The sequence below is a fragment of the Ornithorhynchus anatinus genome, chromosome 19 (assembly GCF_004115215.2).
Source record: "Ornithorhynchus anatinus isolate Pmale09 chromosome 19, mOrnAna1.pri.v4, whole genome shotgun sequence".
Lineage (NCBI taxonomy): Eukaryota > Metazoa > Chordata > Mammalia > Monotremata > Ornithorhynchidae > Ornithorhynchus > Ornithorhynchus anatinus.
This window is the reverse complement of record NC_041746.1, coordinates 23428884-23489831: the sequence shown is the minus strand read 5'-3', so window position 1 is coordinate 23489831 and position 60948 is coordinate 23428884. Positions and strand designations below refer to the sequence as shown.

Here is a 60948-nt window from a genome sequence, read left to right as displayed (position 1 = left end):
ATGCTTTTCCATCTCTCCCCTCGTAGGCAGTGGTGTTTGGGTATGGCTCACCGGAATGGCAAGGGACCAGAGGAGGACTAGTGGCTTCTCATCCCGGCTCTGCCACTTATCTGCCGTGTGATCTTGGGTAAGTCACTTCGCTTCTCCGTGCCTCAGTTCCCTCATCTGCAAAATGGGGATTCAATACCTGTGTTCCCTCCTACTTCAATTGTGAGGCCTCTGAGGGACCCGATTATCCCGTATCAATAGCAGCACTTGGCTCAGGGCTTGCCACAAAACACTTTAATACCACACATTACTATTCTTCTTCCTTTTATTATTAATACTTATTATTATTACTGTAGGTTCATGAACCGAGCGGGCTGGTAACACTGAGTGCTGAAACCAGGGCATGGTTTGAAGATGGTGGAGATGACTGGAGTTCACATGCAGAGGAATTTCACAATTCCTTTTGACATAATTGGAAACTACTTGAAAAATATGAGTATTTCACGAGGCAGTTCAAACTCGGTATCCCGGTTCTCCGTTTGGAAGTCTTCGGTGCAAATGCCGAGTAGTTTGGATTTCTTGAAATGGGTGGTTTGAAGGTAGAGAGAATGCCGGATTCAACTATTTACTCCCATCGCGGCAGTTGAATCCACTTCTGTTAGATCCACAGAACACTTCTCCCGTCTGATTGCGTGCGACGATCAAAACCGGCAGAGAGCAGGGTAACCAGCTCTAATCCGAACTGATTAAAAAAGGAAAGAGGGGGACCTCTTCACATCTTTCAGCTGAGAGGCAAATCTTGATCTCGAAATCTGTCGAGTGCAGAGAGCAGTCTCTAATGCCGGCATCAAGATCTCTCTCTTCCGAGTCCAATTTTATTTATACGGCATCTTTCATCAAAAGATCACAAAGTGCTGTCTAACCGGCTATAAAAAAACATAAATCAAAAAGAAAATGAAATGCTCCAACAATAAAATTATACATTAGAGACCCATTTACAGAAGAGCATTTTAAGATGAGAGGGAAGTCTTGGCTGTAGTATACAGAACACAAGATCTAATGGGAAGCTATTTCATAATTTGGGGAAAAATGAGGAGGCCCTCCCTCTAATAGGAGAGAGCCTATTATTAGTCAGGATCTCTTGCATGCCAGTGCTTTAATGAAGGGGGTGAAGAGTATAATAACGTGAAGCAGAATTGACAGAGAATGGAGGCCACAGGGAAAGAAGTAGAATCCCATTCCAGAATGGGAATGGTGCCCAGATGACCAAGTCCTACCTTGCCCTTCTAAATCTGCTGTTTTAGGGATTTGTCATATTGCTCAGAGCACTCTATGACCAACCTCGAAGTCTGGAAGCCTACCCGGTGTCACGGTCTCCTGGGACCGACTGTGGAGATTAAATCTCTGATGCTTCTATGGAAGCACTTTCCGGACCCAGATTAATTCACTCGTTATTGAGCCTCAAGATTTCCTAACCGCAATAGAAAATGTCACTTTAATTGAAAGAAAACATCAGAATGAATTAAGAATCTCCTCATATGACTGCTAAAAATTACCAAAGCTTTATTCTCCACAAAGCGGGGGCGGTGGGTTTGGATCTTGGGATTCCTTTTCGTGGTTTCTTTGAGCGAGAACAAAAAGACTTTAGCAAGAGGGTGGTGGCATTCAGACCTGGACTTGTGTCGGGAACTCCAGACGCCTCTGGAGAATGAGGTTGAAATTTCATTCTACTGGGTGATTCGGTTGAATTAAAGCTTGACTTATGCCTACCTCCGTTATGTTTTCCCGGTGCTAAGTACAATGCTCTCCACAAAGTAACTACTTAATAAATACTATCACTACAATTTATTCTCGGATGACCAATCTTATTACTGGAAGAAAGCTTTTTGGGGGTCTATATGGGTTAATTGTGGCAGGAATTGTCTGGGTTCTAGCTCACTGGGGGCAGGAAATGTGTCTGTTTATTGTTATATCGTATTCCCCCAAGTGCTTAGTACTGGTTTCTGCACACAATAAGTGCTCAATAAATATGATTGAAGGAATTTATATTCTCAGGATCTGTGTTAGAATCCTGAGGCCTTTCAGAAGCACAGCTGACCAGCTCAGAGCTAGAAGGGAACACTGCCTTTAAGGATTGAGTTTTGCGATAAATCAATCTTTTTAGTGTTTTTTTTTTTTAAATGGTATTTTTTAAGCACTTGCTCCGGGCCAGGCACTGTACTGAACGCTGGGGTAGATACCAGCTAATCAGGTTGGACACAGTGTCTGTCCCATGCGGGGCTCACAGTCTTCATCTCCATTTTACAGATGAGGAAACTGAGGCACAGAGCAGTTAGGTGACTTGTCCAAAGTCACACAGCTGACAAGTGGAGCCGGGATTAGAACCCACGACCTCTGACTCCCAAATCCGTGCTCCTTCCGCTAAGCAACGCTGTCTCTACTGGACTGATCCACCAAGGAAATAGCGGAATATCCTCCACCATGTGCTATGGAGAGGGTGCATTTTTATTTTTTTATTTTTTGGAAGTCTTAACTCATTTGAATTAAGAATTAGGTCATCCATGCTTCAAGAGTAACAGATAAAGAAAGAGTGACAGAAAAATGATTTTACACTCTGCCCGATGGAAGAAATATGTTGTATTCATTAACTATATAATACCGTTTTCTTTGGGACTCTCCGTAGTGATTAGGAATTGTAAAATAATGAACTAATTACCAGAGTTATTAGAGGGATGCAGCCTGCTTTATCAGCACTCCTTCAGATCATTTCTTCCATCGAGATGGCCAGAGAAACCAGAACGAGATGAAAGAATGAATTGAAAAGACCCACTCTTACCTCCGGGATTCAAACGCTGGAGACAAACTGAACCTGATGATGGCTTATGATGAAGTCTCATATCTTGATGGTAATGAGCGATCTCGCTTTGACTGTTTTGTCCATTTTGGATTCATTTGGAGTGGAACTGGTCCTGTGAAGAACATTTCAAATTGAGCTGCAATCTGGGAAGATCACACAGGATATTTCCCTGTTCAAATTTCAGGGATTTTCCTGGGGAAAATCTGCCAAAAGAGAAGCTAAAAGCTTCTTGGATGATGCCCTGACTGGAAACAATTCAAACAACAGAGTATTTATTGAGTTCTTAAGTACAATACAACAATAAACAGTGACATTACCTGCCCACAATGAGTTTATAGTCTGGGGGTGGAGGGCAGGTGGGAAACAGACATCAATACAAATAAATTATATTGGTATTTGTTAAGCGCTTACTATGTGCAGAGCACTGTTCTAAGCGCTGGGGTAGACACAAGGGAATCAGGTTGTCCCACGTGGGGCTCACAGTCTTAATCCCCATTTTACAGATGAGGCAACTGAGGCAGAGAAAAGTGAAGCGACTTGCCCAAAGTCACACGGCTGACAGGCGGCAGAGCCGGGATTCGAACCCATGCTCTCTGACTCCAAAGCCCGGGCTCTTTCCACTGAGCCACGCCGCTTTTCAGAAATGTACACAAGTGCTGTGGGGCTGGGAGGGGGGAAGAGCAAAGGGAGCAAGTCAGGGTGATGTAGAAGGGAGTGGGAGATGAGGAAAAGTGGGAAAAAGTGGAGTACAACAGGTTAGAAAGATGTAACTCAATGTCTCAGAGACACTGAAGAATTGAACCATCTCTAGGCACAATAAGCTCTCTATAAATACTGTTGAATAATTACTTGAGAATCCACTAGATTGTACATTCCTTGAGGGCAGAAATCATGGCTGGTTATCTACTGTACGGTAGTCTCCCAAGCACTTAGTACAGCGCTCTGCACACAGTAAGCGCTCAATAAATCCCACTGATTTGATTGACCGTCCAGCAATGAAGCAGATATTCCAACCAAATGAAGCTGATTTCTAAGGCAGATGATTGGAGATAACCTAATTAATGCTCTTAATTGTCCTCAAGACTACTACAGCTTTCAGGAAAAGGCAACTATCCATTTAGGAATAGAAAACCGGGTAACGCACATTTGAAATTCTGACGGACCGAATATCTGCGGCTTGTATAAGAAGGCTGGACAGGATTGGGTTTCCTCTTCTAAACAGGGTCTGAGTTTAAATTGAGAAAAGTATTAAACACTTGCGGAAATAATTATGGACCCCCGAATATAAATATCTGAGTTTGAATTTTCCCTTAGAATTAACAGTAAGTTCCCATTAGAATTATAATAATAATTATGGCATTTGTTAAGCACTACGTACCAACCACTGTGGTGAATGCAAACGTATCGGGTTGGACACAGTCCCTGTCCCATGTGGGGCTCACAGACTCAGTCCTGGGCTTGGGAGTCAGAGGTCATGGATTCTAATCCCAGCTCTGCCACTTGTCAGCTGTGTGACTCTGGGCAAGTCACCAACTTCTCTGTGCTTCAGGGACCTCATCTGTAAAATGGGGATGAAGACTGTGAGCCCCACGTGGGACAACCTGATTACCTTGCATCTGCCCTAGCGCTTAGAACCGTGCTTGGCACATGGTAAGTGCTTAACAAACACCATCATCATCATCATCATCCCCATTTTACAGATGAGGTATCTGAGGCACAGTGAAGTGACTTGTCGAAGGCCATACAACAGACACGGGGCAAGAACTGGGAGTAGAACCCGGGTCCTCTGACTCCCGGGCTCATTCTCTTTCCATTCTAGGGGAAGAGGTGGGTCAGTCCTTGAAGTGACCTCCGCAGACCCTGCTAATGCCCAGGGCCAATGGGAGATTAAAAAGAAACGCTCGTTCAAAGAAATCAAGGGGATTTTTGTCTCCCTGAAGGTTTGTGAGAAATGAAGTCACAGATAGCCTCTTCTCTGGGTCCCATGGACTAATCACGGCAGCGTGGCTTAGTGGAGAAAGCACGGGCCTGGGAGTCAGAAGGACCTGGGTTCTAATCCCCACTCTGCCACATGCTTGCTGTGTGATCTTGGGCAAGTTACTTCACTTCTCTGGACCTCGGTTCCCTCCTCTGTAAAATGGGGATTAAAAGTGTGAGCCCCGTGTGGGACAGGGACTGTGGCCGACCTGATTAACTTGTATCTACACCAGCGCTTAGAACACTGTTTGGCACATAGTAAGCACTTAACAAGTACCAAATTTTTTATTATTATTATTACAGGCTCAGAACAGGCTGCTCACCTCCCACGGTTCATCGTCTTGAACGGTCTCACGGTCACCAAAGACGGAGAAGGTCCCCGCTGGCCAAGTCCCCTGATTCTCCCCGAGGTGGGAGAGTCTGGAAATTAGACCCTAACAGAAGCTTCTTTGGTGTCTGGTAGTTTTACAATTTGCCAATTTTGTCTAGTGCTTTCCATTGCTTCGAGCCCATGATTCTCAGCACAGCTCATCATTACCGTTCTGTCTGGGTAGATCATTTGCAGCTTGGCAGAAAACCTCCCTCTGCTTTTAATCTCACACTGAAGGAAGGCTTCACGTTTTGCTTTTCAAATGCCCTCGTGAAGCAGAGAAATAAACAGGCAACCTGGTCCTCCCTGAATCAGAATAATAGCTTCCACTTTTTCCTCTTGCTTCTCAATATTCAAGCCGGCTGGAGAGCGCTCCTTTTTCTCCCGGGATGGACGGGGAACATTTGGATAGGGGTTAGATGGGTCGCGAGCGGAGGATGGGATTGAGATGGAAGAACGGTACTGAACCGCTCTCTGCTACCATATTTATTCTAAATTTCCTACGGCTGTTTTGGAAATCTGTCAGATTGGAAAAGTCGCTTATTTTTCAAACAGATATCCACTGAGCAGGATCAGAAGTGGGAGCCCGTTGTTGGGCAGGGATTGTCTCTACTTGTTGCTGAATTGTAATTTCCAAGCTCTTAGTACAGTGCTCTGCACACAGTAAGCGCTCAATAATTACGATTGAAAGAATGAATGAAATGAGGTTTAGGGAGTCAGATTCCTCAAGAACCCCTCGTGGGCAGGGAAGTCGTCTGTTTATTCTTATACTGTACTCTTCCAAGTGCTTAGTACAGTGCTCTGCACAGTGTAAGTGCTCAATAAATACAAGTGAATGTATGAATGGACCTTTAGGAAAGAAGAACTTTACACAGTGTGATTTTCCACAATGTACTCAAGGCTTGCAACTTTTAAAACACTGTGCTACTGATTGCTTTTGAAATATATGCACTTAAATCAGGTAGATCAATATCTCAGCGTATTGTTTGGAATTGTTTGGAAATGAATGCCCCCACCCCCATCCCTATCTTCCCGTGTGTTTTTTCAAATATTGCCACTTTACTGTATCCCTCTCTAAAAGAGGATTTTATAGTCTCCTCCACCTCACGATCTGAACTGAAAATTCTCACAAATAAGTCGGCTGAGGGAGTCACCCTTCCCTTCTCTTTTCTCCGGCAGTATTCATTTCTCCTTCTGGATCACCTGAGAAATGTAATCTAAGATCTTCCCGAAGCAGAAACAAATGAGGCCTTAATTACATTCGGATGATTTTTGACCGCCAGCCATCATACTGATTTCTTTGTTGCATTTTTCTCCCATGTCCGGTGCTGTTTTGGTTTCTTCCTCTTGGTGTCATGATCTTCCCAAAGCCTCTGCTCTAGGACAGTCATCCCATTTCTGATCTGTGCACCTGGTCTTCCGCTTTCTCTTTCCCCAACTCGCCATAACAGTTGCCACATCATGTGAGGTTTAGCTCCATTGCATCTTTATAATAATATCAATATTTATATATAATAATAATTATGGTACTTGTTAAGCACTTACTATGTGCCATGCACTGCTCTAAGCGCTGGGGAAGATACAAGTTAGTCAGGTTGAACACGGTCTCTCTCCCATCGGGGACTCACGTTCTTAATCCCCATTTTACAGATAAGGGAACTGAGGCCCAGAGAAACAGAAAAGACTGGCCCAAGGTCACACAGCAGACATGTGGTGGAGCTGGGATTAGAATTCAGGTCTTTCTGACTCCCAGGCCCGTGCTCTATCCACTAGGCCACGCTGCTATTTTTGGGAACACTTGGTCTGTTCACTGGTGAAAATGTAGTGACTCCCCACATTCAGGCAATTAGGAGCAAATTAGTGAAGGAGGAGGTGTCCCGTAAATTCATGAGAAGGCGTCTATTAAAACTGTTGCAAGGTAAAGTAGGAGGAGGGGAAGGAGCTGGAACTCAGTTCCAGAAAAACTGCTTCTTTATCAGCTCTGATTGTTTTTGTTATTGTTCTTCCTTTATTCATTGATTGACTTTGCTTTCTCATGTTCCTTATCCCTTGTCTGCTGCCCGTTTCCCCAACTCTAGATGATATAACCATAATGGTATATGTTAAGTGTTTACTGTGTGCCAGGCACGGTACTACGCACTGGGGTGGATACAAGCAAATTGGGTTGGGCAATTCCTGTTCCAAGGTGGGGCTCACGTTCTTAATCCCCATTTTACAGATGAGGCTCAGAGAACTGAAGTGATTTGCTTAAGATCACACAGCAGAAAAGTGGCAGAGCTGGGATTAGAACCCAGGGCCTTCGGACTCCCCGGCCCATGCTCTATCCGAGCCCTCTGTGGAATGGGATCACCTCTGAATTATTATCTCAGTGCCTTGCACCAAGTGATTAAAAAATGCAATAAATAAAAAATAAAAATGGATGAAGTGGGTTTTTCATTACTATGCAATTTGAAAGTTTTCCTACTGGATCCAAAAATTAGTGAGAAAGAAAAGAGTTTGAGAAGAGGGGAGTTGTCGGGAGGGAGGAGGGGTGTTAAGAAGGAGATGAGAGGAGAAGCACCATATCCTAGTGGACACAGCACAACCCTGGGAGTCAGACGGACTTGGGTGCTAATCCTAGCTCCAAACACACAAAAAATACAAGTTCATAGTCTAGGCAGGGAGTTTACAACCCAGAGGGGCGCTTAGAATCTAGAGGGGAAAATGTTTCAAGATATAAAGCCTTTCTGCAATCCCATCCTAGAAATCAGAAATGTCTGACTCCTCTGCTAGACTGTAAGCTCCTTGAGGGTAGGGATCATTTCTACTAGCTCTATCGTATTCTCCCAGTCACTTGGTACAGGGCTCTGTTCAGAAAAAGTGCTCGATAGGTTCTAGGGATTAAGTGATTGGTGAAGATAAAATGTGAACAGTCGTATGTTTTCTTATAGAACGAGAGATCTTCCAATCCATACCGAATATTTAATGAATTTGACGCGAGCATTTGAAAAGTATCATTTTTCTTTTTCTTGCTTAAAAACAATTCTGACTTGAATCGAGACTCTGAGCCGATTAAAGTTAGTTCCCGTGCTTGGTGGGTAGAGCTTAACTTTCAGAATTAGCCTGTTTTCCATGGAAGTAGTTCCAAAATGTTCAAACCAAAGCTGCAGGGTTTGTAGATCGGTTTTCGGTGGGATCAAGGGGTAAAATAAATGTCTTTATTTTTACTAGAAGTGATTTTCTCTCCTTGCATAGATCATTTAATCTTTCAAAACGCAGAATGTTAATGAATTACATGTAGAACTAGGCCAGAATCATGTCTATAACAAACAGATCAAGGGAAATTTAGAAAAAGAAGTTAATGAGTACCAATTGGGAGTTTGGTATGGGAGTGGAATCAGACAAGGGAAAGTAATTATTCTGAATTTTAAAATATTTACTAAATATAATCACAAAGGGATATCCTTCCCAATCAAAGCTTGATTATGGTTTTAAAGCAAACCTCAAAAGAAAAATAACTCAAGCATGGAAAGAGCCCAGATCTGGGAGTCAGGGACCCGGGTTCTAATTCTGGCTCTGCCACTTCTCTGCTGCGTGACCGCGGGCGAGTCACTTCTCCTTGCCTCATTTACCTCATCTGTAAAATGGGGATTAAGACTGTGAGTTCTATGTGGGACGGGGTCTGTGTCCAACCCAATTATCTTGCTCCTACCCCAGAGCTTAGTTCAGTGCCTGGCACATATAAAGTGGTTCTTAAATACCATAAAAAATACCCGTTCTCCCTCCTACTTTGACCGTGAGTCTCATGTAGGAAAATGACGTTGACCAAGCTGAATAGCTTGTTAGATTCAGGTGAAACTCCTGTCTTGATGCTGGGCTGCTTCCCTTCCATATGTGTTGTCTTTAGCCGATACAGATCAGCCTTCTGGGATAACCTGAAAATAATTCCCATGGATCATAGTAGGATGCCACAGGGGTTTGCGTTAAATGATTCTTCATCCAACCTCTTCATCCTTTGGTTCTAAAGGAAACCCTGAGTTGCTTACGAACGGAATCTTCTTCGTGCTATCACAAATAGCCTGGACAATCACAGTCTGAAATATTTCTTCCCTTTTCATCCAAACAAACGAGGCGTCACCAATTACAACCCCTCCCATGAAAATCAAAATGAAAGCTTTTTGTGTCTGTACTATTACAAATCAATCAATCATATTTATTGAGAACTTACTGTGTGCAGAGCACTGTACTAAGCTCTTGGGAGAGTACAATATAAAGCAGTTCGTAGACACATTTCCCGTCCACAACTAGCTCACAGGCTAGAGGGGGAGACAGACATTAATACAAATAAATAAATTAGTGTGTGCTCTGCACGTGATAAGCGTTCAATAAATATCACTGATGATGATGATGTCTTTCCATGGTGGACCTCGGGACACAGAGCTGGAGGAAACCAAGTCCAACTGGAAAGGGGAGTCTGTGTGTAAAACTGGATTGGAGTTGGATGGCATCTTCCTGAGTTTATGGCCTCTCGAGTTGGAAATGTGCCCAAGCAAATTCCGACATCCCCGCTCAGGAAAATTTGTATTCTCGAGTAGAACATGAACAGAAATAAAGATTTTGATTGCAGCTTTAATATCAAAGTAATATGTTTCGATTGACTAAGCAGGCCACTAACAATTTAGATAAAAGGATGCGATATAACAATTAATGAGCTATACAAATTCCTGATTCTTCATTAACCCTTTGGAGATGGCAGAAGGGTATTTGCATCTTATGAATACAGTTAGCTGGGAAATCTGAAAAGTGCCAGGTCTGGTATTTGTTTATACATGAGGTGTTTTCATTTATGATGAGCTGCCCGGGTTCTGACCTGAAAATACTGAGCTTAGTTCTAAGTCCTTTCTAAAGCCTTACGTATCTCTCCTGTTCATGAGCCTAATCTCCTAGTCTCCTCTTCTAGACTGTGAGGTCGCTGAGGGCAGGGAATGTGTCTATCAACTCTCTCCAATTGTCCTCTCCCAAGCGTTTAGTACAGTGCCCTGCACAGAGTAGGCACTCGATAAATACCACTGATGATGATGGCGATGAATCTGCCCTTGAAACCAGGGAAGGGTTCGGAGTGGGAAGAGAAATGTGGGATCAGTTGGGCTGCAGTCTCTCTAGACATGTGGTATTTATGAATTGTTCACTGTGTGTTATGTACCGTGTGAAGCACTGAGGAAGATAAAGAGAGAATCACCATCTAATGGATGGGGAGAGAAGGTATTCCATTCCCATTTTACGGATGAGGAACTGACGCACTGAAAGGTGAAGTGATTTGCTCCATAGTGGGCTAGTGACAGAGTCAGCATTTGAACCCAATTCTCCTGACTTCCATGCTCTTTCCACTAGACCGCACTGCCTCTAGGCTGAAGGTGAGCCTACTGAAGGTGACAGATGAATGAGAAAGGATGGGAAGAGGGATGGGAAAGGAGGAGAGGGAAAGAAAAGGGAAGCAGAGTAGCGAGTCACTTTGCCTGTGCCTCAGTTACCCCATCTGTAAAATGGGGGATTAAGACTGTGAGCCCCCTGAAGGACAGCGACTGTGTCCAACCTGATTCTCTTGTATCTGGCATATAGTAATTGAAAAAAGAGGGAACACTCTATAGCGACGTCCTGTTGGTCTTCCTAAACAGTTGATTCCCAAACATTTCTCTTTAGCCCAACTTTTCACTTCCTTTCTAATCTAACATTTCCTCTTACCTCCAGGACATCTCCAAATGGAGAAGCAGCGTGGCCTAGTGGAAAGTTCTAATCCCAGTTCTGCCATATACAGCTGTGTGACCTTGGCCAAGTGGCTTAACTTCTCTGTACCTTAGATTCCTCAACTGCAAGATGGGATTTAATACCTGTTGTTCTGCCTACTTAGATTTTGGGGACAGCAATTGTGTTGAAGTGGTTATCTTGTATCTTCCCCACCACTTAGTACAGTGCTTAACACATAGTGCTTAATTAATATGAAAATATGAAATCATTAATATGAAAATCATTAATAATAATAACAATGTTGGTATTTGTTAAATGCTTACTATGTGCTGAGCACTTTTCTAAGCACTGGGGTAGATACAGGGTAATCAGGTTGTCCCACGTGAGACTCACAGTCTTAATCTCCATTTTACAGATGAGGTAACTGAGGCACATAGAAGTGACTTGCCCAAGGTCACACAGCTGACAAGTGGCAGAGCTGGGATTCGAACCCGTGACCTCTGACTCCCAAGCCCGGGCTCTCTCCACTAAGTCACACCGCTTCCCTATTATTATCACTATCATTATTATCATCTCATGGACAGAACCCACATCTGGGAATCAGAGGACCCGAGTTTTAATTTTGGCTCCGCTACTTACCTGTTGTGTGAACTTGGGGAAGCCACTTAACTTTTTTTGCCTCAGTTTCCACAGATGTAAAATGGGGATTAAATAGTTGTTCTTCCCACCTAGACTGTGAGTCTCATAGGTTGGACAGTGTCTGGTTCCAACCTGATTTTATTACATCAACCGAAATGCTTAATACAGTGCCTGGCATATGAAAAGTGCTTAACAAAGACAAGTAATATTATTACGATCACTCAGTAGTATTGATTGAGTCTTCTACGTGCAGAGCACTGTATTAAGCACTTAGGAGACTGCAATACAAGAGAGTTATTATTATCATTATCATTATTAATATCCTTCCAGCATCTTAAGCTCAATATGTTTAAATCTCAATATGTTTAAAATCTGTTTAAAACGTACTGTCCCTTTCAAATCCACTCCTCCACCAATCATTTCCCAACCCACTATCCTCCTTGTGACGGAGCCTGAAGCCTTGGTGCTTGACGCATAGTGCTTAACGAATACTATCATTATTATTCATTCATTCAATCATATTTATTCAACGCTTCCTGTGCACTGTACTAAGTGCTCGGGAGAATACGATATAACAATAAACAGAAACATTCCCTGCCCGCAACGAGCTTACAGTCCAGAGGGCTGATCCTCGGCTTTTCGCCTTCCTTAAGATCGTTCAGTCGCTAAAAGGCGTTTTTTCGCCCTCCCTACCATTTCCCGGCTCCGCCGCCTCTCCCCGTCCATCCAAGTGAGCACGACCGGATCGTCATCCCATTGCCCAGTGAAACTGGCGGGACTAAAGCTTCCAATCTCTCTCCGCTACAGTCCATATTTCACCCCGCTGCCCGGATCACGTTTCTAAACCACCGTCATTCTGCATGTCTCTCCACTCCTAACCTTCAGCGGGGCAACCACTGGCTGCCCATTCAACTCCAAGAGGAGACTCCTGGCCATTGGCTAGATCACTCGATCAGCTCCTGCCCTCTTAGTTCTTCAGTCTTTTCCCTGATAACCCCTCGGCTCTTACTCGATGCTCCTCTCTCTATTCTTTTATTGAGAGCTTACTGTGTACAAAGCACTGTACTAAGCGCTTGGGAGAGTACAATATAACAATGAACAGACACATTCCCTGCCCACAGTAAGCTTACAGTCTAGAGGACGAGCTTGCAGTCTAGAGGAATAATCATGGCATTTAAGCGTGGCTCAGTGGAAAGAGCACGGGCTTTGGAGTCAGGGCTCATGAGTTTGAATCCCAGCTCTGCCACTTGTCGGCTGTGTGACTGTGGGCAAGTCACTTCACTTCTCTGTGCCTCAGTTCCCTCATCTGTAAAATGGGGATTAAGACTGTGAGCCCCACGTGGGACAACCTGATCCCTCTATGTCTACCCCAGCGCTTAGAACAGTGCTCGGCACGTAGTAAGCGCTTAACAAATACCAACATTATTATTATTATTATTATTATTTAAGTGCTTACTATGTGCAGAGCACTGTACTAAGCACTGGGGACCATGGAAGCAAATCGGGTTGGACAGAGTCCCTGTAACTCGTGGGGCTCACGGTCTCAATCCCCATTTTCCAGATGAGGGAAATGAGGCCCAGAGAAGTGAAGCGACTTGCCCAAAGGCCCACAGAAGACGAGTGGCAGAGGCAGGATTAGAACCCATGACCTTTTGACTCCTAGGCCCGTGCTCTAGCCACTAGGCCATGCTGTTCCTTGCCTATCCCAGTGCTAGGCACACAGTAAGTGCTTAACAAATACCACGATTCTTCTTCTTCGCCTGCTGCGAAACAGCATGTAGAGAAGCAGCGTGTTTCGGTGGAAAGAGCCCGGGCTTGGGAGTTAGAGGTCATGGGTCCGAATCCCGGCTCTGCCACTTGTCAGCTGTGTGACTGTGGACAAGTCACTTCACTTCTCTGGGCCTCAGTTACCTCATCTGTAAAATGGGGATTAAGAGTGTGAGCCTCACGTGGGACAACCTGATTATCCTGTAAATCTTCCCCAGCGCTTAGAACAGTGCTCTGCACATAGTAAGCGCTTAACAAATACCAACATTATTATTATTATTATTGTTATTGAAAGACATCCAGCTTTGCACCCTTTTCTCAATGTGAAATGCTGTACAGGATTTTTTTTCCCCTTGCTGCTCACTGAACTTCACCATAAAAACGAGCTGTATTTCTTAAAACAGAAAAAAAAAAATCTACCTGACATAAACATTACCTACACTTTTCAAGGAAATTCAGAGACCTACTAAATTAGTTGACCGAAAAAGGGTATTATGTTTTATGCACGATAGCTACCTTTAATAACTTTAAAAATTGCATATTACATAGTGGAAGCCACTTAACCTGGACGCCTCACTGAATTCTCTTTCGTCTCAATTAATTGACCATTTCGTCTAAACGAAGTTTAACCCCATTGTTCTATGTTCCCTCCACACATCTCTTCAGCGACATTCACTCAAATGAAGCATGGCTTCTTTTTATGTTTCTTTTATTATCACATAAAATTGATTAGCTTCGACCTCTAAATATAACCACGAACAACACATTTTAAGACGTTTTCTACTTGTCAGAATGGGAGATAAGCACAAAAGTGGTAACTGATTTCTAATACTTATCTGCTTTTGTGAATACTGAAAATTGGGATCAATGAGGCAGTTAGCTCTAAACACTCCGTCTAAAGCCGTGGGAGCAGTCGTGGGAGTCAACGCGGTACAATGGCACAGAAATAAGATTTCTCCCGACCCAGAACTCTCCTGCCCCTCTGGCTTTGCCTGCACAATGGAGCAGGGTTTTATAGGGTTGACTTTCATGCTCAATGAAATCAAAATCTCCTCTTAAAGTAGCAGCCCCAAGGCTGATGCGGGAACTATTTCCCTGTCTTCAGTCTAGACTCTACGATGATTTTGGAAATCATATTCCTGAGAAGAAATGAGAGGCAAAAACCAAGTGTTCAAACCAATCTGAGCACTATTCTTTCCAAGTGTCCCGAACACGTTTCCTCCATCTAGACCGTAAGCTCATTGTGGGCAGGGGATGTGTCTACCAACTCTCTTGGATTGTACTCTCTCAAGCGCTTAGTACAGTGCTCTGCACAGAGTAAGTGCTCAGTAGAAATGGTTGATTAACCGACGGGCCTGGGAATCAGAGGACCTGGGATCTAGTCCTGAATCTACCACTTAACCTGCTGTGTGACCTTGGGCAAGTCATTTTACTTCCTCTGTGCCCCAGTTTCCTCATATGCAAAATGGGGATCCAATACCTGTTTTCCCTCCGACTTAGACTGTGAGCCCCATGTGGGACCCGATTATCTCGTATCCACCCCAGCACAGAATACAGTTCTTGGCACATAGAGAGTGCTTAACAATACCATTATTATCAGTAATAGTAGTGTTACAAGACAATGTGATCGGACACAGTCCCTGTCCAACATGGTACTCACAGTCTAAGTAGGAGAGAGAACAGGCATCGAATCCCCATTTTATAGACAAGGAAACTGGGGCCCAGAGGTAGAGAAGTGACTTACCCAAGGTCACACAGCACCTGGCTTACTCCTACAGCTCTGGAGATTCCCATCCTATCTCCCAAATTCTCTCTACGGGAGACAACGTGCCAGCAAACTTGGTCCCTGAAAGTCTCCCCCGACGAAAGCAAGTCACATCAAACACAGACGACCTGATTCAGAAATCAGGCTCTGAAAATAACCTGTGGTTTGGTGGATTGATTTTGTACTACTTGGGAGGCAAAAATGTTCCAGGAAACAAGATTCTACTCTGGATTTTCCTTCCTTATCCGAGTGAAAAATGAATCGATACGCTCCCTGTATCCGATGGTGATGACAGCTTGAGATCAAGCTTGGTCACCGAAAACCCAGTCAGCTCATTTGGTAAAATAATAATTATGGTGTTTGTTAAGCTCTTACTATGTGCCAAGCATTGTTCTTACCGCTGAGATAGATACAAGGTAGTCAGGTTGTCCCACATAGGGCTCACAATCTTAATCCCCATTTTCCAGATGAGATAACTGAGGCCCAGAGAAGTTAAGTGGCTTGCCCAAAGTCACAAAGCCGACAGGTGACAGAGCCAGTATTAGAACCCATGTCTTCCGACTCCCAACCCTGTGCTCTTCCCACTGAGCCGCACTGTTTCTCTTTAGCTCAGTGGTATTCATGGAACGCAGTGTATTTTATGGGACTCTACTAAACTCTTAGGAGAGGACAATACAAACGAGTCGATAATTTGGTGTAGCGGATGAAGCACGGGCCTGGGGTGTCAGAAGGTCACGGGATCTAAACCCACCTCTGCCTCTTGTCTGTTGTATGACCATGGGCAAGTCACTTCACCGTGCCTCGGTTACCTCACGCGGGAAATGGGGATCGAGACTGTGAGTCCCACCTAAGAGAGGAGCTGTGTCCTACCTGATTTGCTTGCTCATTCAGTCGATCGTATTTATTGAATGCTTATTGTGTGCAGAGCACTGTACTAGTCACTTCACTTCTCGGTGCCTCAATTCCCTCATCTGTAAAATGGGGATGAAGACTGTGAGCCCCACGTGGGACAACCTGATTCCCCTGTGTCTACCCCAGCGCTTAGAACAGTGCTCGGCCCATAGTGAGCGCTTAACAGATACCAACATTATTATCATTAAGCGCTTGGACTGTACCATACGACAGCAGATAGAGACAGTCCCTGCCCAACAACGGGCTCCCAGTGCTTGGCACATAGTAAGCGCTTAACAAATACCATCATTATATTTATCTCTGCCCTCAAGGAGCTCATACACTGGGGCAGACAGTAAAGCAAATTACAGGTGGGGGAAACAGCCGAGTATAACATCAGACTCCCCCTCAAGACTGAAAGCTTGCTATGGGCAGGAAACGCGACTGCTTATTCTGTTATACTGTGCTCTCTCAAGCACTCAGTACAGTAGTCTGCACATAGTAAGCTCTCAATAAATACCAATAATCAACTGACTGATACCAGGAAATGTCCATAAGTGCTGTGGGGCTGGGGGTAGAATGAGTATCAGAGCGATTAAGGGATACAGACCCGAGTGCAGATGTGATGGAAGAGAGAGGGTGAATAGGGTGGGGAAATGAGAGATTAATCAGGGAAGGCTTCCTGGAGGGGATGTGATGTTTAGCTGGGCTTTGAGGAAGAGGGGGGTCAAATACGAAGGGAAGGGAGTGCCAGACAGGAGGGAGGATGAGAGTAAGGGGTTAGTGGTAAGAGAGAAGAGATTGAAGCACAAAAAGTAGATGGGGGTGAGGGCAGGAAAGTATACAGGCTGGGTTGTAGTTAGATAAGAAGGGGAGAGCTGACTGTGTACCTTAAAGCCTGTGGTGAGGAGCTTCTATCTGATATATTCCTTCACTCAGTCGTATTCATTAAGCGCTGTGGGCAGAGAACTGTATTAAATGCTTGGGAGAGTACGGCACAATAAACAGACACATTCCCTGTCCCCGACAAGCTTCCATTCTAGAGATGTAAAGATGGATAGGCAAGCATTGGAAGTTTATGAGTGGGAAGATATGAATGAACTGATTTCTTCAAATAACGATCTGAGCAACAGATCCAAGTGCGGACTGGAAAGAGGAAGAGGCCGGAGGCAGGGAGGCCAGCAAGGAAGCTGATGCAGTAGTTGAGGCAGGATATGACAAAACTCTGGAACGGCCTGGTAGCAATTTGGATGGGGCGGATTCTAGAGATGTGGTCCAAGTAAGATTGAAAGATGTCAGCCTGTCGACTGAATAGCTGGGTTGCGTGAGAGAGAAGAGTCACGGATAATGCAAAGTTTATGGGCTTGTGAGATAGGGAAGATGGTGGTGCCGTCTACAGCAAAGGTAAAGTCAGAAAGGAGAGGGTTTGGGTGGCAAGATGAGGGGTTCTATTTGGGACAGGTTAAATTTGAGTTGCCAGTAAGACATCTAAGTGGCAAGTCACTTTGCTGCTGTGTGCCTCAGTTTCATTGTCTGGAAAAAGGAGATAAAATCCCTGTTCTCCCTTCTTCTTAGGCTGTGAGCCCCGTGTGGGACAAGGACTATGTCTAATTTTCTTGCATCTGCTCCAGTTCTTAGTACAGATAATAAACACTTTATTAGTGTCATTATTATTATTTTTATTACTGATAATGAAATTTTAGCAGTGTGTAAGAGTAGCTGATTAATCTACCGTATTTTCTACAATCCCTTATCTTGAAAATAATAACTCTATTCGGAACAGTGAAGAAGACATTTTCATACAGTGCTCTACCCACACAGTAAACACTCACTACGTACTATTGATGGATCTTGGCATGCGGTTTGAATTGTTTTCTGCATTGCTGTGGCACCTTTCCTTGAAAAAGCCCATTCGACCAAATCCTGCCTTGTCAGACCCCTGATCAATCCATCGTATTTACTGAGTGCTTACAGTGTGCAGAGCACTGTACTAAGTGCTTGGGAGAGTACAGTAGAACAATATCCCAGACATTCCCTGCCCACATCGAGCTTACAGTCTAGAGGGGGAGATCCTGCTCCACTGACAACGTGAGACCCAGGCTCAGTTAATGGAGACTTCCAGATAAAGGAAAAACACGCCACTCACGTACCCAAGGAATACAATACCCATTTAAGCATACAGGCACATTCTACGGGACATCTATTAAGTCGGGCTATAGAGCCGCATCCAGCATTCACTCCTTTCTACCTAGAGATCGCCCTGAGTCTCAGGTGAGGGTAAGATATTAAGAGCAATATATTCTGCTAAGGAATCAGCTGGGGGGACCTTTCCATTCCTACGATTTATCAGCTGACATCCCAACCGATGCGCTGCTGTGTATTTTGTGCGTGTGGTAATCTCACTTCACAGAGAATTTGTTAGTGGAGCTTGTTTTACTATCAAGATGTAATGTTGCTGATTAAATTACAAATGACACACCACATCAATTCTTATTAGAGAGGTGCAGGCAGTATTATGTTTACATTTCTCTGATGATATGGGCCTCCCCTCTCACCCATTTCGTGTTACGTTAAACCCGGTAATTATTCGTCGCAATTTCAGAATCGAGTGCTTCCGCTTTTACGTTTAACCACCCGTTGTTCAGAGATCTAACTGCTCCGGCGTGGCATTAACCAGGTCGCAACTGGGCCGTGACCAGACCCTTTCAGCCGAGCTTCCATCATCCTTCTTCGCTTCAGCCCTTGGGACCCTTTGGTCTGGGGAGGTGGGTGGGGCTAACACGGACAGCTCTTCTATCTGGTGCTACAGGATGGGCCTCAGAGTGCTCTCAGACACTTCCGTAAGGGAGAGTTTTCCTTTTGACCCCACCAGGGTCAGATGAGGAACCTGTAGCTCTATCTAGGGCTGCAAAAGCAGAAAGGTCTACTGGTGGAGTTTGGAAATATGGTTTCTTGAGGATAGGGATGGGATTGACTAACACCGTAATAATGGCATTTGTTAAGCGCTTACTATGGACCAGGCACTGTACTAAGTAAGCAAGCACTGGTACAAGATAATTGGGTTGGACACAGTCCACGTTGGGCTCACAGCCATCCTCATTTTCCACGGGAGGTAAAAGAGGCGTGATGCGACTTCTCCGTGGTCACACAGACAAGTGGCGGAGCTGGGATTAGAACCCAGGTCCTCTGACTCCCAGATCCGTGCTCTTTCCATTAGGCCACACTGCTTGTACTCTCCCAAACACCAGTAGTGGGTGCAGAGCACTGTAAGCACTCAAGTAGTGTGGCCTAGTGGATAGAGCACAGGCCTGGGAGTCAGATGAACCTAGGTTCTAATCCTGGTTCTGCCCCTTGACTGCTGTGTGGCCACAGACAAATCACATCACTTCTCTGGGTCTCTGTTACCACATCTGGAGAATGGGGATTAAGACCTTTAGCCTTATGTGGGACAGGGACCGAGTCCAACCTGAATACGTCGCATCTATCCCAGTGCTTAGTACAGTGTCTGGTACAAAGTAAACACTTAAATACCATAAAAAATGCCATTGTTTGATTAATTTTAATTTCCAAGTGAGTCAGTGGAAAGTTATTCTGCCTTGGGTCCATCCTCTCTTCTCCTAACTTTGCCTGTCTGCAAGGTTCCGCTCTAAAGCCTCCTATTTTTCTTGTTTTTCCCCTCATTCTCTTTGGAAGCTCACCCTCTCGAAGGGTTTCAGTTTACATGGGTGTTTGCTAAATCTCTCTCTCACCTAATCTACAATCCCGTATCTCCTCTTGACTTTAGGACATCTCCACTGGGATACTCCTCCAGCACCTCAAACTCAACATGTGCCTCTGATCTGTAAAATGGGGGTTAAATATCTGGTCTCTCTCTGACAGGCTCATTTTCCCTCCTGAATCCACTTTTCCGCTTCCTCACTTCCTTCCTCTTCTCCTCCTGTCCCCTCCTCCTCCTTTCCCTCACTTCTTTGCTTCCTTCTTTTCCTCCTCCCTTCCCACCTTCTCTTTCTTCTCTTCTTCTGCTTCCTCTTCTTCTCTTGCTCCCCTTTTTCCTTTTCCCCCCCATCTTCTCCTCCTCCCCTTCCTTCTCCCCCTTTTCCTCTTTCCCCTCCTCCTCCCTAAAAGTTCACATCCTCCAGCAAGCCTTCTCCAATTAATTCACAATACTCTACGGTACCAATCCAAAGACACATTTTCAGTGTGTATTTAATTCCGATCCTCACCACTCACCACCAAATGCATGTTTATTTGAGCTTTAAATAATCATTCAGCATCTCAACTTGACATATTTTTACTACTTCTTGTTATTCCCTTGTTTTTCTTCCTCCTCCTCCTCCTCCGTGTAAATCATTTTGGTCTTCCCCATCAGAATGTAAATTCCTTGAGAACAGGAAATGTGTATATCCTCTTGTATTCTACCAAGGACTTGGTGCTCATTAGGAACTCAATGAAGACTACTGGGTTAGTTAATTGATTGATGGATTGATTGCTCGATCGAATAGGGTGTGTGAAGCCTGTTCCTAGTGACTCCTGGTCCTCGGCATCCAGTGGCTTTCTTCTCCCCGGCAGGTCACTGTGTGGAAAAAGACCCAGGTTTTTTCCTTCAGGTCGCTTGAGAAAAGGATTTAGGAAGTGTCAAGGCTACAAAAGCTGATAAAATGGCAAAGATAAAATTTGACAAAAAGTCATGTAATCTTTAACTGGTCTGCAGTAAATAGAAACTATTAAGTATTTATCTCATCCCATAAAACTCCTGTCATGTGGAATAAAGTCTATCCTCTCGCCAATCTCTCTCACAAGCCGGAACCAAAATAATACCCCTAAACAGCCTGTCAGAGGCAGATCTAGATTCCTGGGTTGGCAGCATTGAAGCGGCAGAGTAGCCTGGAGGCAAGAACACAGGTTTGAGAGACAGGGGACCTGAGTTCTAATCACAGCTCTACCACTTGTATGCTGTGTGACCTTGGGCAAGTCACTGAACCTCTCTGGGCCTCAGTTACTTCTTCTGTATAATGGCAATTATGAGTGTGAGATCCCTTGAGGGGCACAGATCGTGTCCAAACTACCTTGCATCTACTCCAGCATTTAGCACTGGGCCTGGCTTAAATTGCCTTTAAAAAAGAAGCTCAATAAATACCATTTAATCATATTTATTGAGTGCATACTGTGTGCAGGGCACTGTACTAAGCATTTGGGAGAAGGAGACACACTCCCTGCCCATGATGAATTTACAGCCTAGAGGAAGAGCTTCCCTTAATGAAACAGCATTTAAAATATAACCTTCAGATTCTAAGGTGTGAATCTGGCCCAGATCTGTGGCAGCTAAAATTCACACCTATGGGGGTTTTAGGGTTCACGTTTTTAATGGTATTTATTAAGCGCCGACTTGTCCCACATAGGGCTCGCAGTCTTATTCCCCATTTAACAGATGGGTAACTGAGGTACAGAGAAGTGAAATGACTTGTCCAGGGTCATACACAGCAAACAAGGGGCAGAGCCATGACTAGAACCTAGGTCCTTCTGAGTCCCAGGACATTGCTCTACCCATGTCCCCCATAGGGCTCGCAGTCTTAACCCTCATTTTCCAGATGAGGTAGCTGAGGCCCAGAGAACTTCAGTGACTTGCCCAGAGTCACACAGCAGACAAGGGGCAGAGCCGGGATTAGAACTCAGGTCCTCCGACTCCAGGCTGGTGCTCCATCCTCTAGGCCATGCTACTTCTCAGGTTGTTTGTGCACTGGGACATAGGGACTTGGAAGTAGCAAAGAGGGCAGATCGAATGCAAACCAAGGGGAGATGATATTTTTTCTTGCTTTTCTCAGTGCTGTTGTCAAAGACAAGACTTCAGTCAGATGGTGATTTCCACCCATCTTCAGTGAAATTCCACGGGGTGGTTTTTCCTTTAGAACACTAAATCCCTCCCTTCTTTAAAGCCTGCCTCATGCGCACATTAAATCCCATCATAAACATCCCTTTTCATAGCCCACACCACACTCTATAAAACCCGGGCCGTATTTTTTTTTCCTGGAAATTTAGGAGCTGTGTTCTTCCAAAACACACGTGGCATCAGATCTCAAACAACCTCGGAAGCCTCCGAACACATCCATATCTCCCAGCGAACGTGGAACTGTCAGAGAGAAGGAGGCTGTTCAGGAAACGTGCAGTTTGCTCTGAATTCTGACTCAGAATAGGAGACGTTTAGAAGTAGAAGGTAAATTCATGTACATCGAAATCATCCATTAGCCTCTGTTTCCACTGACCTTTATGATTAGGCTCAAGAACAAAATAGAATCAAAGTATGCCTTTAATGCGATTGTGTGCTGATCAATTCCCTCCATTTTGCTGAACATTTACATGACACAAACCTACGTCTGCCTCTTGATAGATGCTTTTGAGGATGATTTTCCCCATTTAAGCCTTCTTTTTCCCCTCTTTTTCCCCCTCTCTCCTTTCTGCGGCGCCCCTTGGATTTGCACCTTTTATTCACCCGTCACTCAGCCCCACAGCACTTACGTACTTATCCACAAATTATTTATATTCATGTCGGTCTCCCCCTCTAGGCTTTAAGCTCACTGTGGGCAGGAAACCTGTCTACCAACTCTGTTGTATTGTAAGTGCTTAGTACAGTGCTCTGCACACAAGCACTCAGTAGATGCCGCTGATTGATTGATGAGGGAAACAAACCCTGTTAGAACACAACAAAGTCCAAGTTGGACTGCATCTCATCAAATTGTTTTTCCCCTTAGAAGTTTATGGAATGTCGCCTCACTTTATGACAGCTCACATCACAGCATAAACACTGAATATTTTATGTCAGAGAGGCAGCGCCCTGTGAAATGTCAGGCAAATGATAAAATCGATAATCTGCAAGTTACCAAACTGGAATAAAGCATGTACATGCCAGTGATTTGCAGGTCGAAGGAAACTCTGATGGCTGAACACTTTGTTTTTGGTCAAGTTTTGTATCTAGCCGGATGGATTAGGCAGACTCTCTAGAGGAAGATCGAGAAACACGTGATTCCAAAATGCTGTTCTGTCCTCCGGGTTCATGCTTGGCTATTTCTATATGGTCAACGTTATTCTAAAAAGATCATCAGGCAGAGTCTTGAAAGTTTTCTCCAACAACCTTAATAACCTGTGCTGAAGTTCAGTGTTCTGTAACTAGTAAGCACTCAATAAGCCCTGTTAATGATGACTATTCAAACCAGATTCTGTAGGTTCTTTTCTAATTTCTTGGAAAAACCCTTCCCTGGACTGGCTGTTTAAGTACATGGGCACTTTTTGATACTATTAGGGAAAAGGAGAATAGGAGAAAAATAGCGTCACACTGGGAAGAGTTTTTTCTCTTTGAGCCACTTTATAAGTGAATGAACAAACCGACTGAATAGGGATGCTGGACTCGGCCAAGATTCCTATCAAATTCCATTTCTTTTTCCTTATAGGATATTTGTTAAGCATTTACTATGTACCAAGCACTGTACTAAGTGCTAAGGTAGATATAAGCTATTCAGGTTGGACAGTCCCTGTAGACTGTAAGTCCACTGTGTCTGTTATATTGGTTTCTCCTAAGCACTGAGTACAGTGCTCTGCACACAGTAAGCGCTCAATAAATATGAATGACTGACGGTTCGTGTCCCTTAGGGGCTCACAGTCTTAATCTCCATTTTACAGATGAGGTACCTGAAGCACAGAGAAATGAAGTGACCTGCCTAAAGTCACACAGCACACACATGGAGGAACTGGGATTAGAACCCAGGTCCTTCTCACTCCCAGACCCTTGCTCTATCCACTAGGCTACGCTGCAGAAGTCACCGTTTGGTGAACACCTGGATTTGGAAATGTTCTTAAAGTATCCAGGTGGCCCCAAAGAAACAAGATGAACCGTTTCTTCCTTAGTGGTTCAGTGAACGGGCAACGAGTAGTTTGGAGCCTGGAGAGAGAGAGGGAGAAGGTCACTTTACACATCCCAAAGGGGAAAAAGCAGTTGAAATGCTAAACGAGAATCAATAAATCATCTATTGAGCATTTACTGTGTGCAGAGCACTGCATTAAATGCTTGGGAGAGTCCAGCAGAATATAACAGACACATTCTTTGCCCACAACAAGCTTACAGACTAGAGGTGAAGATCGGGTAATGCCATGCCCACTCTCCCAAAAGGCTGGACTCAAGAGCATAAGGTCATTCTTTCTAATCTTGCCTGATGGTGCCGGGTGGGAGATGATCTCTCAGCTGCCTTAACATCACCTATTATGCATAATCACCCTCAAATATTAGGCGTGAAATTAGTTACCCTCCCCAAGGCCACGTAACTGCCCTCTCAAAATCGCTCCGTCTCCTCGAAAGGCCTGTAGCTTTCTAAATATCACACCTGCAAGCCTACTCTCCTCCAGGAATCTTCCCATTCAGGCTTAACGCAAGCCCTACACATCAAAAGTTTCCACTTTCTCCAGCCCCTTTTAATCCTTGGGCCCCTCCCTCTCCACAGGCTCCTCGCGGCAAGCTAGGGAATCCTTCACTTGTGTCCTTCCCCGCGACCTTTCTGGACCACATTCTATGTTCTCATTCACGCCATCTGCTCAGCAGGAAGGGAAAACTTCTGCGGTGAAAACAACAGTCGCCCGGGTCACTTGCCGTCTCCCGTGATGCTCCTCGCCCCCGTCCCCCCCTTTCCAACCCCCCATCCTTCAGCCCCTGACTGGTCAAACCTGCCCCTCACATCATGCGATCGAGACGCTTCCAGAAGTTAAAAAAACACACACACAAAAACCAGTCTGCAATCACTCCGTTGCTGGTTTCGCTCTCCCCCCTACAAGGAGAGTTGGTACGATCTCTTCGGTCCTGACAGGGGCTTTCTAAATAGCTGCTCATGCCTCACTAAACAGCTGTGAGTTAGGTCATTTTCCCAGGGGTTTTACATGTGGAAAACCGGGTATTAGAAAGGCCTCAAAAAGGACGCCATCTGGCCCGAGTGAAAAAAGAGATCATGACACTCTCCGTGGCACCAACAGGCCCTGATGAACCACAAAGGAATTCAGGCCCGGCCGGGGAACGAATGGTGCCTCACCGGACAATCACCTCAGTGACAGTGACGGCCATTTATCCCACACTTATCTCCGTGCACAATGGACCTTTGTGCCACGCTGTTCCTTAAAGGCTCAGCCCGTTCATGTGAAGCCTCAGTGCTGCTCTCCTTTTTATTTTTTCCACGGTATTTAAGTGCTTACTATGCGACAGGCACTGTTCTAAGTGCTGAGGTAGAGACAAGCTAATCAGGTTGGACATAGTCCCTGCCCCACCGCCTCAAACCCCATTTTACAGACAAGGGAACTGAGGCACAGAAAGGTAAACTAACTTGCCCAAGGTCACACAACAGACAAGTGGCAGAGCCAGGATTAGGTCTTTCTGGCTCTTAGGCCCGTGCTCCAGACACTAGGCCATGCTCCTCTCCTTTCCGGATCATGCACTATACACGGAGACGGAGCAGGTTCTTTAGGCATTGAGATGCCTTCTGTTTCTCTCGTTCTGCCTGGACCAAGAAGACAGACTGTCAGAATGGGCAGTCCTTTCATGTTTGGAGAAAGGCCCCTCCTCCAGCCTCAAATTTAGAGGATGGGCGAGCCAGGGAAATGTCAATCCCATTTTACTAAAAATGGGAAGTTGCTAAAAAGACATCGAGATCTCAAGTTTCAGAATACCTTTGCAAGAGAAGATTAGAAGAATGATTAGAAGAGGAAAAAAAACCGCTCATGTTCTGGTTCCAAAATGAGACTTCCTGGAAGGCTTACTGATCTAATATTTTTAACTTCTATAAAACATCTCATTTCACATACGCATTTTGAACAATTATTTTTTTCTCTAAATGATAAAAATCAGTATTTTGGCCAGGATACTCCAAGGCTTCTGTTTAACAAGTTTCAAAGTCAGGTGGAACTGGGCAAAGGGGCACTTTTTTCATTAGATCACTCAAACTGTCCCTTATAATAATCATGGTGTGTGGTAAGCATTTACTTTGGGTCAAGCACTGTACCGAGCTCTGGGGTAGAGACAAGATCATCAGGCTGGATACAGTCCCTATCCTATATGGGGCTCACGGTCTAAGTAGCAGGGAGTAGGATTGAATCCCCATTTTACAAATAATGAACCCGAAGCACAGAGAAGTTGTGACTTGCCCAAGATCACCCAGCAGGCAAGTGGCAGAGGTAAGATTAGAACCCAGCTCCTCAGACTCCCAGGTCCATGCTCTTTCCACTAGAACTTGCTGCCACTCATTAGCTGCCTTATTAGCCTATTATTTTTAAAAAGCCAACCAATTTTTACTCAGTAAGTGCTCAATAAATACTACTGTCACTAACCTTTGGCATTAGTGATAAAATGAGTGTATCTTTTAAATGTGTAGCATTCACAATATCAAGAAAGTATAGGAAATCCCCAAGACAGACATCTCAACAGTGATAAAATTAAGCTCTATGAAAAGATTGCAGGAGACCTCTTGATACTTTTCTCATGGTGAAAGATGAGGGCTGAAGTGGACATCTTTCCCTCCAATTTAGTCTTCGCTAGGCAGAGGGGATGTGTGACAGACACCTCATTTCCTTGGCCCCACAAACCCCAATTCCCATTAGCTTTGCTGCCCAGAACTTCCTCAGAGCTCAGCTCTCCTCAATCTGAACTCAGGGCCTCTCTCAAAGATGTCAGACTGTCACTACAAAGAGCATTTTGGGAAGAGAGAACAGTAGTAATAATAATAGTTATGGTATTTGTTAAGTGCTTACTATTTGCCAAGCACTGTACTGAGCAGTGGGAGGAATACACAAAAAGCAGGTTGGACACATTACCTGTGCCACAATGGGTTCACAGCCTTGACCTTCATTTTACAGATGAGGGAACTGAAGCCCAGAGAAGTGAAGTGATTTTCCCATGGTCACATGGGAGATAAGTGGCAGAGCCAGGATTAGAACCCATGACCTTCCGACTCCCAGGCCTGCGCTCTATCCACTATGCCACGCTACTTCTCTGCTTCTCAATAAAAAACCCAATCTTCAGCGAGTGTCTTTTTTCAACATTTTGGGGCTACTAGTAAGACCATCAGTTCTTTTCTCCCACAGGGCTTGAGGGAAAGAGAAAAGCTAGCAGAAATGGACAAACATAAAGAGAAACATTTGTAATAATAATAATAATGTTGGTATTTGTTAAGCGCTTACTATGTGCAGAGCACTGTTCTAAGCGCTGGGGTAAACACAGGGGAATCAGGTTGTCCCACGTGGGGCTCACAGTCTTAATCCCCATTTTACAGATGAGGGAACTGAGGCACAGAGAAGTTAAGTGACTTGCCCAGAGTCACACAGCTGACAAGTGGCAGAGCTGGGATTTGAACTCATGAGCCCTGACTCCAAAGCCCGTGCTCTAAGGATTCTGTAAAGGAAAGAATGCAGCTCTTTTGTGGGAAGATGTAGGCTTGCTTCCATGTGAGTCACCCCCACTCATTTATTAACATATGTCTCCAAAGTCTAATTACAGAATTTCAAGAAGGCACATTGTCACTTAGTACAATGCACAGGGGAAGGGGTTTTAAAATAGTTATTGCCATCCTTACCTAAGAGTGGATTTTCTCCAATTTCACACACCCCCTTCCAACCCAATAACACATTGCAACCGTAAGGCTCAAGTTTTTGCGCGCAAAGTTCATCAAGTCATTGAGCCTGTCGTAGAGAGGATGTCGGCCTGTTTTGAATGGGGTTAAGAAAGGAGAAGGTTTACTTCCCTCTGCACACCGTTCTCTGCCCTGTTAGGCATTCCAGCCTTCTGTCGGATGTCTCTAATTGCTTCTGTGCAAAAACTGCCTGGGCTGTTCTGAACGGAATCCCTGGAAGAGATCAATGCGTAGGGAGCCCTGCAGCACAGACAGAATTTTCAAAGGTCTTTGAGGCAGCTGCAGGAGAAGGAGGAGGGAGAGGAAAGAAGGCAAGAGGAGCAGGACAGGGAGGATGGGGAGAGGATGAAGAGATTTGGAAGAGGAGAAGAACACCCAAATTTATTCTTAGTGCTGCTTGACACAAAGGATACTCTACCTTTCCAATAAACAACTCGTTTCTGAGAGCAACAACTAAATCAAGACTTCATCTGGTTGGTGATTTAGAGCACACACATTCTTCCCTTCAAGATTTTTGCCCCTAAAAGAAAAGACAGGGGCCTCTTTAAATAAAAGACTAATTTGGAAACCTGATATAGCATAAAACCGTTCATTTTAGCTATTATCTCTTTTGACACTTTTCTTAGCTGAGATTCTACCGCATTGTGTGCTCCTGGGGGATTAAATGATTTTAAGGGATTAAAATGTTAATTAAAAATATAATAGAAATGGGACTCTCTGAAAAGGCCAATGTAAGTACTGTACTGATTTCTTAAAGCTGGAGGCTTGCCTTGCCTCTCTTTTCAGAGAAAGCTATGTTTTAGGCCCTCAGTTTGTTTGAGAAGCAGCATGGCCTAGTGGATAGAGCCCAGGCCCGGGAGTCTGAAAGACCTGGGTTCTAATCCCAAATCCTCCACCTGTCTGCTGTGTGACTCCAAACAAGACCATCACTCTTCTGAAAAAGGAGTAAAATGTGAAATGGGGATTAAGGCTATGAACCCCATGTGAGACAAGGACTGTATCCACCCTGTTTAGCTGGTATCTACCTCAGTGGCTGACACATAGTAAGTGCTTGGCAAATACTATTAATAAATAAAAAGTAATTGATTCAGAAACAGTTTGATCCTATAGCCCTCTGAGAACATGTTTATACCTCCCCAAACAGGTTCATGTCCTTGAAAGTTTTAAAGACCGTTACCACTGGGATCGATTTCAATTTTTGTGCATGTCCATTGGGTCTTAGAGAGTTCTGTTTCAGAACAGGGAAGGGTTGTGCGGAGGTGCGGGGGTGGGAAGCTAAAGGGAAGGTCCTGGGAATTCCATGTGACCATTTCAGCTGCAATAATCTCTTTTCTCCTTCTGGTCCAAGTTGGTTTCCAAGGCACTTCATTGTCTTTCATCTCTATCTGTCATCCTCTTGGTCCAACCTCTCAACGATTAGAATAAAAATCTGTCTTCCCACTGGATGCTTGTTCAACCAACGTCATCGAGTGCTACGTGCCTATAGAATCCTGAGACGGCTTTGAGGAGTCTCTAAAAAACAATGCCTCTCGTTTGGGGTATGATGGAAAACTATGAAGTCTTTGCTGCATGTTGCCAGGGGCCTGTGATGGCCATAGTATTTATTAAATGCTCACTACGTGTCCTGCCCTGGGGTATATACAAAATAATCAGATCAGACAAAGTCCCTAACCCATACAGGCCTCACAGTGTAAGAGGGAGGGAGAAAAGATCTTTAAATCCTCTTTTTCCAGAGGGAGACTGAGGCACAGACTTATCCAGACTTATCCAGGTCTCTTGACTACTAGTCTCTTGTGCTCACCACTAAGCTACGGGAGGTGGCTGGGAGCCAACTTTCTTTTAGCCCATTTTACAGTGCAGCAATGAATGTCAGCACTGAGTTGTTTATTGCAGCTTTTAATCCTAGGACAAATGTGATACCCAAACCAAAAAAATGCTACCATTTCTTTGGTGAACCCTCCAAAAAGTTTACTTGGGACTTTCACTTTTGAATTTTTTAAAAAAATGGTGTTAAGTGCTTACTATGTGCTAGGCATTGAACTAAGCACTGGGGTAGATAAAAGCTGGTCAGGGTGGACAAAATCCATGTCCCACATGGGGATCTTAGAACGGTGTTTGATATATAGGAAATGCACAACAAATACCATAAAAAAGTGGCAGAACAGGGATTCAGATCCAGGCCTATGCTCTCTCCACTAGGCCATGCTGCTTTTCCCAGATCTGAAGATGTCTACTGCCCTCAAGCTCTTGGAAGAACATCATTTCTTCTCCATTGGACACATTAACTGATTAGGGCAAGGTCAGAGGCAGTTAAATGGATGCCAGAGTGTGGATAAAGATTTCAACCTATTTCAGCCCAAATGCTAATGTTGAGAAACTGAGCAAAGCTTGTTCCCTCCCTTCACACATTCGATAGTCCCTGTATATTTCACCCAAGCAATTTAACTTGAATATCATCCGGCTTCCCAATGTATCTGTGTCCTTCTATAATATTTTTAAAATGCCCCAAAGGCCCTCTTAAAAGTCATCCATAGGTTTAGTAATGGATTTTTAACCATTCATCCATCCCTTCAGAACAGGATAGTTTATGAAGGAAAACAATTGTGAAAGAAATGTTGTTCGTATTCCCAAGGGCTTTTTGTTTCTCACAAAATAGCAAAAGGAAAAAAAAAAAGGGAACAGTAATCAATTAAATTGGCAGTCAGGGTTGGGCCAGGTGCTTTCTCTTCCTGAATAATGATTAAGCTTGTCCCTTTATAGAGATCACTTCTTGCCTTCGCAAAATTTATGACAAAATGTGTGACTTGTAATTTCTATGGAGGGATTGGCTTGCAATTTGGTTTTAAATTTTTTCCGACTTTCCCGAATGCTTAAATGCTTGTGGAGAGGTCAGAGGGTTTGCAACATCAGGGGACTAAAAAAAGGTTACATTCAGATTGGCCCTATGTCTATTTTCAATTTGAAAGGAAGTGGCTTAGTGTTGTGAACACTTGCAGCTATGCACTCTGCATGACAATGAATGTAGGGGTCATTATACCTAATCCCTTCACTTTCCTCTTTCTTTTCTTTTTTTTTTTTTTAAAAAAAAGGATGTTATAACCAAAACTTGCTGAATGTAAAGCAGAAAAAGCACTGAATGACAAAACCTAGGTGGTGCCAGAGATTTAAATGATTCCATCCTTCTTCCAGATGAAGTTATCTATACTAACCACTCAGTTACCCTTAAATAAAAAATGAGGCAAGCATTATTTAAAGAATTCATGGCCAAGAAAGGAATAAAGACAGAATATATCTTTTTTTCTAGAGGTCAGTCAATCTATCAGTGGCATTTGAGCACTTACTGCTTGCAGAACACTGTTGTAAGTGCTCGGAAGAGCAAAATACAACACAGTGAGTAGATACATTCCCTGCCCGCAAGAAGTTTACTGTTCAGCCAAGACAGCCTGTGACTTGACCAGGACCTGAAAGTTGTGAATCAGGCCATCATTTGCTTAACATTTTTTCTTTCTTGCTGCATCACTACCACCACCGTCATCAATTACCAACTTCATCTCCACCCTTTCATCTGCTTATGTATTGTCAGACACTAGTAGGACCTCAGCACACGTTTTGGTCCTTCGCAGCCAAATTTCTCCCTGGAACTTCTCGTCTCTTCGACGGTCCACTCCTTGCTCTCTCCTACCTCAAACTCCCTCCCCGCTTTCAAGTCAAAAGCTCTCACTTTACCTTAATCTCATGCTTCCCACTGTCCACCCAGAATCACAGCAGACGAGTGGCAGAACAAGGATTAGAACCCAGGTCTTCTGATTCCCAGGCTTGTGCTCTTCCCACTAGGCCATGCTGCTTCTCAGTAAAGCCAAGCACAGATTCTATTGGCAGTCAGGAAGGTGAAGACTGTTTTACCTATCTGTTTTGTTTCCCCAGAAGTAGTTACCCTGGATTTGGCTCCTGTTTTGTCTGGATCTTGTTTCGTGGCTAAATCCAGGTTCTTCTTTCTGGATAAACAGGCTCCATTTCTGTTCCTCGTCACCTCTTGGGAGCGAGGTTTGGAGTCAGGAGGGAATGGGCTGACAACAGTTCACGCAAGGTTTGTTCTCGGCTGAATTCGTCCCATCCTCCTTTGCTCTATTCATCATCATTTTCTGCTTCGTATCTGTCCATTTGCCTTTTCTTCCCTTTAATTTCTGCCCAGGGTCCCCAGATGGAAAATGAAATATTAGGTTTGTCAAGCGTATATCATTGTCTAAATGCCTGGAGATGACGAGTTAAAAAGAGAAATCAATGAACAATCCTCCAGTGCTTTGCGGGGGATGGTCCCGCTGGCTCTTTAAGACGTAATGAGTCAATAACCTATTAAAACCATACTCTGCCAAAGCCAGCCCTAAACAAGGCCCCGCATCTCTTTAGGGGGTCAGGATTCAACTCTTGGGTAAATTAGATCAAAAGATGTTTGTTTGTGGGGGCGAAAATTGAAAGATTAAGCTTTAACTAAAAAAGCTGATAATCCAAAATTAATTATATGATTAACATCTGAAAGGTGAACATGAAGTAAAATGATCACAGTCCCACAGGTAGCCAGGAAAATCCAACTCAATCACTGCTCTAGAACATTTATCAAACAGCCTCATTACCCTAGCGATGGAATATAAAAATAAAATCTACAAAGACAGTGACTAAGAAACTCACACCTTGAAAGACAGAATAAATCCTATTTGTCTAGACCCCTTAAAAAATCCTATTTAATAGTAAGTTTTAATTCTCCTGAATATTTAAATAAAATGTGAAGCAGCAAGGCTTAGTGGAAAGAATGCAGGCCTGGGCATCAGAGGACTTGGATGCTAATCCTGCTGCCACTTGCCTGCTGGGCAACCTTGGGCAAGTTGGGTAACTTCTCTGTGCCTCAGTTTCCTCATCTATAAAATAGGGAATCAAACTTGTTCTCCCTCCTACTTAGACTGCAAACCCCATATATGATAGGGAGAGAGTGTCTGGCCTGATTATATTGTATCTACCCCAGAACTCAGGATATAGTGCTTAAATATCACGATTATTCTTATTATTGTGTGAATGGAAGTTTTGTTGGAATGAGAGTGTTGGGTATTGTGGGAATTGAAGATATAATAAAGATTTTTTGATGGAGCTAGAGACCTCTGGGTCTTACTGTGTATGAGAGGAACTGCCCTATTCCCCATGCAACAGAAACTCCCATGAGCCCCTCATCCAGCTTGGAAGGAATCGACCAATGGAAGCATGTAGCCTTTTCAACTTTTAGGACATTTATTTATTTATTGAACCTTTACTGTGTGCAAAGCACAATACTAATCACTTGGGGAAGTACAATATAACAGAAACATCCCTTGCCTGCAACAAGCTTACAGTCTAGAGAAGGTGAGCTGTGATGTCTATGACTGTTGAGCTTAGCTGGATAATCTGCTGCTTCGGTCACATTTATTTTTGCCTTTTTTTTTTTTTGTCTTTCCTTGTGGGTCTGTTGCCAATTCTTAGACTGTGAGTTCATTGGGGGCCAGGGGACTGTATCCATCTCACTCATGTACTTTTCCAGTGGTAAGCACAAAGTATGGGCTTAATAGCAACTGAGGCTACAGTTTCTACCCCAATCACTTTGGTCAGGTAAACAACCCAGTCTGAAAAGCCACTGACTTGGAATTTCAGCCAATTTCTCTTTCGAGTGTTGCCTTGAAAGAGTTCTGATACTTTTTCAATTTCAAGGGAAGTGTGGAAACAAAAATAATGATGGTCCATGCAGTCACCATTCACCCCGGTATAAGTTGTCCCGGTATCATTCCTACGAGAAGCCCTATTCAAATAGTTAAAAATTCCAGTCAGAGGATTCGCAAGGAGGAGAAATCACGGTTAATTGTCTCAAAATTATGTTCCCCCAAGGAATCAAGTTATATTCCAATCCTCCTTTCTGGAAATTGTAAGAAATAGTAAAAACATTTAGGCAGTATTTCACTGTTAACCAAGTTAAGCCCAAGGTCTTAAATCATTCGAATATTTGCTCATATGCCTGTCACTCTACCCAGATAATGCTTTGAGACTGTGAGCCTACTGAAAGTGTGGAATTACCTTATTCATGCCTTACTGTACCCTCTCCCAGGGCTTAGTACATAGCGGGACTCAAATACCACTGAACGAATACCCAAAATAGGTTTGGAGACACACTGGATTCTATCTTCTTGTCTGCACTGAGATCTATGACCCTTGGGAATTTGATATTCTCCCCTCCCTCAACCCCACAGCATTTATGCACATACTTTGATAAATTACTTGTTCATATTAATGTCTGTCTCCCCTTCTAGACTTTAAGATCATTGTGGGCACAGAACACATCTGCTAACTCTGTTGCATTATATTCTCTTAAGCCCTTAGTAAGTGCTCAATAAATACTGTTGATTACTCTGAAGACTCAGGGAATTATGAGAAGTCTAAATACGGGTTGGTAGCAATGGAGAATTCTAGAGGTCATCTCAGAGAACAGACGAGGGAAAGGTAGAATTTATTTTTTACTGGTACGCTCCTTTTCGGTTTCCATATCAGTGGTAAGCAGTGTCGCCTAGTGGAAACAACACAGGCCTGGGAGTCAGAGGATCTCAGTTCTAATCCCAGCTCGGCCAACTGTCCGCTCTGTGACTTTGGGCAAGTCACTTGGCTTCTCTGGGCCTCAGTTTACTCAACTGCAAAATGGGGATTCAATGTCTGTTCTCCCTCCTACTTAACGCTGTGAGTCCCATGTAGGACAGGAACTGGGTCTGACCTGATGAACTTATATCTACCCTAGCACTTAGAACAGTGTTTCACATATAGTAAGCACTTAATTCCATAAATAAATTAAATGGCATTTAATGTACGCCATATGCAGAGCACTGTATTAAGTGCTTGGGTGAGTTACAGAGCACCGTACTAAGCATTTGGGAGAGTACAGTACAGCAATAAACAAACACTTCCTGCCCACAACAAGCTTACTGCCTACAACTGAGGTGGTAGACATGCTCCCTGCCCACACAGACCTTACACTCTAGAGGAGGAGCCAGACTTTGAATAATAAATAAATTATGAATATGTACATAAGTACTCTGGGGCTGGAGTAGGGTGAATATCAAGTGCTTAAAAGGTAATGCAGGAGGGAATAACTAATGCACGAGGGAAAGGGAGTCTGGGAAAAAGAGGGCTTAACCAGGGAAGGTCACTTGAAGATAGGATTTGAATAAGGCTTTGAAGGTAGGGAGAGTGATGGTCTGCTGTCTCTGGAGGGGGAGAGAGGATGTGAGCAAGGAATTGGAGGTGAAATAGATGAGATCAAGGCACAGTGAGTAAACTGGCCCTAGAAGAGCCAAATGTGCTGCTAAACTATGATAGGAAATCCACAAGTTAAGGTAGTAGGGGGCAAGCTGATTGAGTGTTTTAAAGCTGATGGTAAAGGAGTTTGCTTGATGTGGAGGTGGACGGGCAAGTATAGGAGATTGAGGAGTGGGGATGGCATGGACTGAACCTTTTTTTTTAAAAAAAAAAAAAGAAAAATGACCCAGGCAGCAAAATGAAGAATGGACTGGAGTGGGGAGAGACAGGAGGCAGGGTGTTTAGCAAGGAGGCTGATGCAATAATCAAGGCGGGTTAGGGTAAGTGCTTGGATCAGTAGTGTAACAGTTTGGATGGAGAGGAAAGGGCAGACTTTAATAGTGCCTTCAAGGACAACTGACAGGATTTGGTGACATCTTTAACATGGGGGTTGAATGACAGATGACTTGAGGATAATACCAAGGCTTGTGAGAAAGAAAACACCACTATCCACCCTATGGTGACAAGGGAGCCTTGAGCCCCCTTACTAGAATTTCTTTTTGAAAATTTAGCATAGAAAGGTGCTTAACAAGGACTAAACCTCAATCACAAAAAATCTAGAATCAAATTTTGACATTTTAGAATGACTAAATATAATGGCCTCTGGCTCTGAATGCAGAAATATGAAGTTTAGTATCGATGTGTCGCCCATCAACTTGCACTGGAGAATAAAACTTTCTGTTAGAATTTACGGCATTATCTTACTTTTACTGGGTACAAATAGCCATGTAATTAGAATGTATCTATGGCAGTACATGCTTATTTGTCCCTGCAGATTAGATACCAATTGAATTTACTGTTTAATGACAAGTGTAATTACTAAGAAGCTTTTGCTTTGCATCCAGGAGTTTACATTTGAGTACGGCTAAACTGTATAATTATTCTACATTTAGCTTGCTTCTGTTGTTATTAAATAATTACCACCTTGCAGCCTACATCGTGATTATGCTTAGGTTTTTGTTTAAACTAACTGGTCTGGTACTAATGGCCAACAGATATTTTATGTTATGACATTTTCTATTTTTAAAACCATTTCCATTTTATGTCACAGTAACAACATGTCAAGCTTATTGGTAACATACAAGAATCACGCTTCCCAGCTTTTGAAGCTCATTACAATAAATAATAATGAAGGCAGAGATAATTTAACTTAACCTTTCGGGGGTCTCCATTTTCCAATCTTGAAAAGGGAGATGATAAAGCCAGTCCCTCCCAGAAATGTTGGCATTATTTATAAAGAATATTTAACTTATTTAAACTATAAAAATCTTAAGGGTTTTAAATTAGGTACTTTTTTGTGGCACTTCTGTTGAGAAAAAAACCATCCATATGTATAAAGTAGAAGCAGTGTGGCCTAGAGTCATAGGACCTGGGTTCTAATCCCATCTCCTCCCCCCCTTCCCTATCCCACATGGAGCTCAGAGCCTTCATCCCCATTTTACAGATGAGGTAACAGGCAGAGAAGTGATTTGCCCAAGATCACACAGCAGACAAGTGGCAGAGCCGGGCTTAAAACCCAGACCCATTCTCTTCCCACTAGGCAACACTGTTTCTCATTATGTTATTTTTAGTCTTACTATCATCCTTTTAAGGAACCTCCACTGCCAAAGATTTTCTTATCTCATTGCAGTATCTTGGAGAGATTGGGAAAGTTCACATTTATTTTCCCCACTTCTCAATGCCGAGTCCATTGTGTTGAGACATTAACTGATTTGCCCCAAATTCCAGAATCTGTCTCTAGCTGAGCTGGAACAGAGATCTTGTTTTTTACACAACCACTTAAGGGTGGAGTTTGCATTAGAGCAGAAGCATCTCCTTATCCTATGGACTATTCATGGTTGCTAGTGACTTTCCCATTGCATGTCTGTAATATTTCTACATTTCACTCAAGTTTAAGTTTACAGAGTTGAGAACATTTAAATTCTAATCACCTCATTTAAATCAGGATGTCTCTAGACTATAAGCTCACCGTGGGCAGGGAACAGCGCCTGCCAACTCTGCTGTATCGTATTTTCGCAAATGCTTAGTACAAGGTCTGCACAGAGTAAGCCCTTAATACCACTAATTGACGGGCTATTCACAGGTGCTAGTGACTTTTCAATGTTATGTCTGAAACATTTCCATACCGCTAAATTTTTTCAAGTTGATTCAGTTGAGTATGAACAAATTCTATCATCTCAATTAAATCGGGATGCTCACTACCTCGGACGAGCTTTCACCTTGACAGAGACCATCTTTTTATCTCCATCAGAGTTCCTGGCTTAACGAGGAGGCAATCTTGAGAAGGTACCCTGGGAGATGGACTTCCCAATTAGATTTCCATCATTAATATATCCATTGCCCCCAGAGGTTCGCCCAATAGATACTGCATTCCTGAAAATAGAATTTGATTTCACACAATTTTGCAGGTAATTTATTTTTAATAAGTTTAGATTTGAGTATAAAGATGGTTTTTCCTGAGCTTTCGTTAAGGGTATGACGCTCTCATGAAAGCTCTGTTAATTTCAAAATTAAATATTTTTTTTAAGAGGAGGGAAAAAAGGGTGGCTCACAAGAGTGAAGAACTAATGTACAGAAGTGACTGAAATTAGTAAATGATGCTACCATTCGACTGCGGAGGGAAGGTATAGGGAAAAGAGATAAGCAGTGTGGTCTAATAGACCATGGGCCTGCGAGTCAGAAGGAACTGGGTTCTAATCCCAGATCCACCAGTTGTCTGCTGGGTAACCTTGGGCAGGTCACTTCACTTCTCTCTGCCTCATTTACCTCATCTATAAAATGGGGATTCAGAATGAGCCCCATGTAGCAAAGGGACTGTGTCTAATCTGATTAGTTTGTATTTACCCAGCACTTAAGGTACATGATAACAATAATACTAATTAGCTGGTGTTTGTTAAGTGCTTACTAACATTATTCTAAGCACAGGGGTAGATACAAGGTGATCAGGTTGTCCCACGTGAGGCTCACAGTCTTAATCCCATTTTCCAGATGAGGTAACTGAGGCACAGAGAAGTTAAGCGGCTTGCCCAAGGTGACCCAGCAGTCCAGTGGCAGAGCTAGGATTAGAACCCACATCCTGTGACTCCCAAGCCCATGCTCTTTCCACTAAGCCATGCTGTTCCCTGTACCTGATATAACTACTACCATAAAAAAAACCCAGAAAAGGGTATCTGCTCATAAACCCCCAGTAGACCTTAAGGATATGGAACTACTTCACCGATGCTACAGTCCATGCCAGAGGACTTATGCTACAAGATCTAAATTGTTTGTAAGAAGAATTCACATATTGCCCGTGGGATACAGAATTCTTGACTGAGATGAAGGAACTATTTCTTTCTTTCACATTTGAAGATGATGTTATTGATGGTGAGCGCTTATCAATAAAAGCAAAGGGGGCTGAAGAGATCAAGGCAGGATTGGCACACCCTACCACAGTAATTAATAATAATGTTATCTGTTCAGTGCTTACTAGTCAAGCACTGTTGTAAGCACTGGGGTAGATACAGGTTTCAGGTTGGACAGAATCCCTGCCCTCCAGGGGCCAGTCTAAGTGGAAGAGAGGACAGTTATGGCATCCCCATTTTTCAGGTGAGGAAACTGAGGCCCAGCCAAGTGTCTTGCCCTAAGTCACACAGCAGACAAATGGCCGAGTAAGATTATAACACAAATCCTCTGACTCCCAGGCCTCTGCTCTTTCTACTAGGCCATGATGCTTCCTATGGGATAAAGGTAGATTTTGGTTCCACCAGCGAGTTTATCCCACATATTTTCAGCACTCTCTCATATCTCTGTCTTCACAAAGCTTCTGTTACAGGAAAAACTGCTCTCCCCATTTCCTCCTCCTGCCCAGACTAGTCTGTCACGGTTCTCCAGCATTTAGAAGCAGTGTGGTTCAGGAGTTAGAGCACAAGCCTGAGAGTCAGAAGGATCTGGGTTCTAATCCCTGCTATGACCCCTGCCCGCTACGTGACCTTATTATTCCACATGACTCATTTTTGGACACCAGAGAATTTAAGCCTAGGGTGAAGTTCCCTGAAGTAATATTTATGGTACTTGTTAAGCACTTTGGGTCAAGCACTGTTGGAAACACTGGAATAGATACAAGTTAATCAGGTTGGAGACCGTCCCCGTCCCTCAAGGGGCTCACACTCTTAATCCCCTTTTTGCAGATGAGGGAACTGAGGCACAAAGAAGTTAAGTGACTTGCCCAAGGTCACACAACAGTCTTGTGACAGAGCCAGAATTAGAATCCAGGTCTGGATTCCCCAACTCCTGCTCTATCCACTAAGCCACGCTACTTCTCTGAAAAATTTCATATTCTCACCCTCCTCGCTTTCCCAATGGATCACTTCTAGAGAAGCAGCGTGGCTCAGTGGAAAGAGCACGGGCTTGGGAGTCAGAGGACATGGGTTCTAATCCCAGCTCTGCCACTTGTCTGCTGTGTGACCTTGGGCAAGTCACTTAAACTTTAATTTCAGTTACCTCATCTGTAAGATGGGGATGAAAACTGTGAGCCCCCCGTGGGACAACCTGATTACTTAGTATCCACCCCAGTGCTCAACAGGTAGGAAGCACTTAATAAACATTATTATTTTGTGTAGGATTCAGTTACCTGGATAATTTCCAGCTTCTTACCCCTCCCCACACAAGGTTTTCCCAATGGAGGAGATGGGGCACGTTATAGAGGGTTTTCCAAGGAGGCTCCTTTTGGTTATTACTACCACCGTCACAGGACAAGAAACAGTGTAGTCTAGTCCTCCTTTTTTAGGCACACCCCCTCAGACTATGTCTAATTCCTATCTGTGAGTTCTTTCCCAGCACTTAGCACAGTGTTCTGCACCTAGCAAACACTTGATAAACATTATCACCATTACTTAGTCAGGGTTGGGTGGGGGCATTGCCTTCATTTAACTGTTGGGGCCAAACAATATCCACCTAGAGAAGTTTCAGGGCTCACACACAGAAGTTCTTGTCCTGTTTCATTCATCTACCAACCAAATAACCAGGTATAAACTACCCAGAATATTAAGAGATAGAAAAAGGAAAAGAGATTAAGTAAATAAGAGGCAGAAGACAAAATCCAAGTTAAACCATTTGGCCCCAAATATACACATCCCTCAAAAGCCAATAGGGATTTCCCTCTTGTATGTGTTAAAGAATTTTACTCAGCCTGTAACTTACAGATCCTCCACAACATGTTTTAATCCTCTGCCTCCTTCAGCCAAGAGGAGCAGCCAAAAGACTACCACCTTCTCTTTCTCCTTTTATAGCTTCTTTTCATTGCCTACACCCATTTTCCCAAGTCCTCAGCTGGTTCTCTTTAATCATTCAAGGTTCACAATTAGCCCACCTTGCTCAGTGGCCAAGTGATTAGATAACTAGTGTCTTTTATATAACTTCCTCTCTCCTAGTTACGCGATCTTAGTTACAAGAAATAAACTCCTTCCTCTTTCTATAGTATTTAAATAAATTAGATGGCTATGGGGGCTTTTATGAAATAATTTAGCTCTTCTCATCCTTTCCACTCTCAAAAGTCACCTAAAATCACACCTCCTCCAAAAGGTCTTTGTTGAGTAAATTCTCATTTAACCACCCTTTCTCTTCCCTCTGTCGACTATACATTTGGCTGTGTATCGCTTAAGCACTCTGATAATCACCCCAACCCCACAGCCCTTAAATAAATATCCTTATACTCTCCTATTTTCCTTATCTGTATTTTTTTTTAATGTCTGTCTCCCTCTATAGACCATAAGGTCTTTGTGAGCAGGGATCTCATCTACCAACTCTGTTGTATTCTACTTTCCTAACTGCTTAGTACAATGTTCTACACACAGTAAGCAATCAATAAGTACAACTGATGGATTGATTACTCTTTGACTATTGCATTACTGTGGCAATCTCTTAATGAGTCTCTCAACTAAGCTCTAGGACTTCTCGGAACGTTTTAGATTTTTTCATTTCTTCTCTCATTTTGTGGGAATTTTATTATATTTATATTCTGTTTTTAAAGCTTGTTGTGGGCAGGGAACATGTTGTAATCTCCCAAGCACTTAATACAATGCACTGCACACAATTTGATTGATCGATGTATTAATTAGTTCACCTCCTCTCTTGTAAATTTATTTAACAGTGACATCGTACTCAAGCCCTTTACCATTTTTGGTGGCTTTGATTGGAAATTCTTTCCTCGAAAAATCAGAACTAAGATCATAGCTTCACATTTTGCGCTATTTTTTAGGCTTCAAAGGACCCCCTTCTAGCTGGTGAAAACATGTTCAAAAGTTCATTATCATTCTCTGGCCATTCTGTCATTGGTCTGCTGTGTCTCCTTGGCCCGGCCACTTCACTTCTCTGTGCCTCAGTTTCTTCATCTGTAAAATAGAGATGAAGACTGTGAGCCCCATGTAGGATATAGACTGTGTCCAACCTGATTATTTTTTATCTACCCCAGTGCTTAGTACAGTGTCTGGCATGAAGTAAGTGCTTAAGAAATGCCACAATTAGTCTTCTTCTCAGAGATCAGAGGGGAGAGCGAGGCTCTGGCGATGAAAAGAAAAAGTAGGGGATTCTGTGACGTTTTCAGTGGGAGCAATTCTTTCCTCACAATATCACGTGGGTGACTGACACATCTCTTCCATCTGGCCTGGAAGTACAATGGGAGTCTGATCTCTCCCGATCCATTTCACCCCTGAGGTTCCCCGAAGGTTCCAGAAAGTGCTGATTCCAGCCCTCGACATAGGTGCCACTGAACTCCGCTGACAAGAAAGCAGAGGGGAGAAAAGTCATTACCTTCTAGCTTCCTGAAAGCAAGGGCAGACTGAATGGATTCTATTCAAAACAGCTGCACTCTTGGTTTGAGGGGCAAAGATGCTAAGATGTTTAAGCCCTATTCAGCAACCTCACAAGCACCAGCAGTTGGAAGAGGGCATACGCTCTTCGTAGATATCTGTTTTTAACAGGCCTCCATAAATGGAGAGTGTTTTACATCACCTCCCCTGAATGATTCTTCCAATCCTATGGAGGGGCTTTCTTACCTCGTACGAAGCAGTGGGGTAGATATGAGGTCGGACACAGTCCACGTCCCACGTGGGGCTCATGATCTTAATCCCCATTTTACAGATGAGGGAATTGAGGCACAGAGAAGTGAAGTGACTAGCGCTAGGTCACGTAGCAGACACGTGGCAGAGCAAGGTCCTTCTGACTCCCGGGGCCGTGCTCTATCCACTAGGCTAACTGTTCTCAACTCTTTCTGACCAGGGGCTCTGCCTTCTCGGTCAATCAATCAATACTGTGTATTGAGTTCTTTCTGCATGCAGACAACTGTACTAAACTCTTTAAACCCTGAACTCTTTTTGTCTGGACAGCAGCCTGCTCTCCCGTTTGCTGCATGGGAGCCAAAGTCATCATTTCCACCTTCCACGAGTTCCAGGATCACGGTATTACCATATTTGGCCTTGAGCTCTGCCCTAAACCACATCCCTGGGAAAAGTCAGCACTCTTCACATCAACTCCTTTTGAATGAAGAGAAGACGAAGAGCTCAGATTCAGAAACCGGTGTGGGGAAGCGATGTGGCCTAGTGGAAAGAGCCTGGGCCCGAGAATCACTAGCTTGTTGTGGATAGGGAACGTGTCTACCAACTCTGTAGACTCTCCCAAGCACCTACAGTAGTGCTCTGCACACAGTAGGGGCTCAATAAATACCGTTGTTGACTGATTGATTGCCTGCTGTGTGACTTTGGACGAGTTGCTTAACTTCTCTGTGACTCAGTTTTCTCATTTCTACAACTGAGATAAAATATCCGTTCTGTCCCCAAATCTCCGTAGACTGTGAGCGTCATGTGAGACGGGGACTGTGTCCAATCTGATTGTATCGCCTCACCCTCAGTGCTTAGCCCGGAGTAAACGTTTGATAAATACTTTTTATTATTATAATCATTGTGAATGAGGCTAATGTGCTGACATGTGGGTTCCTGGAACATGTTTAGTAGGGCGAGATCGGGGCAAACTCTCTCAGGAGCTCTGTGACATTGGCTTCTCCTCAGGCCTCCCTCCAGACTTAGTTTGCTCTGAGGGACCAGTCGTTCCTGATGCTGATGTAAAAGCAAATTTAAGGGTGATATGAGAACCTTCTGCCGATCCAATAAAGTAAGCAGAAGAACCAGGGCTAGGGTATGAGTCTCCTAGCACACTGACGCATATTTTGGGAAGTGTGCTTGAGTGACAGAGTGACTTACTGGAAAGGGCACAGGCCTGGGAGTCAGAAGGGTCTGGGGTCTAATTCCTGCTCTGCCACTTGTCTGCTGTGCGACCTGGACAGATCACTGCACTTCTCTGTGCCTCAGGTACTTCATCTGCAAAATGGGAATTAAGACTAGGAGCCCCATGTGGGACGGGGGCCATTTCCAACCCGATTACCTTGTACCTACCCCAGCTCTTAGTACAGTGCCTGGAGCATAGTAAGTACTTACTAAATACCACAGTCATTACGATTAAGTCACTTCGCTTCTCTGCGCCTCAGTTTCTTCATCTGTAAAATGGGGATTCAATACCTCTTCTTCCTCCTACTTAGGACCGTGAGCCCCTTATGGGACAGAGGTTGCATCTGACCTGATTATCTAAGCTCTGGATACCCTGATTATCTAAGCAGTGATGCTTGGCACATAGTAAAACACTTAACAAATACTACAATCGCTATTCCCCTATTTATCCATCAAAGTCTATTTAACCTGCCACTGAGGAAATCTGAGTTAAGTAGCTACCAAGACTTTGCAGGATGCATTTCTGACCCTTTCTCCTCTGTCCAAAGATGCCCACCAAATCCCCCTGCTCTGGCATTTCCACACTTCGAGAGAAAGGAGATCAATTATTTCATTTTTCCCGATCAACAGAATCCCGGTGAATTATTCCAAGGAAAACTTTCTATCCAATCGTAAGAGAAGGAAGAAGCCCAGAACTCTCACTAAAGCACCGTGAGTTAAGATACCCCAGATTTATGAGTTTCAGCTCCTACCTTAGGCCTGTCATATTTTTTCACCTTTATGTTAGTTAATTGCAGAGTAACATAAATTAACTTTGGAACACAGCAAAAAATGGGAACTTTATTTATGAATTTCTTGGATTTCTTTACCTCAAGCCAAACAACTAAATTGCTACTTAGCATAAATTATTTATTGGCCCTAGCTCAATACCATCCAATACCAACCCCCCGAGGCAGGGGAGATATAAAAGATTTAAAGCATCTGGGCAACAGTGTTGGTGCAGTACGGAGCTATGTTTCTTTCCAGAAGGGTCCACTTTATTTTGTTGTAAATAAATAGAGCTTGGATTTCCAGGGAGGGGAAGCTAGCTTCAGGACTGTTATGCTTTGCATATGTTAATTACACCCCCGGTTCACTACAGAGAGATGCACGTATACTTGGTCCAGATCTTTCACAAAAGACCTGTTGACTAAAATACATTTTATTCTTTTACCTGCATGGTGTAATGCCTGCCTTTTGACTTCACTCTGTAATCCGGAGTTCGAGTGACATAGAACATAAATGAACGAATCACAAATGACGTATCAGTGAGGTTCCATGGAGAATGGATTTGTGCAGATGTTTGTACGTGTGAGGTGGGTTATATTGGATATTCATCTATTTGCCGAGCAGTCAGAATGCATGTAAACAGAAAGCCGGAAACGAATGCAGAGAAGCAGCGTGGCCAAGTGGATAGGCCAAGGGTTTGGGAGTTAGAAGGACCTGAGTTCTAATTCCACCTCCTCCACTTGTCCGCTATCCTTGGGCAAGTCACTTAACTTCTCTGTGCCTCGGTTCCCTCTTCTGCACAGTGGGGATTAAGACTGTGAGCTCCATGTGGGAAAGGGACTGTGTCTAACCTGATTAGTTTGTATCTACTTCAGTGCTTGTATCTACACCAGCGCTTAGAACAGTGCCTGGCACATAGTAAGCGCTTAACAAGTACCATAATTATTATTATTACAATATGTGTTTGTGTATGAGTGTGTGAGACAGAGACACACAGAGACAGAGACAGGGAGAGGGAGAGACAGAGAGATATAGAGAAAGAGAGAGAGGATGGAGAGAATCAAATTTAAAACCATCCCTAAAACCGATGACTCAAAAATATGTGAACTTTACAACTTCCCACTTTTGTTGTGTCTAGTGCAGATGAAGGAAGTGTCTCTTGGGTAATTTGGGAGAAAATATGTATTAAAAGTGAAGTTATGAAAAATGGAATATGGCTTTGGCAGAGGCAGAGAACTCAGACTCCGATTTGCTCTTTTGCTTCCTTTGTTCCTGTAGAATCACTGCCTGCTCTGATGTTATATTGCCCCGGCTTTCAGCTATGGTGTATCAGGGTTAAATCCTCTTTATAGGTTCTTGTCTCCCTGCTGCAGAGGGAGGTAACTCACTATTGGATGTTTCCTCTCCAGCCCCATTTAATGTAAAAAACACAGGAAACTTAAATAAAGCGCTTAAAGTGGCCATAGTGGAGCCTGTGGTTCTATTCACACACACTCACCCTCACAGAGACTGGGACCCCCATGTGGGATGGATGGGAAAGGATGGGATACATATATATATATATATAGAATATAAAGATATATAAAGATATGTATAAGTGCTGTGAGGGAAGGGGTGGGGTGAATAGCTAAGGGCTTAGCACTCAAGATGGACTAAGAACTCCTGAGAGGCATTCATTCATTCATTCAATTGTATTTATTGAGCACTTACTGCGTGCAGAGCACTGTACTAAGTGCTTGGGAAAGAGCATTACAGCAATAGAGGCAACCCCTGCCCACAATGCTCTTAGTGTAGAGGAATCAACGTGGCCAGAGATGTTATAAAATATATTGATGCTTGAGCCCCTCTCTGCACAGCAGATTGGGAGGTAGAAGAACGTAGACCCTCAGGTAATGATTTGGGATATTGCCGATGATACTGGGTAGGGGGATATAACCGGCAGGATCTCGGCACATAAATGCTTAGCCAATACCATTAGGGTTATTAGGGTCTCGGCTCCTTTTCGTGAGTTGGATCGGCACTGCATCCCTGAAAGGCAGGATCTCATCGAAAGGGTACAGAATCTACCGCTGGTCAGCTGTGTGACCTTGGGCAAATCACTTAACTTCTCTGTGCCTCAGTTACCTCATCTGTCAAATGGGGATTAAAACTGTGAGCCCCACGTGGGACAACCTGTTCACCTTGTATCCCCCAGCGCTTAGAACAGGGCTTTGCACCTAGTAAGCGCTTAACAAATACCACGGTTTATTTATTTATTTATTTAGAATCCATATGGGCCAAAGGGGTCGAGTTAAGGGTACGGTATTCAGAATCCATATAGACCAAATGGGCGGAGTCTGGCGGTTCACAGCTGCGGTCGGATCCGGGACACTACGGATTGTGGCCGAGGTGTCAAAAATGGGCCGGAAGAAGGCGTCTAAGCAAAGCCAGAACTGGAGGCTCAATCTAATAAAATGCTAATTCTTACCAATTTGTTTTAGTGCAGATTTTCAGTTCTCTAAACCTCAATTCTCGCCCAGCTCCAGCCCCACATTTATACCCGAGATTACAAAAGGCATCTATCTTTGACATCAGGCGGTTCCACAGCTGAGCCGATCCAGCAAGCCGCATCTGACACATGGGTGGCGTTTGTCTCATACCTTCGGCAAACGATATTTATTCCACGGGATAGGAAACCACCCATGTAGAATAAATAGCACCTTCTCTGTGAAAGCGTACAATTAGCTGAAATGTAAGAAATGACAAATGTTTTGCTCGATTGAAGGCTACTCCGTGGATTTGGATTTTGAAATGTTCTCGAGACGGAACTGGCAGGTTTGGCAGATTCATTAAGAGGGCAAGGCTATCTGCACCATTTGTTCCTAGAAGTGCCCAGGGGATTACACTGTTGGGCTGAGGTTGCGGGAAAGACAGTTGATCCTTAGTTGCTCCAAAACAGAACTGCTCTTTAACTCTGGCAAGAAATATTCTCCTTTAAGCCTGAGAAGCAGCGTGGCCTAGTGGATGGAGCCCGGCTTTGGGAGTCAGAAGGACCTGGGTTCTAATCCCAGTTCTGCCACTTGCCTGCTGTGTGACCTTGAGCAAGTCACTTAACTTCTCCGTGCCTCAGTTAGCTCATCTGTAAAAATGGATATTAAGAGCCCTGTTTGAGACACGGACTGTACTCAACCTGATTATCTTGTATTTATTCCAGTGCTTAGGACGGTGCCTGGCACACAGTAAGTGCTTAACAAATGCCATAAAATAAAATCCCTCTGACATAGCCAACCACCCCATTCCCTCTGTGGGTCCACAGTAAAGAATTCAGTGGGAGATCATAATGATAACTGTGGTATTTGCTAAGCACATACTATGTGTGAAGCACTCTACTAAGAGCTGAGGTAATAACAATAATAATAATGTTGGTATTTGTTAAGCGCTTACTATGTGCAGAGCACTGTTCTAAGCGCTGGGGTAGACACAGGGGAATCAGGTTGTCCCACGTGGGGCTCACAGTCTTCATCCCCATTTTACAGATGAGGGAACTGAGGCACAGAGAAGTGAAGTGACTTGCCCACAGTCACACAGCTGACAAGTGGCAGAGCTGGGATTTGAACCCATGACCTCTGACTCCAAAGCCCATGCTCTTTCCACTGAGCCACGCTGCTTCTATCAGATGATCAGAGAAGCAGCATGATGTAGTGGTTAGATCATGGATTTGAGAGTCATGGGTTCTAATCCCAGCTCTGCCACTTTTCTGCTCACTTCTCTGTGCCTCAGTTACTGCATCTGCAGAATGGAGATTAAGACTGAGCCCCATGTGGGACAGGGACTGTATCCAACCCGATTTGCTTGTACCACCCTAGTGCTTAGTACAGAGTCCGACACAAAGTGAGCACATAACGAATTCCATAATTATTAGACTGGATACAGATCCAGTCCCATGTGAGGCTCACAATTTAAGGGAAAGGGAGATTGAATATTGAAAGCCCATTTTTACAGCAGGCAAGTAGCAGAGTCGGGATTAGACCTTTAGGATTTCTTACGAGAAAATCACATCTTTATTCCTTTCAGATCCTAAGGGAACTGGGAAATGGCACCTCAGGGCATCCATTTGATACCACCAGACCAAACTCATTTCGTTTACCCCTGCAGACTTGGCTTTTTGATGGTCTTACTCCATTTTTCTCCACAATTCCTGATAGCCCTGGATACTGCCTTTGGGCCCCTCAGAAAGAGGAAATGTAGCTTAAACCTAAAACCTGCCTCTTTGTCCTTCCAAAACTTACCATTTAACAACTTGCCCTCCCAAGCCGAAAGGAAGCATTTCTCAACTTTCATGGGTGATTGAGATCATCCCCACGCTGATTTAGCACAGGGAACCCAAACAATAGTTTAGGAAAGTGTGAATGAATTCTTCCTATTTCTCCTAAAGTGGCTGTTAACTTTAAACACCAATTACACCAGCAGAAGTGTTATCTTTCCAGACACTATTATTAGTGGCTTCACTTTCCTGTTGTTTAGAGTTTCTAGTTTAATTCTTTCCCCCTTCCTCTCCTCCTCCCCCTTCCATTCCTCCCCCATTCTACACCCCCATATCATAGCAACGGAGGAAAACAAAATGAATGATCTCTGAGTGAAAGAGAGGTACAAAGTTCTACCTCCAAACCCTGAGCACAGACAAGACTATGAGCCCTAAAGAACAGCCAAGATAACGACCTTCAAGTCCTAAAATCTCTTTCAAATCGCCAATTCTGGCAATTCTAGGATAGGCTGTGGGACAAAAGGAGGATATATGGTTTCAAAAAATGTTTGACTTTCCTACCAAAATTGAGTTGCTGCCCCAGGCAGCTCTGCGACAGCCCATCAGCCTATCACTGAGCAGTTTCAGGATTTAATGCTCTCAGAGAAGCCAAGTGTGCTTAATAATCTGATCCTCCTTGACCTCTCTGCTGCCTTTGACACTGTCGACCATCCCCTCCTCCTCCGTACCTTATCTCACCTTGGCTTCACGGACTCTGTCCTCTCCCGGTTCTCCTCTTACCTCTCTGGCCGATCATTCTCGGTCTCCTACGCTGGAGCCTCCTCCCCCTCCCATCCTTTAACTGTTGGAGTTCCTCAAGGGTCAGTTCTTGGCCCTCTTCCGTTCTCCATTTACACTCACTCCCTCGGTGAACTCATCCGCTCTCACGGCTTTGACTACCGTCTCTACGCAGATGACACGCAGATCTACATCTCCGCCCCTGTCCTCTCCCCCCTCCCTTCAGGCTCGCATCTCCTCCTGCCTCCGGGACGTCTCCACCCGGATGTCTGCCCGCCACCTAAAACTCAACATGAGCGAGACTGAGCTCCTCATCTTCCCTCCCAAGCCCGGTCCGCTCCCAGACTTCTCCATCACCGTGGATGGCACGACCATCCTTCCCGTCCCGCAGGCCCGCAATCTCGGTGTCATCCTTGACTCGTCCCTCTCGTTCACCCCACACATCCTATCCGTTACCGAGACCTGCCGGTTTCACCTCTACAATATCGCCAAGATCCGCCCTTTCCTCTCCACCCAGACGGCTACCTTACTATTACGGGCTCTCGTTATATCCCGGCTAGACTACTGTGTCAGCCTTCTCTCTGACCTCCCTTCCTCCTCTCTCGCCCCGCTCCGGTCTATTCTTCACTCCGCTGCCCGGCTCATCTTCCTGCAGAAACGATCTGGGCATGTCACTCCCCTTCTTAAACAACTCCGGTGGTTGCCTATCGACCTCCGCTCCAAACAAAAACTCCTCACTCTAGGCTTCGAGGCTCTCCATCACCTTGCCCCTTCCTACCTCTCCTCCCTTCTCTCTTTCTACCGCCCACCCCGCACGCTCCGCTCTTCTGCCGCCCACCTCCTCGCCGTCCCTCGGTCTCGCCTATCCCGCCGTCGACCCCTGGGCCACGTCCTCCCGCGGTCCTGGAACGCCCTCCCTCCTCACCTCCGCCAAACTGATTCTCTTTCCCTCTTCAAAACCTTACTTAAAAATCACCTCCTCCAAGAGGCCTTCCCAGACTGAGCTCCTCTTCCCCCTCTACTCCCTCTGCCATCCCCCCTTTACCTCTCCGCAGCTAAAGCCTCATTTTCCCCTTTTCCCTCTGCTCCTCCACCTCTCCCTTCCCATCCCCACAGCACTGTACCCATCCGCTCAACTGTATATATTTTCGTTACCCTATTTATTTTGTTAATGAATTGTACATCGCCTTGATTCTATTTAGTTGCCATTGTTTTTACGAGATGTTCTTCCCCTTGACGCTGTTTAGTGCCATCGTTCTTGTCTGTCCGTCTCCCCCGATTAGACCGTAAGCCCGTCAAACGGCAGGGACTGTCTCTATCTGTTGCCGACTTGTTCATCCCAAGCGCTTAGTACAGTGCTCTGCACATAGTAAGCGCTCAATAAATACTATTGAATGAATGAATGAATAATCGAAGAACCAGAGCTTAAAGATGTTGTGGGATGAAGATGTTGTGGGATGCCTTTGTAAGGTTGCCAAAATCGAGGTCTTGCGGGGGCCTTGGGGAGGCTCCAGGACTCTTCTTGATTCCGATGTGCTGCAAAGACCTAGTCTTTCATTCATTCAGTCGTATTTATTGGGTGCTTACTGTGTGTGGAGCACTGTACTGATCACTTGGGAGAGTATAATATAACAATGAACAGTCACATTCCTTGTCCACAACGAGTTTACAGTCTAGAGTCCGTCTGCTGGGTCACGTTCAGCTCTGAAGCTGCTATGAGTTCTGAGGAGAATATGGGCAGAAGCTAGCCCAGAAGAACTGGCTGCCATCATCATCATCATCACCAAAATGTATTTACTGTGTGCAGAGCACCTGGGAGAGTACAGTACAACCCAGTCGCTAGACATGTTCTCTGTCCGTGATGGAGAGCAGTGAGAAGTCATAATAGTTGCGTCAGTCTGATATTACTATTATCGCTATTCCTACTACAACTACTAATTCCACTGATTGATTAATTCATTAATTATAGCATTTGTTAAGCACTTTGTGCTTATCTTGTGCAACATATGAGATCATCAGATCAGATACGGTTCCTGCCCCACACAGAACTCATAGTCTAAGTGGGATGGGTATTTAATTCCATTTTACAGGTTAGGAAACTCTAGGATGGAGAAGCGCAGTGACTTGCCCAAAGCCTCCCAGCAGGAAAGTGGCAGGGAAGGGGCTAGAATCCAGGTATCCCAATCCTGGGCTCTATCCTACTAGGTCACCCTGCTTCTTTCCCAAAGATGCTGATGATGTTGGCTTATCTTTGAGGTCCTGTGGCAACTCCTCAGCGATCCTTATGTTCAGGCAGAGCTTGTGCAAGTGTTTAAGCAGTTTTTCCTCACCACGCTTGTAGCTTTGAGCAAGGATGTCATCGGATCTAGATACTGATGGCAGTTGGGGCTTCCTGGGGAACTGGAATGAGAGCCATTAAATCTAGACTTTCATTGTTTTCCACGTTAGCAATGTTAGCATCTCCTCTAAGAGGCCTTATCACCGCCTCCGCCTTGCCCCTTCCTACCTCACCTCCTTAATCTCCTTGTACACAGTTTCAGCCCACACACTTGGCTCCTCTAGGCTCTAAACTAGTTGTGTGCAGGGATTGTGTTTATTGTTATACTGTAACCTCCCGACCACTTAGTACAGTGCTCTGCACACTGTAAGCACTCAATAAATACGATTGACTATGTTTTACTCCACCCTGAAAGATTAAGGTGAAAACACAAGGCATTTGTTCCCATTGAATTCTTTTTAATGGTACTGTTATGTGCTTATTATATGCCAGGCATTGTACTGACCGCTGGGGTAGATTCAAACTAATCAGGTTGGTCACATTTCATGTCCTACATGGGGGTCCCAGTCCTAATCCCCATTTTACAGATGAGGTAAATAAGGCCCAGAGAAATTAAGCTGTCCAAGATCACACAGAGGATATGTGGCCGAGCTAGGATTAGAACCCATGTCCTCTGAGTCTCGGTCTTTGCTCTTTCTATTAAGCCACAGTGCTTTAGCACAGTTCTTGGACTATTCATTCCTTCCTTAATTCATTCAATCACAGTTCCTCCCTTTCAAAGCCCTACTGAAGGCTCACCTCCTCCAAGAGGCCTTCCCTGACTAAGCTCCCTTTTTCCTCAGCTCCCCCTCCCCTCCACGTCACCCCGGCACGCTCCCTTTTCTCTACCCCACAGCATTTGTGTATATATGTACATTTCTATAACTCTATTTCTATTGATGCCTGTTTACTTGTTTTGATGTGTATAGATCTATAATTCTATTCATGTGTATTGATGCCCGTTTACTTGTTTTGATGTCTGTCTACCCCCTTCTAGACTGTAAGCCCGGTGTGGGCAGGAATCGTCTCTATTGCTGAGCTGTACTTTCCAAGTGTTTAGTACAGCGCTCTGTACACAGTAAGCGCTCAAAAATACGATGGAATGAATGGACTACACTAAACGCTTGACAAATACACTTAAGTAATTAATCAATCAACCAGTGGCATTTACTGAGCGCTTATTGTGTGCAGAGCACTGGGCTAAGGGCTTAGGGGAATGCAATTAATTCTTCAGGGTCACTGTCAGCCTTGGTTCCGCCTTTTCTGGAAGCAAGGACGATTAGATACTTCATCTGATAGAACTAGCTTCTTGGGTACAGTTGGAATTTCCACCCTCGGCTGTCGTCTCTCTGGTAGTGGTAAAAACTATTTTGCGCTTTAGAAATGCGAGAACTGGCTTCACGTTTATAATCGTTCAACTTAAAAAATGGAACGGACCTTTCAAAATGAGTAATTTTTTATTTGAATTCTACATCCTTATGTATTATGTAACAATTAGTAACGATGTGATGGATAATTTTTTTTGGAACAGTTCCTGATTCCATTACTCAGCTACTCGATCGACCAGTAATTATGAATCATATCTTTAATTAGCTGCAGCTCTTCAGAAACATACGAAAGCCAAGGGCATAAAGTAATTGGCATAAAAGTTTTCCTAATTAATTTATCTGTCCAAGTGAGTAGCCGGGACCGGAGTCTGGGGATCTTTTATAGCTCCAGGAAGACTGCCCTAAACCAAATGTCAAAGGAGATTTATATTTGTGAATCGTAAAAAGAACAACAAACCACAAAATTGCATTAGCCCGATCTCTAACAATCCAACCCATAGCGAGTTGTTTTGAGATGAGTAAAAAGTTCTTATTGATTCAATTCATTTTCATCATATCCTCCACTGAGTCTTTCACATCCTTCTTGCCTTTTCTTCATTCTGCATTGTATCAGTAATCAAGCCCATTAAGCAATTCATTAAGAGACAGCCCCATTGACCGCAGGGAGTATAGCCGCTAACGTTCATTATGCAGCCGGGAACTTTTATTTAAGCAGCTGAATTCTCTAAAGTGCCAAACCAATCCTTCATCTTTTCACACAGAATATGGCCCATCAGGGTTGTTCTGATCAATCAATCCATCAATCAATTATATTTATTGAGGGCTTACTAGGTGCAGAACACTGTACTTAGCACTTGGGAGAGCACAATACAGCAGAATTGGCAGACAGGGTCCCTGTTCATGACGAGTTTACAGTAGAGAGGAAGAGAGAGACATAAATATGAATATGTGGATTCATAAATAAATATGAATAAATCATAATAATAAATAAATGTGTTCCGTTGTTACCTTCCAAAACGGTAGACCCGCCTTCTCCGCTGGCCCCTGACGGTGTTTTCTTCTGAGGAAGGATTCGGCGTTGAGAGAAGGAAAACTGGGAGAAAGTTTGCCTCGGGGTGTCTGGCTTGAGGTCATTTCTGACCAAAGGCACGGTGCAAAAACTCAGCTTCCTATGAAGCTTAGAGATTGGGGAATTAGGTCTGACTTGAAAAGCAAATCTTCAAATATTGATATTTAGGGCCTAGAATTTTTCCAGCCTTAACGTTCCAAAGGCTCTGTGGAAGTCCAGACTGGCAAAGAACGCGCTATTAACATTGATACGTTTATTTTCCTTCTTGACAACTTTGCCTGCCTTGGGCAAGTTACCTAACTGCTCTGTGCCTCAGTTTCCCAATCTATAAAATGGGAATTAAATGCCTCCCTCCTCCTTAGAGTGTGACCCCCTTCCAGGACAAGGGCTGTTTCTTATCTGACTGAATCGTGTCTACCACAGTCAGTCAGTTGCATTTTGTGAGAGCTTCCTCTATGCGGGGCACCCTACTAAGCACTTGGGAGAGTACAATAAAGCCATATAACAGATACATTCCCTGCTAAACACCCCGCTTGGTGTATAGAAAATGCTTAACAATGCCCCAATTACTATTATTGTTATTGTCATTGTCATCAACATCAGCATCATTACCACATCATTATCATCATTAAGAATGCTGAAATAAAATCCAAATTGCCCAACCAGCTCATCTTCAAATCCGGTGAACTCTAGAAAATCATTTCATCTCTGAGGTAGTCCTGTCTCCCAAAGCATATCTAGCTGGTAAGTGAGTTGGGAAATAATTTACCCTTTTGGCTGGGAACGATTCTATGACTGATCCACTCACTTCTGGCTTTGCTCGTTTCCTCTTTCCAGAACAATTGCAAAAAGCTACATTCCTAGGGGGGAATGCTTGGACCATTTACTGACCAAACACAGCATTTTTTCAATAGGATTTGTGTGTGTGTGTGGGGGGGGGTATTTACTAAGTGCTTTACTATGTGCCAGTCGCTGTTCTAAGTGTTGGTGTGGATACAAGGTAGTCAGGTTATTTATAGTCCCTGTCCCACATGGGGCTCACAATCTTAATCCCCAGTTAGAAAATGTTGAGCTAAACGGAATGATCGTTGGGCTGTGTTAGAGTTTAAAATCTGGTCCTCTATTCTACAGCCCAGCTGCGGCTTGAAACCAAAAAAGAAGGGGAGGAGAAAAGGCACCCTATCCAACCTTGGATTAGAGTCTGAGGAGAGTCTAGCTGACCTGTTAACTCTCCCTCCCCTCCCCTCTTACCTTAAATATGTTGCAGAAATTCCTCTGAAGGCTAATTATGAAGTTCTGTTTGAGAGGAGCAGAGCGATTAAGGGATTGGAGAATTGATCACCTGGCCAAAAGTCAATTTCAGCACCATCCCAAGAAGCAATCAAAGATTGGGAACTTATCTCATTCAGTGCTGACATTCTCTGGACAAGAATAACAATAGCAACAACAACAATAAGAGTAATAATTATAAATGTGGTATTTGTTAATTGCTTACTACATGTAAACCACTGTTGTAAGTGCTGCGGTAGATAATCAGTTCCTGTCCCACTTTACGTTCCAAGTCTAAGTGGGAAGGAGAATGGATTTATTTTCTTGCCTGTGGAAATTAAAAGAGGCCAAGGGGCCACAGAGATTCTTCAGGGCAAATAGCCTCACATTTTTATGGAACTCTAGAGGGCATAAAATGCTTTGTGTTTCTTCTCTAATGCCACTTGTGATTAAAGTCTCATTAAACTGCCCAAGTAGGACAGCGAAAGGTGATATTTTTATTAGTGATAGTGAGAAAATATGACAAACAACACTGGGAGTAAAACATATCCTAGTTATATTCCCTTGGCTACCATTTCCACACATGCACCTACCTGGTTTATGTTTAAATATAAAGCTAAGGAGGTATATCCCCGCATGCGTACATCCTGGATTCTGGCCAAGATATCTTTTGTGTGGATATAAACACCCAGAGGTACTCTGAAAACAGTAGTGACTATACAATGCAGCCTCATGAAAAGGAGAAGTCAAGAGATCATGTATTTCAGGGCCATCCTGCCTGCAACTACCTTCTACCCAGCAGGGTATGCAGAAGGACCGATTCAATCTCCTCTTCGAGACCCTTCTCAGTGACAGCAATTGCCTTATTTGTTAAGCGCGTACTATGTGTAAAGCACTGTACTAAGGTCTGGGGCAGATACAAGATGACAAGATCAGAAATGGTTTCTCTCCCCCTGGGGCTCACAATCCAAGGGGGAGGGAGATCAGGCCTTGAAACTTCATTTTACAGGGAGAAAAATGAAGCCCAGAGATGTGAAGTGACTTGCCCAGGGTGACAGAGCAGACATGTGGCGGAGCGGGATTAGAACTCAGGTCCTCTGACTCACAGGCCCGTACTCGATCCGCTAGGCCATGCTGTTTCATTGGCTTTTTCTGACAGGTTACTTTATCTGGGATGCGTCCGGTATTAAAGCGTATCCAAGTGGATGAGGGCGTGATTCGTAACTGAATGGAATAGAGTCATTACCATTATTTCCACAGAATCTCCAGGGTTCTCCCAGGGCACAGGGGTTATATGTGCTTTGTGTCTCCTTCACCAGCTCCTGGGATTGATTGTATTCAGCTTCTCTAGTGCCACCTTTGGAACACACACCTCACGCCAACACAACTCCCTCAACTGTATATATCTTCATTACCCTATTTATTTTGTTAATGAGATGTACATCGCCTTGATTCCATTTATTTGCTATTGTTTTAATGAGATGTTCATCCCCTTGATTCTATCTCTTGCTATTGTTCTTGTCTGTCCGTCTCCCCCGATTAGACCGTGAGCCCGTCAAAGGGCAGGGACCGTATCTGTTGCCGATTTGTACATTCCAAGCGCTTAGTCCAGTGCTCTGCACATAGTAAGTGCTCAACAAATACTATTGAATGAACTCCCTGGAGAAGCCTAGATGCCAGCTTGCAACCTGCTCTCTCTGCCAAGACCGTGAGCCCTATGTGGGACATGGATTGTGTCCAACCCGATTGTCTCGCATCTAGCCCAGCGCTTAGTATAGTGCCCGATACAGAGTAAGCCCTTAACAGATACCCTAAAAAACAAAGAGCCATCATACCCCACCTGGATTCCTTTTCTTCCCTGCCCCCATCCCTTGATGCACCAATTCATTCCCTCAACACTCTCCTCTCCCCTGAAGTCAACTTCTTCAGTCCACTACCTTTCAGTCGGTCAGTCAGTAAATCCTAGTTACTGAGCACTTACTGTTTGCAGAGCTCTATATTAAACGATTGGGAGAGTCAAGCGCTTAGTCCAGTGCTCTGCACACACGCTCAATAAATATGACTGAATGAATTCAGTGGAACAAAATATAAGAGACACATTCCCTACCCATTTTGAGTCCTGCCGTCGATCTCAAATCAGCACCTCAGATGAGCAAATCCCAGATCACCTCCACACTACACGCCTTTCACTTCTGCGTTTGCCCTGCTGAGCGCTGTCGGAGGAAATCCAAGCACCAGGCCAACTTCTGCCTCTTCAAATCCCCCCTCCCTGCTATAACTCTGTCCTTTCTTCCGCTCGGAAACATTACTTCTCCTCCCCCATCGACTCCCATGTCCATTGCCTACTGAGTGCACTTAACCCATGATGGATGATGATAGTTGTTCTCGGGTTAAAGCCTGTTCCGCACAGACAACACCTTGGTCTCACCCTTTTTCCCTCCCTAACAGCCATCCTTAACCACTGCCTGACTGATAGCTCCTTTCCCACTGCCTTCAAATAGAGTCGAGTCTTCCTTGTACTTCAGAAGTTTTCTTTCGATTCCACTGCATAATCCATCTGTCATCCCATTTGCCTACTCCTATACCTGTCCAAATTCCTGGAATGAATTGTATACATTCCTTTCCTTCAATTCTTCTCTTTCAACCTCCCTTCTCGACCCATTTCAAGTTGGTGTCTGGCCCCTTCTCTCCACTGAGACTGCATTCTCCAAGGTCACCAGTGACCTTTTCTAAACCTAATGTCTCTACTCCTTCCTAATCCTACCTTCACCTCTCAGCCACTTCCGACATCCTAGACAACTCTCCCTTCCCAGCTAGACTATCTATTCTTGGTTTTGCCACCCTATCTTTCCCCTGCTTTTTTCTCCTACCAACTGGCTGCTCATTCTCCCTGGCTGCTCTTCAACTCCTCATCTCATCACTATGGATTTTAAAAAAGTGTTATTTGTTAAGTGCTTGCTCTGTGCCAGGCACTGTACTAAGCGCTGGGTAGATATAAGATCATCAGAATGGGTACTGTCCATGTCCCAAGTGGGGCTCGCAGTCTACATTCCCATTTCATAGATAGGCAAGTGACTTGTCCAACGTCACACCGAGAGCTTTAAATATCCACCAAGGTTCAGTTACGGGTCCCCTTCTCTTCTCACTTTATACTGGCTCTTTTGGGGATTTCATCCCCTTCCACTGCTTCAGCTTGGCAAAAGCCTTTCAAATCTACCTTCCCAACCCCAATCTCTCTCCCCATCTACAATTTTGCCTTTCCTTATGCCTCCGATTCACCTCCATTTATATGCCCTGCCAAGGCCAACATGTCAGAAACTGAATTCCTCATCTTGTCTTCCAAATCCTCTCCTCTACCCAACCTTCCCATCTCAACTGACATCCCCCACTATCCTCGTGGATAAACAGCAGACAAGTGATGCTGCTGGGATTAGAATCCAGGTCCTTCTGATTACCAGACCCGTGCTCTATCCTCTAAGCATGCTGCTTACTAATGACTAAGCCCTAATGATTAAAATCTCATTTCCTCTTCTCCCTCTTCCTTCTGTTTCACTTGTATTAGCACCCTTTTTCACCCCTCCCTCAGCCCCACAGCACTTATCCCGACTCTGCCCCCTGTCAGCTGTGTGACTGTGGGCAAGTCACTTCTCTGGGCCTCAGTTCCCTCATCTGTAAAATGGGGGTGAAGACTGTGAGCCTCACGTGGGGCAACCTCATTCCCCTGAACCTCCCCCAGTGCTTAGAAAAGTGCTCTGCACGCAGTAAGCGCTTAACAAATTCCAACATTATTATTACGTCCATATCTGCAATTTATTCATTAATATTAATGCCTGTCTCCCCTGCTAGACTGAAAACACACTATGGGCAAGGAACATGTCAATCAGCTCTGATACATTGTATTCTTCCAAGCACTGTGTACAGTGTTCTGCACAGAGTAAGAACTCAATAAATGTGATTGATTGGTTGATGGACTGGGCAGCGCTAAGATTTCTGGCCAATTTGGGATTCTATCTTTGGTCTCCAACTTCCTTTCCTGAGGTTCTAGACTGTAAAGGTCCTTGAGGGAAGGAATCATGTCTACCAATTTTGTTATATTGTGCTCTCCCAATTGCTTAGTACAGTGCTCTGCACATAGTAAGTGCTCAATAAAAATGATTGCTTGATTGATAGACAGCTTTTGAGGTAATTTTCCTCTGTAATTGTAGGTTCCTTGGAGAATCAGTTGCTTTCAGCATCATTCTTTATTTCCTTTTGCTGCCATATCTTTCCCTACTTTTAATCGCTCCCTTGATGTTAAAGACTTAGAAGAGCCTCACAGAAAACCTTGAGAAGCATCCTTCTAGGAAGCAATTCTTCTTGTATGTCATTTATGTTCTATATTTCTCTTCCTTTGTTCGTTAGTTCTAATGACATTTGCATAATGGTGATACTAATAATGACAGCATCTGTGCCTCTGATAACTTGTTTCATCTCAGCCAAGTTTTTACTCGAGCCTGGTGTCATGAGGATTTAATTATTTTTTAATGATATTTGATAAGCGCTTACTACATGCCAGGCACTGTAATAATGTTGGTATTTGTTAAGCGCTTACTATGTGCAGAGCACCGTTCTAAGCGCTGGGGTAGATACAGGGTAATCAGTTGTCCCACGTGAGGCTCACAGTCTTAATCCCCATTTTGCAGGTGAGGTAACTGAGGCACAGAGAAGTGAAGTGACTTGCCCACAGTCACACAGCTGACAAGTGGCAGAGCCGGGATTCAAACCCATGACCTCTGACTCCCAAGCCCGGGCTCTTTCCATTGAGCCAAATGCTGGAGTAGATACAAGCTAATCAGATTGGATCCAGCCCATATCTCACAGCGAGCTCACAGTTTTAATCCCCATTTTACAGATAAGGTAACTGAGGCCCAGAGAAATTCGATTATTTTTCCAAGATTCTACAGAGATCAGAGGTGAAACCAGGATTAGAACTCAGGTCCTTCTGACTGCCAGGCCCATGCTCTACCCACTAGGCCAGATTGCTTCTCTTGAGTTTCTTGGCGATTGCTGTCACACGTTCTAGAGAGTGACAGGTTTTGGGGGGAGACGTTAGGGCTTTAAAAACTTTCACGCCCGCAATCTCGGGAAAGCAGCTTGGCCTATTGGAAAGAGCATAGGCTAAGTCAGAGGACGTGGGTTCTAATCCCGATTCCACGACATGTCTCCTGTGTGAGAGTGGGCAAGTACCTCAGGTACCTCATCTATAAAATGGGGATTAAGACTGTGAGCCCCAGGCGGGTCAGGGACCGTGTCCAACCTGATGATCTTGTATCTACCCCACCACTTAGAGCAGTGCTTGACACATAGTAAGCGCTTAACCAATGCCATCATTGTTATTCTTGATGACAGTTCTCCATGCTTCTCAGCAACTGACTCTCAGTTTACCTCTGGGGTGTAACACTGTCTGAGGCTTTATTTTACCATGACTTTAAAACATTTCCTCTGTCCTCCTTGCTTTCAGTTTCCCGATTGCTGCCACTCATATTCTCCTCACACATCCCACCCAGCACAACTGTGTTAAGGAAAGCATGAAGGAGATGTTCTCAATTCACCACTTACCTAGATCCTCTCCGGCCTTGTTTTCTTCCCTCTTGTCACCGACGAGCGCTTTATACTGTGAATGGAGAGTCTAGACTCTTTAAAGAAGCAAGGATCCAAAAGCCCCAGAGCTTAGACAAAATCCTTCCCTTGACTTCCCGCCGCCTTGTCTAACTCCCTTGTCTCTCCATGACTCAATTTCCTCGGTCACACGGAAGAGGAGAAATAAAAAATCTCCTCAGAGTCTGTGAAGTAGCCTCCCAAGCAGAGGAGCTTTGAACTCTCTCTAGCAAAGAGGCTCAGTAAATAAATGCAAATACAGTATCATTATCCAAGAGGGAGATTCCTTTGTCA

The 60948-nt window shown here is 44.1% G+C and overlaps 1 long non-coding RNA gene across 1 annotated transcript; it reads right to left on the bottom strand.

The window, feature by feature from the left end:
- Positions 1-312: 312 nt before the first annotated feature.
- Positions 313-40226, bottom strand: LOC114805752. Its single transcript, XR_003753772.1, has 3 exons — positions 40170-40226; positions 2825-2957; positions 313-914 (listed from the first exon to the last, which is right to left on the bottom strand). It is a non-coding gene; the product is annotated as an uncharacterized LOC114805752 (long non-coding RNA).
- Between the last annotated feature and the right edge of the window lie 20722 nt (positions 40227-60948).